Source organism: Triticum urartu, chromosome 1, assembly GCF_003073215.2.
Source record: "Triticum urartu cultivar G1812 chromosome 1, Tu2.1, whole genome shotgun sequence".
Lineage (NCBI taxonomy): Eukaryota > Viridiplantae > Streptophyta > Magnoliopsida > Poales > Poaceae > Triticum > Triticum urartu.
Window position 1 is genome coordinate 44,854,346 of NC_053022.1, and position 72,089 is coordinate 44,926,434.

The window sequence follows — 72,089 nt, forward strand, 5'->3', positions numbered from 1 at the left end:
ATGCATTTATGTGCATAATTCAAATTTAAACTACATGTACATGGTCTCATGCATATAAATTGGTTGAAAAATCAAATTTGTGTCCTCAGGTGCATGCTTAGGTCCCATGCAAGAAATGGGAATGAATGTCAAACACCCGGCCACGGTCACTCGGCCGCAAACATTGAGATACCTGGATTTTAAATTCTTGTACATCCAATGCTCGTCCGAAATTCATGAAACTTGGCATGCTATCATGGAGCGGCATCAAAATGCCGTGGTAAATTTTTTGTCCCATTTGGGGTAGGTTTGGGTATATGCTTCTCACAAACCAGAGCTTCTCACAACAAGCCGGATGGTTTCGGCAGGGAACGTCCCACCTTTGGGGACGAAACGATATCTATTGACTCTTATGGCTTTCAATTTTTTTCTCGTGTCAACACATAACAACAGGAGTGTTGTGTCAATTTTTGGGATTTTTCGGGGTTCATTTGGACATTTTTATGCATTAATTGAGTTTTTAATGCATTTATGTGCATAATTCAAATTTGAACTACATGCACATGCTCTAATGCATACAAATTGGTTGAAAACTCAAATCTGTGTCCATGGGTGCATGCTTAGGTCCCATGCAAGAAATGGGAATGAATGTCAAACACCCTGCCACGGTCACTCAGCCGCAAACATTGAGATACCTGGATTTTAAATTCTAGTAAATTCAAAGCTCGTCAGAAATTCATGAAACTTGGCATGCTATCATGGAGCGGCCTCAAAATGTCATGGTAAATTTTTTTTGTCCCATTTGGGGTAGGTTTGGGGATATGCTTCTCACAAAACCAGAGCTTCTCATAATAAGCCGGATGTTTTGGCACGGAACGTCCCACCTTTGGGGACGAACCGATATCTATTGACTCTTATTGCTTTCAATTTTTTTCTCGTGTCAACATAGAACAACAGGAGTGTTGTGTCAATTTTTGGGATTTTTTGGGGTTCATTTGGACATTTTTATGCATTAATTGAGTTTTCAATGCATTTATGTGCATAATTCAAATTTGAACTACATGCACATGCTCTAATGCATATAAATTGGTTGAAAAATCAAACCTGTGTCCATGGGTACATGCTTAGGTCCCGTGCAAAAAATGGGAATGAATGTCAAACACCCTGCCATGGTCACTCGGCCGCAAACATTGAGATACCTGGTTTTTAAATTTTAGTAAATCCAAAGCTCATCCGAAATTCATGAAACTTGGCATGCTATCATGGAGCGGCATCAATGTGCCGTGGTAAATTTTTTGTCCCATTTGGGGCAGGTTTGGGGATATGCTTCTCACAAACCAGAGTTTTTTACAACAAGCATGATCGTTTCAGTAGGGAACGTCCCACCTTTGGGGACGAAACGATATCCATTGCCTCTTATTTCTTTCAAAAAAATTCTCGTGTCAACATAGAACAACAGGAGCGTTGTGTTAATTTTTGGGATTTTTTGGTGTTCATTTGGACATTTTTATGCATTAATTGAGTTTTCAATGCATTTATGTGCATAATTCAAATTTGAACTACATGCACATGCTCTAATGCATATAATTGGTTGAAAATTCAAATCCGTGTCCTTGGGTGAATGCTTAGGTCCCATGCAAGAAATTGGAATGAATTTCTAACACCAGGGCACCGTTGATTGCTGGCAAAACGTTGAGATACTTTGTTTTTAAATTCTAGTAAATATAAAACTCGTTTAAAATTCACGAAACTTGGCATGCTTTCATGGAATGGCACCCAATATGTTGTGGTATTTTCGTGTCCATTTTGAGAGAAGGCGCACTCGAATAACAGCCGCCACTTTAATATCTCAAACGGTTGTCTAATTCAAATCGTGTGCATTCTGTTAACCATTCACGTGACGCCAATTGTCTACGTTTTAATGGCTATAGGAGGTGATGTGCAGACAACTGCTTGACCTTGATAGAACAGGAGGCGTGCGAGCGAAGTCTGGTGCGTAGGCTGACCCAGAGGCGTGCAAGCTGTCCTCCAATGCACAGGCTCACCGGGAAGCGTGCGAGCTGTATGCTATGCAGGCTCACTGGGAAGCGAGCCCTTTGACTTCAATGGCCGCCCACTTTCCTCTCCATTAATGGCACCCGAGCCGCTGTTTAATACGGGCGGCCTTACTGTTCGCCTCCCATTCCCCTCCCTCCCGCAGACCTCCACCAACGCCATGGCGCAGAATGATCATCTGCCACTAGTCTTCAAGTTTGGAGAAGTCGACTCCGAGATGGAGGAGATAGAAAATAAGGAGGAATGGGGCCTCATGGACATGGCCTAGAACGAGATGGTCGCAGTGGTTGCTGCCCCCGCTCCCGTCCCAGCTCCCATCCCCGCGTCTGTGCCAGCGACCATCCCCGTAGCATTGACGGGCTAGTCGCCGAGCACTATCGCATAGCTGGAAGCCGCGGGCGTCAGCGAGGTATCCATGGACCCGCGCGAGCTCGTGTACATGCTAGCGCCAGTGGCCATGCGCGGCCCACCCACCGTGGCGCCGGCCCCGTGCGTTTGGCTGCACCCTCCACACCTGTGCCCCTGGCCGTGCACGCCCCTCCACCCACCATGGTGCCGGTTCCCCGTGCGTTTGGCTACACCCACCGCGCCCGTGCCCATGCCCGTGCCCCCCTTAGCGGCATGGGACACTGTCGTCGACCGCTACCTCTCAGCGGCGCCAGTTGCCATCCTCCCACGCCCCGCCCATCGATCGCGCGACGACATGATGTTCGATTTGAAAGTGAAGAACATTTTGCGTTGCCTTGAGGACTTCAACAATGGCGTCCCGGAGGACGACAACGACAACGACGGTGCGGCACGCCGCCACCACCGCCGGCGGAAATAGTTCTTTTGGGGGTTTCATACTGTATATCGAATTCTTGATCATATGAATATAAATTCACAGTTTGACTGAATGAAAGATATGGTTTGAACGAACTTTCCTTTTTCTCTCTTAATATACAGACTTATCAAATGATTTTCTTTTGAAAAAACGTCAATGGTTTTTAAATACAAAACACTCATCGCAAACGTTTTAGTTAGAACACCCGTACATAAACCGACAACTTCCCAGGCAGCCAAGGGAAAATGTGCCGAGCAGGATTTCTTCATCCCTTCAACGCAAATGGTAGTTTTGCATGACCCGTGTGCAACCACGTAGAAACAATTGGGTAAGATTTGCATCTGTCATTTTGGGTATGTTCCCATTTGTCAAACTGGAAAGACTAACATTTGTTTACCTAGTAACATTGCCATTTTTCAACCTTGTAACACTGTGATTCGTCAAAATATGTAGCTAAAAATCACTAGCACTATCTAATTTTTTCATCTAAAATCACTAGCACTGTTCATATGGACACCACTAGCAGGCGTGAGTTGATGGACCCATATGAAAATGTACCATAGATTACATACAACAAGTCATTAACCCACAACGACAACGAGGATACATGTTGGATTATATATCATTTCCAACAAAACATTCTAGTAAAGTAAAGTTTTTCTCACACAACAAATAACAAAGCGATGAAATGAACTTTAGCTCAACCACTCATCGGAGTTGGAAACGCTTGCTTTGAACCAGAAGTGATTCTTTGGGAAGGGCCAACTACTGTCAATCTCGAGACCAACGCAGGAATGATCATCCAGGCTGAAGCGGGCTATGTCAGGACCCATAGTGCGATGGTAGGGAAGCATGGCAATGACCGAGGTATAGATCTAGTTGCTTCTCATAAATGGTAGTAACGTTGTGTCAACAGCAGCTGGGTCACCTTTCACCATCATTGGATTTTTTTTGTCCAAGGAAGAGCGAGTTTCCTCCAAGACTTTCAATACTGAACCAGGGAGAACGTGTTGGTGCTAGTACACTAGTATCCATCCCGAATACCCTACAACGGATATTGGAATAAGTCCGGAGAGTGCAACCATGCGAGACAACACCTGCTTCCTTAGTAACATCAGCAATGCCCTCTATACAGACAAGAAGAGGTGATCCATCGGAATAAATTGCCAGGTGATCATTAGCATCGTCATCTCACCCTTGGTTATAAAAATTTTCAAGTATAGGTGGTGGAATGTACACAGGACCTTTTAAACACAAGAAGGTTAATTAATTAGTAATGGAAAACTAGCTAACCCGCATGCACGTGGATGAAACAATTATAATTACGGTGGAAGACAAACGTACCAAAAGCATGATGATTCTATGCAAAAACAGTGCCACAAGTGGTGGAAGCAAACACAAGACCCTCGTATTGAATTGCATCACAGTACTCATCCGTGTACAGAAAATGATTTTTCAGCAATATCCATCGAGGCGTGGAAGTAAGGAAGGCAACAAGCTTGTCGAAGATAGCAACAACTTCATAGTTCGTGTAATCCCAAGAGCGGTTGGGAACTCGACAAATTGCTACCTTCCGTAGACGACAATAACCATGATTGTATTTGAACTCACGTAGATCATCTGTGTGCTTAACCTCTGGGCAGTCTGAGATTTTAGGAAGTGGAACCCGGTGACGAGTGTACACATTCACAAGTTCCCACTCGTAGCTGTACCCAATATACACAACCCAATCTTCATTTGCGCCTGCCCAAGCCTTTCCCTCAAGCGATGGCATCTTAACATCACACATATCATTATCAAGCGGCATCAACTTGCACAAGGCGAGGCTTCCGTTGTCCCCACGCTAGTCAGCAAGGTCACAGCGAACAAGATAGGGGAGATCAAACCACTCCTGGACCCTTAGGTTGCTTGTAATGATGTTATTAGTTTAGTCGAGAATGCTCTTGAACGAACCTGCCATGCTAGCCGAGGTGATGACGTCGCACCGATCAGTGAGTTCCTCCACCATGTCATCTTTCAGATTGGGGCAAGAATAACAGGGTCGTTTCCCTCCTGTTCCCTCCATGGGGAAGATGATCGAACAATGGAAGAAGGAAGGGTGAAGCCAAATGGAGGGAGGTAGAGCGTGCGACAACTGTTCCAAATCAAGAGGGAAAGGCGAAGAGGCGGTGGATGGTTGCCACGGTACTAGAAGAGGCTAGTGGGGAGCGAACGGTTGCCACAGAGGTCACACACTGATGACAAGGCCGAGTGAACCGAGTGCCGTATATCGCACACACCTTGATTTGGCTGACCGTTTCTTTTGTGTTGCCTAATCACAAACAGTTCATTAGAGTGAACCGTATGCTGTACATCGCACACACCTTAATCTGGCTGACCATTTCTGTTCTCTTGTCTCAATGCAAACAGTTCATCCGAGTGAACCGCATGCCGTATATCGCACACACCTTGATCTGGCTAACCGCTTCTTTTGTGTTGCCTAATCACAAATAGTTCATCCGAGTGAACCGTATGTTGTATATCGCACACACCTCCATCTGGCTACCCATTTCTTTTGTGTTGCCTCATCGCAAACAGTTAACTGAACTAAACGGTATGCCCTTCATCGCACACGCAACTAAAATCTGAACCGTTGTTGATGCATCCGTCATCGCAAACGTTTTGCACCTTTTTTGACGGTTTTTTACACTGCCGTTTGCGATTATTGCATCGCACACAGTTTCGTCGAAGGGTCTCTGATCGTAGTGTCGCATTAGCAGCATCCTGCAGTAGTGAAAGGGCTCCCTACAGCCCATCTCCCAAATGCAACGGGCTATGCATGCCCAAGATTTGATGTATGACTGACTTTTTTGTGTCGACTGAGTTCTTTTGTGTTGTTATTACAATCATCAAGGGAGATTTAAAAAAACATAGTGGATTGGTAAGTCTAAGTTTGAATTATCATATTTAGTGGGTCATAATTTTTTATTCCAAAAGATGTTACACAAAAATACATGATTGATTTGATAAATTTAGATGTTACCAAAGGTCATGCATGTCGCTCCAGCATGAATTCAACCGGTATTTCTTTGTTTGAACTGATGTATAATGAATGTAACCGATTTGCCCCCCTCGGATCTACCCTTGTTTCAATTTATTTTTTCTAAAAATTGGTGCTACTTCCGATTGCTCAGTACTTTCAGTTTGGATGATATGATAAAAGCCCCTATTTCAGTTTATTTTTTTATGCAAAATTATTGTTACTAGCCAAGGATTGAACCAAGAAATTTCATGTTGTTGACTACATATACATGAACATGGTGGCTTCAACTTGGTTACATTAATTCTTGGGCATGATGCCGGAGTAATTCTTGAAGTTTCATATATTCTGCTATTTCTTCAGTTATCAATTAGCTTAATTGCATACACTTGAATAGATATGCTTGCTGCACCTAGCGAAATAGGATTAGGAGGTGTGTTCAGTTGAGTGGATTTAATTGGTTTTGACATCTCTGTAATATACCATATCCATCGACTTTGTAGTCGTCGTCTCCGTCGACTTCGTCACAAGGCCATCTGCGATCACCTTCGCCAACTTGGGAGGAAGACCATCAACTATTGCCTAGACCTAATTTGCCATAGGTACTTTTGGAGCATCTGATGGGTCTTTTCTATTTGTCAATTTGTCAGTTTACCACTACTAGGAAAAGGCCTACTAATGGCGCACCAGTTTTGCCTACTAATGGCGCATCACTGGTGCGCCATTACTAGCACGCCATTAGTAATTTTTACTAATGGCGCACCACTGATGCGCCATTAGTATCTGGTATACTAATGGCGCACCACTGGTGCGCCATTAGTATAGGCCAAAGTGCGCCATTAGTATAGGCCACTGGTGCGCCATTAGTATAGGCCACGGTGCGCCATTAGTATTTTTGAATTTTGAAGGCGGGAAAATAGTAGTGGCACACCGTCTAACCCCCACCGTGCGCCATTGCTATTTTTGAATTTTGAATTTGGATCTGGATCGTGATTTTTTTGCCCATTTTTTGCTAGTTTTTTTTGCTCCTTTTTTGGCACGATATTATTTAAAATTTTGTTCCTGTTTTTGGATCTTGTACGTTCTTTTGCCGTGTTCTTTTGCCGGAGAGGAGTTCGCCGGAGAGGAGGAGGAGGAGGTCACCGGAGAGGCGTCGGAGAGGAGGAAGGAGAAATCATGACGGAATGGGAGGAGAGGAGGGAGGAGGAGCTCACCGGAGAGGAGGGAGGAGAAACCGTGAGAGGAGGGGAGGGGAGGAGAGGAGGGAGGAGGAGGTTCCTGGAGAGGAGGAGGTCGCCGGAGAGGAGGAGGAGGTCGCCGGAGAGGAGGAGGAGGTCGCCGGAGAGGAGAAGGAGGTCGCCGGAGAGGAGGAGAAGGAGTGGAGGAGAGAAGAGGACGAGATGGAGTGGAGGAGAGGTGGAGTGGAGGAGAGGAGAGGAGGAGATGGAGTGGAGGAGAGGTGGAGTGGAGGAGGTGCGCCCAGCCATATATACGACATAGTAATGGCGCACCGTGGGCAGGTGCGCCATTAGTAACTTTTTTTTATTTTTTTGACTTATTTTGAATTTTTAAGGCGGGAAGATACTAATGGCGCAGGTGCGCCATTAGTAACTTTTTTTATATTTTTTTGACTTATTCTAAATTTTGAAGGCGGGAAGATACTAATGGCGCATCATGGGCAGGTTAGTGAGTTTGAATTTTTTTGAATTTTTTTGCCTCTCCAGATCTTAAAAGCCCCGTATCTTTTTTTCTGTTAGGTTTTTGAGGATTTTGAAAATGTTTAACGGGGTTGTTAAATTCGGATGTAACTTTTGGAGTAGATGATTTTTCATATAAATTTTTTTTTCATCCGAGTTAGTATGCAAAAGTTATGCCCATTTTTACAAATTCTCGAGCGATTTTGCAAATGAAGTCGAAATTCATATTTGCAAATTTTCCCAACAACTAGACCACATATCACATGGGAAACTTATTTTCTTTTATTTTTTTGACATTTTCATCATTTTTTTTTAAACTGAAAAGGCGATCCAAGGGGGGGGGGGGTGCATTCGGTGGAAGTGGTGGCCAAGTTACTAATGGCGCACCGTGGCATGGTGCGCCATTACTAGTTCAACTAGTAATGGCGCACCCCTCCCACGGTGCGCCATTAGTAAAATTTTACTAATGGCGCACCGTGGATGTGGTGCGCCATTAATAGTTCAACTAGTAATGGCGCACCAACTAGTAATGGCGCACCACTCCCACGGTGCGCCATTAGTAGTTTTGCAAAAAAAGGAATAAAAAATATAATAAAAAAAACAACATTACTGGCGCACTTTCCGACAGGTGCGCCATTACTAGTTACAACTAGTAATGGCGCACTGTGTCTGGATGCGCCATTAGTATGTTTGGACAGGCGCACTAGTTCAAAAAAAAATTATACTAATGGCGCACCCTGGGCCTGGTGCGCCATTAGTAGTTTCAACTCTAATGGCGTATCAGAAGGTGGTGCGCCATTAGTATATACTAATGGCGCACCGCTTGTCTGGTGTGCCATTAGTGTCAATCCCATCTATAGCCCTTTTTCTAGTAGTGTACTGTAGCCAATATAGTTGTTGCCGACAGTAGACTACATTTGACTGACAAGCAAAACATGCCCTCCTACATATATGGATTCTGTTTGTACTTAACAGCAGAAGACAAGCAACACATGCCCTCCTACCCCATTGTATGAATATGTTTGTTCAAAAACAAGCTAGCATGTGCGTTCATTCCTATATTTTATGTTATGTATATTAGTTGATTTTATTTCCAGCAATTTATAAAAAGAGTTTACTGATGCTGCTGCTGGAGGTAATTAGCCAGTCACTGAATGCTTCCACTGTTGATGTTGCTTCTTTAGGTAAATACCTAGCCAAATGGGGATATGCAATTTGGATGTGGGAGTCCTCAATTTCTTTTTTGTAGTAACCTGAAATTGTTTAGCAAATATTTATTGGCAGCCAACAAACTTCCTCTGATAAATAATCTACAATCAGAAAATTAAGAGTATGTTATTCCTCTAATACATGTCCTGTTATCCACGTAGTAGATCCGTCATGTTTCTGCAATGTCACATCCATGCTCAAGCTAGAATGCAGATAGAGGATTGGACTTTCAGTATACCACATAAGTAGAGATGTGTCATGCTATTCAATCATGGTTTGGAGAGGTTAAACTTCATAGTTAGGCTTTTCAGTATGCTCAGAGATAATAAAACTTGATGAGGCCTCTTACAACACACTGCTGATATGATAGATAGAGGGAAAGAATTAAAGAAGATATTGCTAAAATGAAAACCATTTTAATTGATATTTCCTTTACAAAAATCCACTCTTGAGCTTTGCACCAATCAATTTCTTCCTTTGTGTATGACTTAACCATCATTTCCCACTGATGCAGATGTAATTTTGCTTCAGGGTTGGGCATAGCAGTTCTTTGGAGCCACTAGGCATCGATTGATAGGGAAGAAAGTGTTTCTATTCATCCCTTTGATTTTCTTATGCTTGGGAAGTTCCTACATGTATTAGTAGCTAATGCTTTTGTCCCAGGCTTTAGGACTCACCTTGCTGGAGATAGGTGTTCACATGCTTCATGCTTTTAAGTATCTATTTTCATGGGATAATTCAGTCCCTATGTTTCTTGAGAGGATAGGACTAACTGAAAAATATTATATGGCTCACAACATCAAGTAGCATGCAGTAATTATAAGTTTTGCTGTTTGCTAAACTCCGGTTCTGATTCGAAACATATGTACATTATTTTTTGAGTTCGCCTTACTTGGTCAAATTATAAACGGGTGCATTTCTAAGATACATTTTCAAGCTGAATAGTTTAATGTATTAAGTTTAAGAAATGAGCAAATTGTATTATATTTCACCTCGGCTTGAACTCAGGGGGTTGTTAAAACGTAGGCTTTATGGTTTTTACTCTACGTATGCAACTACAGCCATCTTCACTTGCTTTTGCTGTGCTATATAAGCAGAGTTTTCGCTGAAGACCGCTATTTTCTTTCCATCGATAAAGAGGCTAAATGAGCAGGGTGCTCGAAAGTTTGTTGTGTCCGACGTCGGGCAATTCGGTTGTATACCGTACGTTCGTGCTCTAGAGATATGTACGATATCTTGACGGAGATCATTCTGCACTACCGTCAATATGGTACGCATTTCTTCCTCACTGCTTCCCACAAATGATGTGCTTCGGACTTCTGAACACGAAATGGCAATACTTAGAATCCAATTCTTGCTTTGTTTTAACACCTCCGGACGTTACCTGAGCTGATTGTGCATATGAAGAACCCCAGTGGTAAATGAAACTTTTGTTCATTGACTACATTGCCTGGTATTGATAATGCGCAGGACCCGTGCAGCGGCGGCTGCTTCCCTCCGTTCCTCTGCTTTGGCGCAGCCAAACTCCTTACTCTTCCTCGTCAATTTCATTGCCTCAAAGGCAGCAATCTGATTCCTTTCTTCGATAAATGGAGCCGTGTGACAGCGCAGGTAGTCGCATAGTTTCATTCCCTGGATGGCTAATGCTTAACACTGGCCCGATACTATAAGTTACGGTAGTGCTCGCTCGGCAAATTCTATCGGTTTAGCAACGTCCTTAGTAGGAGCGGAATGGATGTAGCGAGGAGCGGAAACCTACCGTTATGGAACCGTGGAAAAAGCCAAAACCTAGGGTATTCCCTTATCTAATCTGAACTTCAATAACAACCATTGCCTTATGTACCATTGGCTGGGAAAGGAAGGTGTCGTTTGTCACAAGTAGATCTAGCTGATTGACTTGTTCTCCTTTTACCGGATACCCTTGCCAAAGAAGGGTTATAAATATCTCGTATGTATGTTTCCTAGGATCTACTACATGAAAATGAAAAGGTATTGTCTTGAGTTCTTTCACGATAGGCCCTTGCAAGAAAATGCTTTGAAGATGAGGATTCGGTGGGGATGACATTATCGCCACACGCATTGGATTTCTCTCGGGCTTTGCCTTTGCCAAAACTGTTCCGTTGACATCCTTTGTTGTAGAACTTATAATCTTGGAAAACGGAGGATATTACCTTTGATTTTGTTAGAGGAGGTAGGAAATCGAGCATTGGGAGCTAGCCGTTATAGGGTTTCGTAAAAAAGGGTTGATAACTTCCTTTGCTTTGTCAATTAAGAAAAATAGAATGTGCTTACCTTCGTGATATTCCCTTTTCTTTGATCCTTTCGGTTTTGAACTGCGCTTTGCCCGTACTAGGTCTTGAAACTTAGCTTCAACCTCTCTGTAGGAATGAAGGTTCTTGTGATGCAATTTATCATATGATAATGAATTGAGCTTCGAAACACGGTTGTTGTAGGGAGTTATTTCTTTCTTAAAGGAAGGCTCTCTGCTCCATTGGGTGACGATTCAATGGTTCAATTCATCCTATTCCTAGGTCGATCCGTTAACTTGGGTTTTGTTTACCAGTTGGTTAGGTCAAATGGTGGCATAGCTGTATTGGGCGCGATACGGTGAACGAGTCCCTTTTTGCTTTTCGATACTTTCTTGAAGGAATAGCATCTGAGTACAATAGTGTAGAGTTCCCCGCTCTAAACATTGCAAAGAATCTAAAAGAGGTGAAAGAGCTATAAAGAACTAAGGAAGAAGCCATTTGTAGCACTAAGAGGAAGATGTCTCACAACCAGCCTACGGATAATACATGCCTATAGAGGAATGAAGCATGCATAAACTCGTAAGTCAATAGTGAATTTGGTTGCATCAAAGGCGGATAAATTCAATAATGAGGGCCGCCCGCAGATGATAGCAATTCGTCTTCACTAAGAGCTAACGACTAGAAATCTAACAAATAGGGCGCTTTATCAATTTAATTAGTAAGTTATCCTGGTCTAGAGGGTGTTCTTCCTCCCCACCCTAGAGGCTAAACCAGTTAGAAAAGCGTCCCCCAGGAGTTTCACAGTAGTAGATGACGTTCCTGGTACTAGTAGTCCATAGAACTAAGATTTGCATGCATGGTGGGTAACAACATTGTATATATATTTTTCAGTCTGTAAATACATATCCCAAAGTTGTAGATTCTGCTTCTTAAGGGATGGGTGTCCAAGTCCTCAGTAGGTGGTTCGGTCCTTAAAATGCCTATCTGTTGTAGTAGTCCCCAAAGGCGGAGCTTTATTAGTTGTAGGTGGACAGACCTCAAGTCCTTTCCTTTCTCTAATGCTAATACTGCGGCTTGTCATGATTGCTGTCAAAGATGAAGGCCATATTGTAGTCATAAGATTTCGTGTCGTGTCGTTATTCTGGATCGTGTACAGATTCTCATATGTGTTGTCATTCCAGTACGGCTAATCTGTGAACAGCTAACCATCGTACTGTCAAAATGGGATAGGTTCGATCTATGGTCATGGACGGCCTCCTAAAAAGATCTACTAAATTCATCGAGTTGTTCCAAAGAATCAAAGCGCCCAGTTATTAAGAAAATCCCTTGTCGGCTTTCCGTGAAATATTTGTTTAGCCGAGGACTTCTATAGTTGTTCCTATTTCAACTAGGTAGGCCTTCAGTATTCATGCTTCGTTCTATCAAGAGCATTGTGGCAGTACGAAATCCTTCCTCAGCCTTCCCCTCCTAAATCTTAGAATCCTAATGCCGCAGGTGCTATGTCAGAAATCCATTTTTTTATCCTCTGCCCCAAGGAAAATCAAAAGAAGAAGAAAGCCCTGGTATTCTCTAGTTAAATTCGGGAAGATTCAGATACCGAAATCAGGAACCATGGAAAGCAGATACCTGATTCCATATATATATAAAAGGGATATAAGTGCTGGATCTGAACTATTGAAATTAGTGAATTGGCGGAAAAGCAGGAATGAAATTTGGGACAGAAAGGGGAGAGGAGAGCCCGGACGAGGAAACCAAGAACCACTTTTAGGATTCTAGGAAACAAGCAATACTTTCCCATCTTGAACTGAACAGAGCATAGAGACTAGAATCAGAACTGGAATTCCCTTCTCTAAATTCAAAAGCCCACCCGGACTTGGTTTGAGAAGTAGCTTGTTCAATTTGTCCTCACCAGAAGCGAAACCTGTTGCCAGGAGATCAAAATTCCAATCAGAAAATAAGTACTTTCAATCAAGAAATGACATTGTGTAGAAGTGAAGTGAACTCGAGGATTCCAGTCGGAAAAGCTGTCGGATACTGAAATCTCTTCTCTGAAAGCTAAAGCTTTACAGATTATAGGAAAGCAAGCACCACGAAGGGCAGTACCCAAACTATAGGTTATCTTGTGTCTGGGCAAGCAAGGTTAAGTAGTGGCATCCTATTACCTTAAATGGAAAGCAAAGTAGGTTATTCAGCCATCCCTTGCGAATAATCAGAAGTCCCAGTTTCCCTAACTAATCTCGCCAATTTATAACTTGAACGACCCAGAGACTAATCCATCGTTGGCCCATGCAAAGAGTGAGAAAAAGCAGCAAAAGGAGTGGCTTGCAGTGAGGAATGAAAGCTGGTGTTTTACCACCATTCAGCAAGAGAAACCCAATGGAACCTTTTCATAGGACCATAGAAAACATGTTGCTTCCTGTATAGAGATGACTGCTTCTTTAATGAACTTGATCGTCTATCTCAAGTGGTGGTGATAGATTCCACGAATAGCCTGAACCTAAGAAATGTAGATCTGCAAACGGGAACTTCCTGTTGTATCGAATCAGGTCTGCTATTTCTATTCATAACTCTCTGGCTGGAATCGACCAAAATAGCCCTTGACGGCAATAAGAGGATCCTAACCACTACACGGTTTGAAATATCAATAGAATGATACCTCAATTGAACCTGCTAAGTCAGTTATTGGAAAGATATCACTATCAGCCTCATAGCAATCTTTAGGAAAATGCAGACACAATAGTTTTTTCGAAACTTGTTCAAACACCGCAAGCAACTACCAGTATCGATCTTCTAAAGAAATGACCTTCATTGCCGAAGTGATAGACAAAAAATTCTATAGCGGACTTGGACTAGCGACACATTTCTCCATATATGAAATTCAATTCACCCGACATCAAAGAGAAGCTCAAGCTCGGGATCAAAGATCAGCTACAGATCGGGCTGGCATTCATCATAGTCGGCGGCTTACTTTTGACTGAAACATTTACTTTGCACTACATCCGTAAGAATCTAATGGAAAATGACTGCAACGCAATCAATTTCTCCCTTCCTCGTGCGCGCGTATCGTATATAGTTCAATGAGAAACAATGCTTTTTGATATTCACGAATTGGATTCGAACTAATGTCCCCCGACTCCTCTACCGAATAAGGATCGTGATTCACATTTCCTCGTTCTCTTTCTAGATGCCCATATGGGTGGCTGCTATCATCCCCTTTTGATAGCTTCTTATCCGCATCCGCGAGCATAAGAGGAATAGCTTGAACACTCATAGAGATTACCTCAACCCTTGTCTTTCCTTTGGCTCTGCTCGGTGGGGGGAACACAATGTACCAATTCTTTCACTCGACCTTGCTCCTTCTTCTTTCTCATTTACCTCTTTCCCTCTCTCCTGCCCCCCCCCCCCCCGACTATCACTCTATGGCAAAGCTAAAGATTTTCTGGCGCTTGGTGAGATAATATTTCTATAGGGACAAATAAAAGCCCAGTTTTGACCTTGCTGCATATAACATCTAGCATTTCATGTGTCTGAATGTAACAGCCAATAATCTGGTTTGCAAACCTATCTTTTCCCTCCTCGACTGCGGGAGCCCTCCATCATTGCAGTACAATAGACGTTAGTTTCAAGCGTAGCTTACTGGACATACGGTCAAGAACTTCTTTCAGCCTTCAAAAGAAGACTTTAGACATGACGCCAACACCTACGATAGGAATGCCGAATAGTATATCGTCTGCGTAGCGAGCAAAATAGACGTACTTGGTAGAATCCCCATTCTCCTCTTGGGCCATAGCATCGAATTGCAAGTCGAGTTGATGCAGGAATGATTGAATCAAAATAGGCGAGATCGGTGATCCTTGTGGAAGGCCGACTTCACTGTTTAAGTAGTCATTCCCTTTCTTAGAAAGTATCGGTGTCTTGAGAAAGCAATTGATGAGGTCAATGAGTGGAGTGTTATCTGTACCTAAGAGCTTAGGCAAATGTTCAAGTAGTAACCGATGGTCTATGCTATCGAAACACTTGACCACGTCCACCTGAATCATATAATCCATAGACGGCCGTTGAGTTAATGCATGGAAGAATGGCCAAGAACCTTGCGGAAGTCCTGCGTAGATGGGGAAATTCGTGGATCTAATGAGTCACTGAGTAGCTCTGCCAACGCGGTTAGTATAATTCGATCGGCTGCCGCTGGTTGAGTGATAGGCCTACCAAAATGCTCCCGGCCTTTTCTTTGGTCTAAAGGACCTAAACTACTCACTTGCCAAACTGCCTATTCATATGCCCTTTCCTAAACCACTTTGCTAGTTCTATACACCTGCCAGGATGCTTTTATTGCTTGTTACGTATTTGATACTGCTCACTATAATGCAATAGCTTTGTACTCAATACATGATTGCTTTATAGCACCTATAGCTTATGCTAACAAATTCCCTCAGAGTGGAAACTTTTCAATGTCTAGCTAATCCACTGCATCTTATAAATTGTATAGTTATTCAACCTCTTCCTTCGAGCTCCTATGGAAGACCTTGGCCGCAAGCGCCTTAGGCGATTTCTATTTTCTTTAGTTTATAATTAGTCTTTAATTTAGGCCGCTGGTTTCTACAAATTAGGTTAGGCCAAGATATTTGAACTTGTGCAAACCAACCAGTTCTCCCATTTTTTCCCTGTGGATCCACACCCGAAGTACTACACGATAGGTCATGCTTTGCCCTTTGCAGATGCTAGTACATTCCTATTTCAATCAAAAAGTAGAGTCCTATTTTCAAGTATAGACCACCTCTTTCTTTTTCTTTGGACTGAAGACCCGCCTGAGTTGATAGTGCTGACTTCCCACCCGAGACTGACTTGCTTACCTTTGCACCAACAACTTAAATAGTAGAATTTATAACACTCCATTCTTCCATAGATAGCCTAGAATCAGAACTAGAATATGTGCCCGACTTACCTATTTCCAAGACAGTTACACAACTTCCATCGCCGCTTGACACTCTCTTAGTAGATCATAAGAGAAGTATTCCTTAAAGAAATTCATATAGAAAGATGGACTAGCTCGAGACTTTGGCTTCAAACAATCGATTGAATCTGGATTCCTTTGCTTATCCTTCCTAGCTATAGTCTCTCTTGTGCCTTCGGCAGTAAAAGTGAAAGATTTCTTTATCAGCAGTTTGTTTCCCCATTTGCTCAAAGAACGCATAAAACCTGTTTCGTCACCGTATCAAAAGATCAAGCAGAAGAGTCCTCTTCTTCAAGAAGAGTTTTCCATTTCACTCTTCCGCAGCAATGCCCGGGCAATAAAACAATATGAGCAAAACAATATCATAGCAAACGATATGTGCTGGTTGGATAGAGCAATTAGTAGTTGACATTCGAGCCAATCTTCTCTCTAGTAGACTTTAGATTCAGTCATCTGTTTGTTTTGTTTTGATTTGACATAGAGAAATCTTTCTCGCGTTCCCTTAATTCAGGAATAGGTGGCGAAGGCTACTTTTTCCTTGTATATATATATAAAGGAAGGGGTTATTTTTCCTTTACGACAATAAGAGTTGATTCCCTTGCTTGTAGTTTTGGATCAATTCCGTGTATTTCACATATTTAAGAGTGGTTAGGAGAGAGAATCAATGTTTATGGGAAGAGGGAAAGAAAGATCAGGGGAAGAAGCGGGGTAGAGGAATTGGTCAACTCATCAGGCTCATGACCTGAAGACTGCAGGTTCGAATCCTGTCCCGCCTAATCATAGTCAAAATCTGAGTTTGATCCTGGCTCAGAAGGAACTCTAGCTATATGCTTAACACATGCAAGTCGAACATTGTTTTCAGGGAGCTGTGTAGAAAGAAAAGAGGCTCCTAGCTAAAGTTGTCTTGCCCTGCTTCAAAACTACAGGGCGCACACTACGGCTTTGACCTAACGGCCTCCGTTTGCTGGAATCGGAATAGTTGAGAACAAAGTGGCAAACGGGTGCGTAACGCGTGGGAATCTGCCGAACAATTCGGGCCAAATCCTGAAGAAAGCTCAAAAGCGTTGTTTGATGAGCCTGTGTAGTATTAGGTAGTTGGTCAGGTAAAGGCTGACCAAGCCAATGATGCTTAGCTGGTCTTTCGGATGATCAGCCACACTGGAACTGAGACACGGCCCGGACTCCCACAGGAGGCAGCAGTGTGGAATCTTGGACAATGGGCGAAATCCCGATCCAGCAATATCGCGTGAGTGAAGAAGGGCAATCATGACAGGACTCGAGGAAGAAGCCCCGGCTAACTCCATGCCAGCAGCCGCGGTAAGACGGGGGGGCAAGTGTTCTTCGGAATGACTAGGTGTAAAGGGCACGTAGGCGGTGAATCGGGTTGAAAGTGATAGTTGCCAAAAAGTGGTGGAATGCTCTCGAAACCAATTCACTTGAGTGAGACAGAGGAGAGTGGAATTTCGTGTGTAGGGGTGAAATCCATAGATCTACGAAGGAACGCCAAAAGGGAAAGCAGCTCTCTGGGTCCCTACCGATGCTGGGGTGCGAAATCATGGGGAGCGAACAGGATTAGATACCCTACTAGTCCATGCCGTAAATGATGTGTGTTCGCCCTTGGTCTATTAGGATCAGGGGCCCAGCTAACGCGTGAAACACTCTGCCTGGGGAGTATGGTCGCAAGACCGAAACTCAAAGGAATTGACGGGGGCCTGCACAAGCGGTGGAGCATGTGGTTTAATTTGATACAACGCGCAAAACCTTACCAGCCCTTGACATATGAACAACAAAACCTGTCCTTAACAGGATGGTACTGACTTTCATACAGGTGCTGCATGGCTGTCGTCAACTCGTGTCATGAGATGTTTGGTCAAGTCCTATAACGAGCGAAACCCTCGTTTTGTGTTGCTGAGACATGCGCTTAAGGAGAATTGCCACCGAGTGACGTGTCAGCGCTACTACTTGATTGAGTGCCATCATGTAGATGCGCTTTCAGCAAGAATTTCACCATCGGGAGCCGGTGCCTTTCGAAGCACTTTCACGTGTGAACCAAAGTCATCTTGCCCAAGACCCACGGAGACCTAGCTATAGTGACATCAAAGTACCAGTGAGCATGGAGGTTTGGTTGAAATTTGTTATGACAACATCGAGTTGGCGGCGGAGGAAGACTCGGCATGAAGGCCAGAAAATGGTGTGGAACGTAGTGGTAATAGTACGCGCCCCACTCCGAAACACAGAAGAAGGTGCATGCCGTACTCACGAGGGACTGCCAGTGAGATACTGGAGGAAGGTGGGGATGTCGTCAAGTCTGCATGGCCCTTATGGGCTGGGCCACACACGTGCTACAATGGAAATGACAATGGGAAGCAAGGCTGTAAGGCGGAGCGAATCCGGAAAGATTGCCTCAGTTCGGATTGTGCTCTGCAACTCGGGAACATGAAGTTGAAATCGCTAGTAATCGCGGATCAGCATGCCGTGGTGAATATGTACTCGGGCCCTGTACACACCGCCCGTCACACCCTAGGAATTGGTTTCGCCCAAAGCATCAGACCAATGATCACCCATGACTTTTGTGTACCACTAGTGCCACAAAGGCCTTTGGTGGTATTATTGGCGCATACCACGGTGGGGTCTTCGACTGGGGTGAAGTCCTTACAAGGTAGCTGTAGGGGAACCTATGGCTGGATTGAATCCTTCGCGATGGAAATGCCCTCGCCTACTTGAATAAACTAAGGACCTCAATGGTATAAACATGTAGATTTTATACTTTTCCATTTTGCATCTTGTTTATCAATCACCAATCAAGACAAACCGAGCACTACGGTGGGACATGAAAACACCCGATCCCATTCCGACCTCGATATATATGTCAAATCGTCTTGCGCCATATGTACTGAAATTGTTTGGGAGACATGGTCAAAGCCCGGAGAAACAACAAGAAAACGGATGAGCTAACGCGCAACGGCCATCACGCTAGTTGCTCAGAAAATCGTATAAAAATCAAGCAAGAAAACTAAAGAAAGCATTAGCGCATTGGACTCGATATCCAAATTGTGCTAGCTGACAAAGAAAAAACAGAATATAACAGATAAATATTGGTTCTGACTGGTTGGTAAAAGGACTCTAAATACTTTGAGTGGTTCGATTCCACAACAGAACAAAGAATGAAATGAATGAATGAAAGCCATGACCATGCCTCCAGTAGGAAGATCGAGGAACCGGTGTTGGCGCTCCTGGTACATGGGATCCTTACCGCGATGGGGAGATTAGATATTATTCTTTCGTAAGTCCATCCAATGGAGATAGGTTGAGGAGAAAGAAAGGAGAAAACTAAAGAGAAAGATGGACAGTAGATTGACAGTATCCGAATGAAATAAAAAACGTAGCTATTTCATCAAATCCCAATTGTGTGGGTGTGAAGTGGAAAAATCCCGTTCTATCTGGCAGTGGGCATCAGACTAAAAATCCTCTTTCGCCGGGCCTTTTGGACTCTAAATCCAAACAGAGAGAGTGGTTCGAATCCACCTCAGAACAATCAATGAAAAAGGCGTCGAGCGGGTGCAAGTTCGAGGAGCTAGGAAGGATGGAAGAAAGCTTGACCTTTTTTCACTGAACTACTCGAACTTTTTGTTTGAAAAAGTGGAAATAGCTCAGTTCGAGAGAGGGTTGAGCTTCATCAGTTAGTGTGCACCAAAGGATGAGGTGTCTTTCCCGTCCTACAAATTGAAACTGTTCTAGCTTGATACTGCGATATCGTCAAATCATCCAACGAAGCATGGAAACCATTTCAGTGGCAGTAATGGCCTCCAGTAATTTTCTATGGAACCATACCACTATGGTCATCTATCTGATTAGACCGTGCCGCTTCACTAGACTTTGCTGAACCATCCATTTGATCCCCATGGTCGTGACACCACTTTCTAAACAAAAGTTTCCAAAATCCAATGCGGAACCAAGCAGTAAGAGAAATTCATCATGGTAATTATTAGTTGAAAACCAAAGTGGAACGGAGAGTCAGTTACAATGAAAAAATTGTTGAGGAATCGTGTTGAAAGAACAACATTCTGTGTCATAAATATCATATATAGAGATTTTTCATGTATCGACGCTTTTGATTCAATTATGAAAGTACGCTGTACTGGACTTGCACCCCTAGTTACGCAGAAGTGCAAGCACAGAAGTGGATAACCGGACCTTACCAACATACTCAGAAAAGTATTCTATACTGGGGTCTGTGCTCTTGACAAGTAGTGTTTCCAGTCTAGCTGTGTCAAATTGGGTGTGAAGTGTCCTTCTAATTTCTGGCTGGTAGAGTAGAGGACTGAAAATCATCTTTAGTTTCACGCATGGGATTCTAAATCCCAATTGCGCAAGCTTTGTGGTTCGATTCCACAACAGAGTGAACAATGAATGAGTGTGGGAGGTCAACCAGGTAAGCATGTGCCCAGGAAAAAAAGGACTAGGGAGGGATTGAGAGAGAAGCTTTCACAATGAAAAATGAAAAAAAAAAGCATCTCGTTCTTAGAAATTGTGGAATTTGACTCAGTTAGAGCTATGGTTTAGCATCAAGAGGGAAGTTTTTTAAAAGCAACAGGAAGAATTGCTTAGATACCCATGAGCATATATAACTTGGGCTGTGTTATAAATGCTCTGGCTAAACCTATTGATGGGAGGGGCAAAATTGTAGCTTCCAAATCTCGCTTAATTGTATCTCCTGCTCCAAGTAGAATTTCTAGGTGTTCCGTATATGAGCCTCTTCAAACATGGCTTATTTCTATCGATTCAATGATCCCTATAGGGCACGGTCAGCGAGAGTTCATTATTGGGGATAGACACACTGGCAAAACAGTAGTAGCCACAGATACAATTCTAAAGAAAAAAGGGCAAGATGTAAGAAGAACGAGAGCGAGCCTTCACGAAAGAAAATGCAAGTGAAAGAGAATTGTCAAAATTTCCTAGAAGCGGTGGTTCTTTTCTTTATGGATCGGGTAGATCCATATGTTCTGAGGGGGAGACGAGGTGTAGCGCAGTCTGGTCAGCGCATCTGTTTTGGGTACAGAGGGCCAAGGGTTCGAATCCTGTCACCTTGATGTGGTATTCACACAATGGGGCTGAAGTGCAAAGCCCCGTAGCCTATCCGCGGTCGGGAAGGCAGGCGAAAAGTGCGCACAAAAGAAAAAGAAAACTAAAAAGATTATTTTTCAATACATTATCTTTGATATTCTTCTATATTTAGATCATATTATATAGCTATTTCATAGGTTTTATTTACATACCTCAGTCATGTTATGTGTCTAGCCTTCAATCAGAATAGCCTCTCCACCGGTTCCGAAGATTCTTTCGGCATCAATGTGCTTTTGGACTCTTTCTATGAAACAAATAACATTCTGGAACAGTTTAGGACAGAACAGGCCTCAGTAGAAAGCGAGCTTTTTCGCGTATAGCCACCTCGAAGCCCAATTAGCGCATGGGCTTCCCCCTCAACTCAACCCTGATGAGTACGCAAACTTGGTCAGGGAGCATTTAGACTGTGCAGTTAGTATTGACCACTACCGGCAAGTCCATAATTCACAAATTGATGATGTCCACAAAATGGAGCTCAAAAGCTGATTACCAAATCTACCTTTTTAGCATCTTGAAACCGCACATAAGAAATATTATGAATGAATCACCTTACAATAACATACAAGAGACATCTTTCTATTTTGTCGAACAACAAGTCGAACCCAATGAACAATTCCATTCAAAGGAATGTTCTCGAGTTTTTTCCACTATATTCGCGATATTTAACAAAATGGATTAAATTTTTCACGATTTCTAGAGTTCCGAAATTACTTCACTGATATTGATTTTCGCCTAAGCACGACCTCTAGGTTAGTTCAAAGTGTAATACAACAAACTATCGATACACCAAAAACGAGTCAAGATGGATACATAAAATGTAGACATTGTGGATTGCCCAAATTGGGATGACGATAGGACATTTCACTTTCTTTCGCAATATTTCTGATCATGACTCAACCACTAGGAAAGGGGATTGCTTACTCTCAGCCACGTATTTGCTTATGCTTAGTCAAGTGAGGATTCCATTCGAAGTAATGTAACAGGAGCACTATCTTCAAAACTTCTCAGGATTTGGAGTTTTTCGATAAAAGGTCCCATCCTTCAGTATCATGATTGGGTCAACCAGGCCAGATCATAAGTGAAATAGTTTGATCGGGTCGACCAGGTCAGGCCCGATCATGAGTGAATAGAAAATTGAAAACGAACATAGTTGTTCCATCGAAAATACTTTGTTTAATTCTACCACTTCTACTAGGAGTAGCCTTTTTAGTGCTAGCTGAACGTAAAGTAATGGCTTTTGTGCAACGTCGAAAGGATCCTAATGAAGTGGGATCGTCGGATTGTTACAACCTCTAGCAGATGGTTTGAAATTGATTCTAAAAGAACCTATTTCACCAAGTAGTGCTAATTTATCCCTTTTTAGAATGGCTCCAGTGGCTACATTTATGTTAAGTCTGGTCGCTTGGGCCGTTGTACCTTCTGATTATGGTATGGTATTGTCAGATCCGAACATAGGGCTACTTTATTTGTTTGCCATATCTTCGCTAGGTGTTTATGGAATAATTATAGCAGGTTGGTCTAGTAAGACGGGGGGTGGCCGTTCGGTCGCCTATGATATACGGACCAATTGGTCAAAAATGGGTTTGTGCCGCAGGTGTTGAACGATCTACTCTACACAGGTGTGGCCTTACAGGGCTAGGGCTCATAAACCCTTTCTTTCATTCATCAAGGGGTCGGGCACTTTTCCGGGCCGGGATCGAGAAGTGGAAGTCATAAAAAAGAGTTGTTTCTCTTCGCACCTCATATCAAGAGGAAACGTAGCTTGTTAAGCTGGTCTCACTATTGGAAATTCTAGCTTTTTTTCACCTGCTCTTCTTCTTTGTCAACGCTACTAAGGACCTGACGGTTCTCCTACTTGATGGATGAAAGAACATGAGAAAGGGTTCTAAAATAAAAGGCTAGAAATTCTACTACAGTATAGTCAAAGTCAGCGGCTGAGTTTGCCTAGCCTTGCCTACTCATTTTTGTAGGCGAGCGAGTTAGCAAAGAGGCTTAGGGATAAGAGAGTGTCGGTGCGTACGTAACCTTCATTCTACTACGCTACACAAAGTCACTTAGCTCGACGTTAATTAAGAGAGTAAAGGAGGAATACCCTACATAGAAGAACCACATTTCGCTTACAAAGGTATAACCTTTAGCTCCGCGGGGCTAAGCTGCTTCGCACCACTGATAGTTAATTAAGATTCCATTTCAAAGGCGCTACTTTGTTTCACAAGCCTTTGTCATTGTCAGTCAACTAAGGTTGGCCCTCGGCCCCCTGCGAATCCGTAAATCAGAGAGCATGCCGCAAAAAAAGGATGGTCCCCTATCCATTTCATTCTTTTTGGAATGCAAAGAATTAAACTACCTGATCCCCCATCATGGTGAACCTCTCCTTGTGATCGAGATGAGGTAGATTCCTCCCAGCCGGGGGGCGGATTGAATCGGAGTTTCCTTAGGTAGCCACCAACCTACAGTTCTCCTTAAACTTCTGTGCTTGGTGGAAAAGAAGCGAACAAAGGTACGCTCGCTTGCTGTCTTGTTCTTTACCGCGGAATGGGATCGCTCGCCAGCTAGGCCCTCTAGAAAAAAGTTGGAGAAACATTGTATGCGAACATATTACCCATCTTCGGGGACAAGGGGCGGAATGACCTCTCGATCTACTTACTGCAGCCCAGGACGGGCATCGTCGTCTAGGCGTGAATTCTTGTTTTGATCTCCCCTACGCCTAGGACGTTGTCTGGGCCAAGAGCCATAGTTAGTTGATGTTTCCATTTGGTTCTTCATTCTCGTTGTTGATACCGGCAAGAACCAACTAGATGATGATGTCTGTTGGTTGGTAGTGAGAGGACTCTTAGTACCCGCAAAAAAAGGGCCCTGGTGAAAAACAATCATTTGATTTAGTTTATTGCTCTCCCTTAGCAGTGGGAAAGGACTCTATGTATCTTCCTAGCTTTGCTAGACTTCCCCCAATGCAATTCAAAAACGGAAATTCCACGAATCCCTAAGGTGGATAAGTCCGATGACTCAGCAGTAGTGCGGAATTGAGTTTCTGGTCCAGTGGATATGATCTATAGTTAGGGGGCAATACATACCAAAAGGTCCGAAGAAGGAAGGCGCATTATATAACCAACCCACCCATAGCCGGTCTAACTGCTGAGAGAGAAAGGTGCTTTTCTTTCCCTAAGAGTCCTCGAGTACACACAACTATTGCAGATCCTTTGCGAGATCAGGATTTTTGATTCATAATTTAGAATCAATCCATGTTAGGTCAACATCGAGACAGAGCATCTCAGTTGGCTCTATCCAGGAAGTGAAACAGACATTCCTAGGTTGAGGTTACCATTGGATTGGCCCTCAGTCAGGCCTTCGATTCCAAGGAGTTGATTCAGCAAGTTCCCCGCGCCACCCCGCGGGAATTCTAATCGGATCAATCGGTGGTTCCGTAATGAGTACTCGAATACACATTGAGGGAGCCTTGCCTCCTCCTTCCCGCCCACACCTTCATTCTTTTCCTCCTCTGATCTTAGAAAGCATACTAAACTTCACTCCAATCTTTCTCCATTAGCAACAAGAGCAGCTCTATCTATTGGCCCTTGATGACTAAGCTTAGCTATACCTCTTAGGTTGCAAAGCAGCAAGCTTCCTTCTAATGCCTTATTGCTTGGAGCCTTCTCGCTTAGTAAGCTGCCTTCGACCCTTCCTCCTTACTCTGTTTGGTATTCGCTCGCGGGTTTGTTTCCAGGTTCTTTCATTCTTGGGTGGCTCTTTCTATTGTCATTTGTCGATCGTGCGTCCTGCGCATTGATCCGGCAGCGAGACCCGCCCTGGTTGTAAAGAGAAGCGATCCGTCCTTCCTTTCATTCATTGCTTTGTCTTCTGTTTGTTTTTAAACTTGACCTTCTATCGGGACTGTGGTGACAAACCTTACTCCCCTCGGTCAAGTGGTTGACCCGTCTGTCCAATAAGTTTACTAAGTGAATGGGAATCCAATAGTTTGACCAGCCTAGGAAGAGTAGTCAGAGGGAATTCGCTAGTATGCAGCTATTTATATCGGCTTTCTTTCCTAACTAACAGGAAAAGAGAGACATGCGACTTCAACTTTCGTTCTATCCATGTTCAGCAGTCCCTTTCCATCTTTGTACTGTTGATGGCAGTACCGCTCAACTACGAGATGCTTGAAAGTCTATGTATCAATAATGTTTCCAAGAGTAGCATCGAGCCTCGAAACGGCAAGCCATGCTTCAAGCTAAGTCAGTATGGATCTAATTGATTGCTAAACTGAAGAAACGATCTCTTTCGAAGATTCTCATTCTGAAGCAGGTGCCTAGCTCTGGAAGGATGGACAGGATCATACCTATTTGAATTAAAGAACATTCTGTAACACTTGTTTTTGAGTGGGGAAGGAAAATAAGCACACAAACGAACAACCATCTAACTGGCAGTCTGAACTCCCAGGATCAGTCCATTAGTAAGAAAAAGCTTCCGTTTCCGTCATTCAGCAGTGGGACGGAATAGTTCGATTGTATTGATCGTCCAACCATTGATTGGAATGTCTATCGTGATAAACCGTGTAATTCTATAAGCTAAGCAGATGAGGCAACAAAGAACCTAACCGTCCTCTCTGATTGACTTCATCAGAAGATTCCTATGGTCTGGTTTACCTTTCTTCTTTCCTTGCAACCTTGGATCGATATGGTTCATTCCTGGGCTATGCTCTTTCAACGGTTGACATAAGAGGGGGACGGGCAAGGATGATCGGACTGCTTGGTTCAGATCGTCAGAGGTATTAAAAAAACCTTCTTTTTGGTCTTTTCTTTTTTGCCGCCACTTTAACAGGTGCCACTGCAATGAGAGCGTAAGTTGCAGAGTTCTTTCTGGAATTTTTGGTGCGCTCTTCCCTTTTTTGGACAGAAAGAAGGGTTCGGTGGGAGGGCAAGGGGTAGTTAAGTTTTAGGATGGCTCTTGTTTTTTACAGACTTTCTTTTTGGTGTAATTTAATAAAGAAGTAGCAATTGTTCATTTCATTTCATTTTTTTGCATTGGTAATTCTTTTTCATTTGAAAGGGCAAAGGGGGGAAGGGATATGATTGACCCTCAGGGATCATATTACTCAAGAAGACTTGGGGAAAATAGCAGGATTGGAAAATTTCGAAGAGATTGAGGAAGACAAATCCATTGTCGAATCTTGTAGAGTGATAACATCAAGTAGTGGGGGCTGGCTTCCACCCCTGAGAGAGCTTGATTTACCAGAAATCCCGTGGATTCCTAGTGGGCCTAGATTCCGCAATAAGTTCCGAGAAATGGAGGAAATGATGCATTCAAAGTTCACAGAATTGCAAGAAAGAAAAAGTCCTTGAAAGAAAAACCAAACAAGACCAGATATTCCCTATTGTTATCAAGAACGAGACTAAATGTTCGGCCTTAATGAGATGGACCTTGATTCCTCTTCGTCCAGGAAAAGATGCGGCTCCTCTTTGTTCTACTACCTTCATCCTCGGGAGAAGCCGGTTGGCTCACCAAACAAGATATATATTGTGAAATCATTGGTAACCATGCCTAACGGTCGGTCATCTAAGCTATCGGCCAAGGAAAGTGAGAGTTGTTCAAGAGTTGGGGGCATATATTTAGCTCGAGAAGCATCCGCTCCCGAAATGTGAGTTAAGCTTTAAAAAAAGAAGAAGAGCTACGAGTGGAACAACTTCTTCTATTCCTTGTTGCCCTCCAGCTCCTTCTGTCCATCAATCCTCTTCTCTGCCCTTTTTTACTATTATGCGTGCCATGCCCCATGTTCGTATCTTAACAGGGCAACCTTCTCTTGCAAATAATCCCTTCGTCGCTAACACCGGTAATGCCCCATCCCTTTAGTCTTACCTTCGAGGAATTTCTCTTGCGTCCTTGTAGTGATAAGAGCGCATTCTCTAACAGCTTTGAAGCCAAGGCAGACATCCTCTTGCCAATCCTAAACAAAAGAAAGAAAAGCCCTACCCGCCTTCATTGGTTGAGTAAGGGGCATTTACCTATCAGTCGTAGTCCTAAGGCACAATCGGAGCACTAAGCCCAATTACAGCTTGACTCCGTAAATTAGAACTGTAACATCCCAAATTTTCTATTTGGAATGTTATACATTAGATCATCATTGCATATCATGATTTATTGCATTTTGGTTGATCCTAGAAATTCTACGCAACTCAAGGACCTACGGAGAGAGTTGGGGATTTCCTCATTTTCATATTGGAGTTCTCGAATTTTGAAAAGAGGATCGTTTGATTTTAATTATTTTTCTCTGAAATATTTATTTTATAAAAAAATAAAAGAGAGAGGATAAAATGACTTCCTCATAATAAAAAAATATCAGAGATTTAATATTAAAATCAAATAAGATTTTTTATTCGTAGTTTTATCGCTATTTTATTTGAATTAGGAAAAATATGCGTTTTTCAAAATTTCATTTTAGGCCCAAATAAATGTTCACCTTGTCCGTCTTATTTTTAGAGGACGGGGAAAATTTATTACGGGATTTTTGGAGTCCGTTTAGTATTTGTTTTCTTTATTTTTCTGCACGTCAAAATTATTTAAAAAAAAGAAAGTCAAACCGACTTAGGGACATTTTCGGCCATGACTCTTCAGTCCGACCCCTTAAAAGCCGCACCCCCCACACAGCCGTAGCCCACCAGCCCCGCCCTAAACCCAAACCCTAAGCCACTGCGGCCACCACCGCCGCGCTGCACGCCGCCTCCCCACGCCGCCTCGCCGGAGCCGCCGCCGCCGACCCACCGCCTCTCGCCGGACTTGCCGGAGGTAGCGCCGGCGCCGCCGGTTTTCTTCGGAAAACAGTACAGTTTTATTAGATCCGTGTTATTTTATTTTATTTAGATCGGTTTTATTTTTTCCGTTTAGTTATTTAGCGGACGTTCGTCCGTACGTTCGTTTTTACGAACGGTGTTCACCGTTTAGCCGCAAGCAGCGAACGTTCGTTCGTTAGCCTCTTCGTCAGTTTTTCTTTTTCTCGGATTTTCCGCGATTATTTTCGATCACGATTTCTGATCCGATTTTCGTTCTAGTATAACTTTTCACTCGTTTATCAGAAACAGGCGATTCAAGCGCCTAGAGTTTCGTCTCGAAGCCCTCTTTCCATTTAACTAACTTAAAAAAGTTTTTGGTATTGTAAAATTTGACCTTAGTACAGATTAGTAAATGAAGCTTGTTTCTCTCGCCGTTTCAGTTTTGTTGCTTTGTTGATTTGATTTTTTTTGAAAATTATAGTTCTTAAGTTGAACTTTCTGGTTAGATCTCTTATTTTGAGTTTTACCCATGCTTTTGCTTGATTTCTTATTGTATGCTTGTTTGATTGCGATGGAGTACCCGGAGTGCGAAGCGTGCTACATCGAGTCTCTAGGTTTCACGGATCATCAGCAAGGCAAGTAACACTTTGATCATACCTCTTACTATCTAGTTTTCATTGCATTAGATCAACCCTCAAACATTGCATGGTTAGGATCTGAATTAAATTGTTGGGTTTGGGAAGTAGATGAGGTAGTACCTATTTACCTGATTATTATCAAACCCTGGGAGTTACTTCTACATTGCTTATATTGCCATGTTATGCTCATAGACGTTTGAGTGTATTCATGACAGATGTGAGATTGCTAATTAATGGTTACTTAAGGCGGCGACTTTAATACACATCTGGGTGGATTGAGGCACCTGGGGAACCCAGTGATTGCCTGTATTTTGGAAATCCCGGGGTACCATGTGATTCTCCTATGGACCGCCACCCAGGCTCATAGGGATCATAAGATTATTCATACTGGAAACTTCTGTGTGCAGCCACATGCCATTATGGGCTCTGGCACAGTTGAGTAAGTTGTGGGAAACCTTGCCATGATGGGCTAGCAGATGTAGGGGATTGTAGGTGTACCGGCCTATCTATCGGTTAAGGGGGCCTCTTCGGAAAGATTGTGTCTCGGTCATCCGTTTCTCAAACACCATGTAGTGCGAGAACTCCAACAGAGGAGGTCGAGTCTTGTGGGGAAAAGTGCACAAACCTCTGCAGAGTGTACAAACTAATCACGGTTAGCCGTGTCCCTGGTTATGGACATCTTGAGTATCTAGTTCTTGGATTATCATGTGGATCTCATCACTCTTAATATAATTTGATTGGGTTTAATGATGATTATTTTTAATTGGGATTGAGTTGGGTGAATCTTCTCAATATTTAACAATCACCATGATAGTTAAATGAAATTGATTCCTTTGAAGTAGGGAAAAATTGGCTTTTCGCAAAACCTTTAACCTTACAGCCTCCACCAAACCATATATGCCTGTAGTGATAGCATTATTCCGTTCATTACTCTCTTGTGTTACATTGCCAGCATATTCTATGTGCTGACCCGTTTTTTGGGCTGCAACGTATCATGTTGCAGACTTTTCAGACGATGATTAAGGAGCCTTAGGTGGTGGTCTTTCACTCAGTGATGTCGTTGGAGTTGATGGACTCACTTTATCATCCAAGCCTTCCGCTGTTATCGTATTAGATGACCTTAAGCCATATTTATTGTAATAAGTTCTCTTTTGAGACATTCGATGTAATAAGTGTGTGATTGCCACTCTGTTATAAATCCTTCAAGTACTGTGTGTGTCAGCATTACTGATCCAGGGATGACACTTATACATAGAGATCAGACTGTTTGAAGTCTCGTCGCTACAACGATGGTATCAGAGCACATGCTGGCTGTAGGACACGACCACTAAGCTAAATCCCTAGATCACTATTCTCTTCTCATTTCTGACTCCTCTCCTTTTTCTACTCTTTAGGATGGCGGACGCAAGGAACAAGTTTGCGCAACCGGATGAAGACGCCCCCTTTGGAAGACACTTGAAGGAAGTCACTAGGTACTTGAACATTGGAATACCAAGCTTCATCGGGACTTACAATGCCACTTTACCAGAAGAGGAGCGTTGGATGATTCAAGTTCAAGTTCCAGCAAGGACATTCACACCAGTCACTGATCCCATAGAGTTTTCTTTCGATGCACCAACCTGGAGTCTAGGAAAGAGTATGGCAGCTCACATCACAATGTGACGCATTGGAGAAGTTTACCACAAGGATCTCAAGGATACTACCTACCAGATTTGTGGGTGCCGAGATGAGCAATGGGAGATGATCAACACCAGGAAGGATAGATCCATTGCCGCTTTCATCCAGGAGTTAAACCAACATATTCGCCGCCAGGAGAACTAGATGTGCGCAGGCATGATAGATCTGAAGAAGGCAATGACAAGGATCACGGAGCTGGAGGAAGAACTCAAGGCTACTCCTGAAGATTAGGAGGAGGAAATCGTCATACTAGTGGAGAGGAATGATGATCTGGAAAGGAAGCTAGGAGTATTCATGGGAGACCCCGCGCTAGGAGGAGAAGACGAAGAACCCAAGGAGATTCGTCCAGAGGACTACATCATCATCGACGACACCGACTCGGACCCCGATGGTAGCGATGATGACTATGTTGATGAAGATGGAGCAGATGTCATGGAGTCTTCGACCGATCAATATTTCTAGTTGACCACCAAAACAGTAGTAGTAGTCTACCATGTAAATAGTATAGTCCAAGCACTATGTAACAATAGTTCTAGACCGATTGTATGCCCTTGCTTGATTGATTGAGTGATATGACTGTGTTTGTCTCATGTGCATATGGGTAGTGTTTTCTCACTAGACCTCATTCTATTCTATTCTCTTTTCTCCAAACCTTCAGATGCCTCCGAGACGTGACCCCGGATTTACCTTTCCACGGAGCTCACTCAGTTGATCCAGCAGCAGAATACCCTGATGTAGTTGTTAGTTCAGAACCAAGGCAACAACAATAACAACAACAGCAACAACAACAACAACAAAAACCCACCACCACCACCCCCAGTTGACAGTTTAGTCCGTTTTCTGAGGTTGCAGCCGCCGGTGTTTACTAGTAGCACCGAGCCGATAGTTGCAGATGATTGGCTCTGCAGGATTGGAAGGGAGTTAACCACTGTACGATGCACAGATGCTGAGAAGGTGTGTTTTGCCGCACACCAATTGGATGGAACAACAACCTCATGGTGGGAGAATTACACTGGCACCTATCCTATAGCCACTGTCACATGGGATCAGTTCCAGCAAGCTTTCCGTACTGCCCATGTATCAGCAGGAGCTATGGCCATGAAGAAGCGTGAGTTTCGCAACTTACGCCAAGGAGGACACACTGTTGGCCAGTATGTGGATGAGTTTAGTAAGTTAGCACGTTATGCTCCAGATGATGTTGCTACAGATGCAGCTAAGAAGGAGAAGTTTCTGAAAGGACTGAATGATGAGCTGAGCATGCAGTTAATGGTAGCAAATTTCAATAACTACCAGGAGTTGGTGGATAGAGATCTCATGCTTGAAGGGAAGAAGCAGCAGATTGACAGCCGCAAGAGGAAGTATGCACAAGGGAAGTATAATTCTGGAGCTCAGCAGAGACCCTGTTTCACCCCGAACTCGGCAGGGCTTGTGCATAACCATGGAGGCCACACTCATAATGGAGGAAGTTTGCATAACCATAGTGACCCCAAGAATGGCAATGGTAATGGAGGAAGTAGCGGATAGAACCGTTCCAACCCGGCAACACCTGCCAAGAAGGCTCTAAGCCACGTTACTTGCTACAAGTGTCAAAAGACTGGACATTACACCAATGAATGTCCTGAAGCTAAGAATGTAAATGACAATGGAAGCTCTGGGAAGAAGCCCAACCCTTTCAACAAGGGACAAGTGAACCACGTTAACATAGAGGAGATTGAAGCCCAGCCAGATGCAGTAATTGGTAAGTTTTTGGTTAAGTCATTTACTGCAGTCGTTCTTTTTGATACTGGTGCATCTCATTCATATATATCAAGGGGATTTGTGGATAAGTATAACCTGCCCACTAGAATACTTAAGACACCCATGTTAGTAACCTCACCTGGAGCAGAGTATATGGCAAGCCAGGGATGTTTTCAGATGCCATTGGCCATAGGTAGGCATGTTTTCCCCTCTGATCTGATAATTTTGGAATCGCAAGGTTTGGATGTGATTCTGGGTATGGATTGGCTATCGATATATGGAGGAATCATCGATTGCGCTAGTAAGACGATTTTACTCACCACCCCAGAGGGAAAAAGGATCAAGTATGTATCCCGGCATGTGCCGAATAGGACTCAAGTAAATTCCTTATCAGGAGTTGTACAGGAGGAAGTACCAGTAGTAAAGGATTTTCCGGATGTATTTCCAGAAGAGTTGCCAGGCATGCCAGCGGATAGAGACATAAGTTGAAATTAAAGAAAGAACACACTTTATCACATCAGGAATTTGAAGAATGCCACAACCTCTAGAGAGCTTTCGTGAACATCATACCAAAGATCCTTACATATGTATAGTGATTTTTATTACATGCACTTGAACCACATATTTGCGTATATGTAGAATTTAAATTTGGGACTTGGATAGTATACATGTACAACATCGATGATGGACTTACGCGAAAAATGTACTTCAAAGTTTAATTACAGGCCACATCGTGCTATTGTGCGATTTTATTGAACAAATAGGCCCGGATGGTCGCTCCAGATTTTCCTCTTGTATAAGTCGCCAAATTTTGCTTAGATATTTTTTTACGGAGGATTTTGCTTAGGTATAAGAGGAACTTTAAATGGTTTGGTCATTGTCATCATGATTTTTGTAGCAGTCCATATTACAAATACAAATTAAAATAATTTGAATAACGGGCGAGCATTGGACTTGTATGTCTACTGATAGTCATAGGCATGCATTTTTCAAAGACCATCTCAAATAAGAGAAATTATTCAGTCTAGTTTTCATCTGGTACTTTGTGAAGGAAGAATTACTAAAACATAGAATATTTATTTCCTCAATTGAAATTAAAAATGAACTCATACCTCATCGACCATGGATCCTCACCGTGTGTATTCATCCTTAGTCATGAGGCAGTGCAAGCAACAACTTTGTGTCCGCCATCACCATGCATGCTGAAAGTGGATTAGAAAAATTACTGAGATATTGGAAACGGGCGGATTTGTAGCACATATGGCCGCATCTCAATTTGGTTAGCATGGTCCAATGCAAAACTGCCAATTACGCGTTGGTTGTCACTAAGTACGTACAGTTGCACACATGCGCTTTGAGTCTTGACTCGTCTAGGCATGATAGCCACCACAGGTGACTGGCAATTGTCGGAACTTATATCACTGGTTGACTTCTTGTACACAACCCACATGAATATAAACTAAAAAGAGAGAATGTGAACAAATTTAATAATTTATATCTAAAGGGTGTGAAATTTACTAATGGAGAAGACAAAGACACCAGAAAAATAAACAACTGATTCAAAGTGCTGGATAACAATTGATCCGACAAAGTGCATGATAACATGATATATGCTTCACATGATATAGGATTCATGTGTTGTCGAAGAGACGAAGACAACCAGATTGATTTGCTAATCCAGCAACATCGTTAGCTATACTAATTGAAATGATCTAGCACAATGAAACATCAGATTGGTTCCAGTAACTGGCTGAATGACGAACCCTCACAAAAATGCAAGAGAAATTACACCTGCAAGGGAAATCGTGCACACCACTTAGTTTTAAGTTCAAACACAGTCCAGAACGTAAGTACTAAATTCTAAGGGATGAAGCCATCATCTCAACATGCCACACCTTCTCATCCTTCGGTGCAAGCTCCAGTGCTACAAATGCCACAAAAACAAAATAAATGGTTTGAACTCGAATGCGCAAGAGACAACACGTACCAGTTCTATCTGAATGACCTGTGGTCATTGATCCAAGAAAAAAGCAACATTTACTTTCAATTTAAGGTACATGATCTATCTGTGCTTGGTCACTCACGACATTGTATGGCTGCGATCGAGAGATTGGACTTCTCTACGGGGATACATAGGATGAGTTGGGCAGATCTGATCAAGGGAGTTCTCTAAAGTTGGTATATGTTTTGTTAACCAAGATCTCATTTTCTCATGTGTAGTATTTTTTGTGTGTTGCCATGTACATAACACTAACCTAGAGAAATCTCTAAACCTGTTACGTTTAGTTGGCCAAGGATTCATTTTTTTCACGTTATTAATTTTTTTTATGGATATGTAGATCAATACTAATTGACGGAAATTTCTAATGTTACTATGTTTCATTGGCCAACACTGTCTCCTTCAATACTAACCGAGGGAAATCTGGGGCGATAATATATTTTGTTGGCCAAGGACTGTTTTCTTTCACATGTAGCATTATTTTTTTCGGTTGAGTATATAATACTCCTTCATTGATCCAAGCCATTATAATTCGGTGCCACATGATGGATGGGCTATGACGCTACAAATGTGACTAAAATCACTATACCCACGTGTATATAATATATGGGTATGTATAAACACATGTATTATTTATCATACCACATATGAATAGTACTCAACTGAAAGGAGGAACTACCTAAAATAATTCTTAAAGAAAATCAAACAACATGGTTCACATTGTATATCTATTATCATCCTTGAGATCACAAATCTGAGTTAGTGGCATGATACGAACACGTAAATTTTATTACATTTGCTGAGAACCATAATCTCTCGTCAAAACACATTACTAACTAAATCGGTATCTGCAAATGATAATATATGAAGCAACATGACATGATTATTTAGACAGCCTAAAAAGTAACGATTCTAAAACACAAATAAGCCATTAAAGCTTTTTTTGTTGGGACTTTAGAGATGAGTAAAAGCAGAATCGAGATACTTACATGTCTGAATGTGAAATGCAAGACAACATTCTTGCTTTGAACGCCACAATCTAGATCTTTTAATTACCACCAGGGTTGCTTGCATCAATATGGAAAAAGCAAAAAAAAAAGAACTGAAGGTTCCATGAGAAGCATCGTATTATACGGAGATCTACCAAAAAACAAATGGATCAAATCTGTTAAGTCGTAGTGCCATACACCACTGATTCGTTTTTCCTCATGACAGACACATTGCCTATGTCCGAGAGACCAATTCATATGTTATGGGGGATGGGTCAGCAGATAGATAGAAAAAGATCGATTTAGCAGCCTAGTCATTATCTTGCCCTCAGCCTTCCATTGCCATCATTGTTTGTATTACCTTATTCTCATTGGTCCCCATGCAGCCATTGTTGCCGCCATAGCAAGTATGAATTGCTTCCTCCTCATCGACCAAACTTTTCTCTCCTGGTGGCTCCCTTTCTAGCTGCAGTTTTCTCCTCGAGCTGGTGCTGTAATCGTGGCTATACTCCATTGTTTTCTCATCTCAAATCTGTGGTGATGCTTCCCAACAGTATATCTCCCTGTCTGTTTCTGCATTTTAAGTTCATGGGAAAATTGGATAAAGTGATATAAAACATTGACAGAACCTTTGCAAAAAGGAAACATTGACAACACAGATAACGTAACAACAGAAAGGTAAGACAATATAAGTTTCTGCCAAAAAATTTTGCGTGTTTGAGTTCTGTCACTTTTCCAATCATGAACAACACTGTCTCACATTGCATATGCAAAGCCACATAATTGACTTCTTGCTTTCTTATAGGCTTTGGTTACTTCTTTCCTTCTCCTACCATGTCTGTAAGGTAACCCCTTGAATTAATTCATAATAGGGGACATATTTGTATTGGGATGGCTGGGCAAGATATAAGGGCTGTGGTTACAACTCAAACTGATTTTAGATGTATTACAAACTCGTTTTATTTATAACAGTTATTGCGTGCATCTACACTTACATAATCTGGGACTGCAAAGATAAACACTTTTTGTGCGACGAATCCGTGAAGTATCTATTCGAAACCGTAGATTTCAAGACTCCAAAGAGAATGACATGGACTGAAAGTTGTTGTGAACATAGTAGGCAATATATCAAACATCAGGTTTGAGGACGTATCACAATCACCTAGTTCAAACCTGCATGATTAATAGCATTGAGTGTATCTGTTTTTTTAAGAAGAAAAAAGTTCTTGCTTCATCTGGAGATACATACATATGAGCGTATGTCACGGATGTTGAGACCAAACCAAGTAGGAGCAGAATATGAATCTACCTCTGGCCAATAGTTGCCCTCATGATGCTGCACCTTCTGTAAGCCAACTTCCAAAGGGAAATAAGGTATGTGAAAGAACATGAAGAATGTGAAAGAGAAACATGCTCCCAGCCAACCACAACCACGATCTGGAAACCTTGACAATAAATCCTTCTTCTCAAGCGACAATCAACTATGGTACTTCTTTGCTTCAGACCCTGCAGACAGTAAAATAATATCATCGAGATATTATAAAACTTGTATTCTATTCGAGCTAGAAAGTTTACTTTGTGTGACTCGGAGCAATTTTGCTACATACCAGAACAAATTCAAACTCTATTAATTCCCAGCAAGCCAATCAAGGCGTTAATTCCATGCTACCATTAAGCCATTGATCTTGCTCCAAGCTACAGGTGCACCAAGTCCCCATCGTACTTCTTCAAAACTTCTCTCATGGCTCATGGGGATTAACAGAAAAGATTCAAACCCAATAAATTCCCAAGCAAGCAAATCAATGCGTTAATTCCTTGCTAGCGTTAAGCCATCTTCCTCCTAGCTGCAGCTGCAGTGAGTCCCCATCGTACCACTTCAAAACTTCTTCTCTCATGGGGTTCAACCAAACCGCTCCTTGTAGGAAACTGGGCAAGAAGAATGTGATTAGTAGGGGAAACCTCAAAACAAAGGGGCAACACTTGGCAGTTGGAGAGCGGCCAAGCTAGGCGATATCTGATAACTCATCCGTGGAGAGATGCAGACGACGGCTTCGATCATCAAATTGATGGCCATTAGAAAGAGGCAGATGTATACCTTTTTTCCCCTTCTCTTTTCCTACATAACCAAGGAGATCTGGTCGCTTCTAATAGAGGGAGAGGCTTTGGAAACGTACGTTCGGTGCAGAGCGACGTAAGCAATGCAAACTATTTTTTGACAGAACGTATGCAATGAAAACTTTATTAATCGGATGGGGGGAAATTAGATCGGATGGACAAATGTTCTCTTATCTTTAGCATTAAATGTGGAGCTTAAGTTGGGCCCATTATCTGATTATGAATAAAGTGGAATTTGTATGGAGTCTTTTTTCGCGTGAATTTGTATGGAGTCTCTAATCAGATCTACACTGTAATAACTTGGTCCCACCAGATGAACGGCTCCTAATTTCTGATTAACGTGGTAATTACTTGGGAGTCTGTAATTAGTATAGGTGTAGATAGATAGATAGATCAAGAAGCAGATTAAGGAGTTACTAGATAAGGGATATATTTGCCCAAGCTCGTCACCTTGGGGATCACCAGTACTTCTAGTGGAAAAGAAGGATGGATCGTTAAGTATGGTTGTTGATTATCGTGGATTGAATGAAGTAACAATCAAGAATAAGTACCCACTGTGGATGATCAATGATTTGTTTGACCAGTTGCAAGGAGCTAAAGTGTTTTCCAAGATCGATTTGCGATCAGGGTACCACCAGTTGAAGATTCGAGAGCAGGACATACCTAAGATAGCTTTTACCACAAGGTATGGGCTATATGAGTATACCGTTATGTCATTTGGCCTGACTAACGCACATGCCTACTTTATGAACATGATGAACAAAGTGTTTATGGAGTTTTTGGATAAGTTCGTCTTAGTGTTCATTGATGATATTCTGGTTTACTCGAAGAACAAAGAAGAACATAAAGAACATTTGCGTTTGGTACTTGGCAAGCTCAGGGAACATCAGTTATACGCCAAGTTCAGCAAGTGTGAGTTTTGGTTGAAGGAAGTTGGATTTCTTGGATATGTTATATCCGAAGAAGGAATAGCAGTAGACCACACCAAAGTTGTCACCGTGACAAATTGGGAATCAACCACGACAGTTGGAGAGATCCGGAGTTTTCTTGGACTCGTAGGATACTACCGGAGGTTCATTGAGAATTTCTCAAAGATTGCGAAGCCCATGACGGAGTTGTTAAAGAAGGACACCAAGTTCAATTTGACTGAGGAATGTGAGGCCAGCTTTCAGGAGTTGAAGACACGCTTGGTCACATCACCGTTGTTGATCCTACCAGATCAACGCAAAGATTATGAATGTTGGAAATATGCCCTAGAGGCAATAATAAAAGCATTATTATTATATTTCCTTATTCATGATAATTGTCTTTATTCATGCTATAATTGTGTTATCCGGAAATCGTAATACATGTGTGAATAACAGACACCAACATGTCCCTAGTAAGCCTCTAGTTGACTAGCTCGTTGATCAACAGATAGTCATGGTTTCCTGACTATGGACATTGGATGTCATTGATAACGAGATCACATCATTACGAGAATGATGTGATGGACGAGACCCAATCCTAAACATAGCACAAGATCGTATAGTTTGTTTGCTAGAGTTTTTCCAATGTCAAAGTATCTTTTCCTTAGACCATGAGATCGTGTAACTCCCGGATACCGTAGGAGTGCTTTGGGTATACCAAACGTCACAACGTAACTGGGTGACTATAAAGGTAGACTACGGGTATCTCCGAAAGTGTCTGTTGGGTTGACACGGATCAAGACTGGGATTTGTCACTCCGTATGACGGAGAGGTATCACCGGGCCCACTCGGTAATGCATCATCATAATGAGCTCAAAGTGACCAAGTGTCTGGTCACGGGATCATGCATTACCGTACGAGTAAAGTGACTTGCCGGTAACGAGATTGAACGAGGTATTGGGATACCGACGATCGAATCTGGGGCAAGTAACATATCGATTGACAAAGGGAATTGCATACGGGGTTGATTGAATCCTCGACATCGTTGTTCATCCGATGAGATCATCGTGGAGCATGTGGGAGCCAACATGGGTATCCAGATCCCGCTGTTGGTTATTGACCGGAGAGTCGTCTCGGTCATGTCTGCTTGTCTCCCGAACCCGTAGGGTCTACACACTTAAGGTTCGGTGACGCTAGGGTTGTGAAGATATGTATATGCAGTAACCCGAATGTTGTTCGGAGTCCCGGATGAGATCCGGACGTCACGAGGAGTTCCGGAATGGTCCGGAGGTAAAGAATTATATATAGGAAGTGCTGTTTCGGCCATCGGGACAAGTTTCGGCGTTATCGGTATTGTACCGGGACCACCGGAGGGGTCCCGGGGGCCCACCGGGTGGGGCCACCTGTCCCGGGGGGGGCACATGGGCTGTAGGGGGTGCGCCTTGGCATAGATGGGCCAAGGGCACCAGCCCCAAAAGCCCATGCGCCTAGGGTTCCACTTGAGGGAAGAGTCCCAATGGTGGAAGGCACCTCTAGGTGCCTTGGGGGGGGAGGGAAACCTCCCCTTGGCTGCTGCACCTAGGAGATTGGATCTCCTAGGCTGGCGCACCACCCCCCCTTGGCCCTCCTATATATAGTGGGGGGAGAGGAGGGACTTCTTGACACCAGCCCCTGGCGCCTCCCTCTCTCCCCGTTACGTCTCTCTCTCGTAGTATAGGCGAAGCCCTGCTACTGTGACGCCCTGCATCCACCACCACGCCGTCGTGCTGCTGGATCTTCATCAACCTCTCCTTCCCCCTTGCTGGATCAAGAAGGAGGAGACGTCTCCCGTCCCGTACGTGTGTTGAACGCGGAGGTGCCGTCCGTTCGGCGCTTGGTCATCGGTGATTTGGATCACGTCGTGTTCGACTACATCATCACCGTTCTTTGAACGCTTCCGCACGCGATCTACAAAGGTATGTAGATGCATCCGATGACTCGTTGCTAGATGAACTCCTAGATGGATCTTGGTGAAACGAGTAGGATTTTGTTTTCTGCAACGTTCCCCAACAGTGGCATCATGAGCTAGGTCTATGCGTAGTTCTTCTTGCGCGAGTAGAACACAATTTGTTGTGGGCGTAGATTTTGTCAACTTTCTTGCCGCTACGTTTATCTTGCTTCAGCGGTATTGTGGGATGAAGCGGCCCGGACCAACCTTACACGTACGCTTACGTGAGACCGGTTCCACCGACTAACATGCACTAGTTGCATAAGGTGGCTGGCGGGTGTCTGTCTCTCCCACTTTAGTTGGAGCGGATTCGATGAACAGGGTCCTTATGAAGGGTAAATAGAAGTTGACAAATCACGTTGTGGCTTTAACGTAGGTAAGAAGACGTTCTTGCTAGAACCCTAATCAGCCACGTAAAACTTGCAACAACAATTAGAGGACGTCTAACTTGTTTTTGCAGCAAGTGTTTGTGATATGATATGGCCAAAGTTGTGATGAATGATGAATGATCTATATGTGATGTATGAGATGTTCATGCTATTGTAATAGGAATCACGACTTGCATGTCGATGAGTATGACAACCGGCAGGAGCCATAGGAGTTGTCTTTATTTTTGTATGACCTGCGTGTCATTGAGAAACGCCATGTAAATTACTTTACTTTATTGCTAAACGCGTTAGCCATAGTAGTAGAAGTAATAGTTGGCGAGCAACTTCATGGAGACACGATGATGGAGATCATGATGATGGAGATCATGGTGTCAAGCCGGTGACAAGATGATCATGGAGCCCCAAGATGGAGATCAAAGGAGCTATGTGATATTGGCCATATCATGTCACGTTTATTATTTGATTGCATGTGATGTTTATCATGTTTTGCATCTTGTTTACTTAGAACGACGGTAGTAAATAAGATGATCCCTCATAAATTTCAAGAAGTGTTCCCCCTAACTGTGCACCGTTGCGACAGTTCGCTGTTTCAAAACATCACGTGATGATCGGGTGTTTTATTCAGACGTTCACATACAACGGGTGTAAGACAGATTTACACATGCAAACACTTAGGTTGACTTGACGAGCCTAGCATGTACAGACATGGCCTCGGAACACAGAAGACCGAAAGGTCGAGCATGAGTCGTATAGAAGATACGATCAACATGAAGATGTTCACTGACATTGACTAGTCCGTCTCACGTGATGATCGGACACGGCCTAGTTGACTCGGATCATGTTATACTTAGATGACTAGAAGAGGGATGTCTATCTAAGTGGGAGTTCATTGAATAATTTGATTAGATGAACTTAATTATCATGAACTTAGTCTAAAATCTTTACAATATGTCTTGTAGATCAAATGGCCAACGTAGTCCTCAACTTCAACGCGTTCCTAGAGAAAACCAAGCTGAAAGATGATGGCAGCAACTATACGGACTGGGTCCGGAACCTGAGGATCATCCTCATAGCTGCCAAGAAGATTATGTCCTACTAGCACCGCTAGGTGACCCACCCGTCCCATAGAACCAAGACGTTATGAATGCTTGGCAGTCACGTGCTAATGATTACTCCCTCGTTCAGTGCGGCATGCTTTACAGCTTAGAACCGGGGCTCCAAAAGCGTTTTGAGAGACACGGAGCATATGAGATGTTCGAAGAGCTGAAAATGGTTTTCCAAGCTCATGCCCGGGTCGAGAGATATCAAGTCTCCGACAGTTCTTCAGCTGTAAGATGGAGGAAAACAGTTCTGTCAGTGAGCACATACTCAAACTATGTCTGGGTTGCATAACCGCTTGACTCAGCTGGGAGTTAATCTCCCGGATGACGCGGTCATTGACAGAATCCTTCAGTCGCTTCCACCGAGCTACAAGAGCTTTGTGATGAACTTCAATATGCAGGGGATGGAAAAGACCATTCCTGAGGTATATTCAATGCTGAAATCAGCGAAGTGGAAATCAAAAAGGAACATCAAGTGTTGATGGTGAATAAAACCACTAAGTTCAAGAAAGGCAAGGGTAAAAAGAGCTTCAAGGACGCCAAGGGAGTTGCCGCGCCCGGCAAGCAAGCTGCCGGGAAGAAGCCAAAGAATGGACCCAAGCCCGAGACTGAGTGCTTTTATTGCAAGGGAAGCGGTCACTGGAAGCGGAACTGCCCTAAATACTTAGCAGACAAGAAGGCCGGCAAAACAAAAGGTATATGTGATATACATGTAATTGATGTGTACCTTACTAGTGTCCGTAGTAGCTCCTGGGTATTTGATACCGGTGCAGTTGCTCACATTTGTAACTCAAAGCAGGGGCTGCGGAATAAGCGGAAACTGGCAAAGGACGAGGTGACGATGCGCGTCGGGAATGGTTCCAAGGTCAATGTGATCGCCGTCGGCACGCTACCTCTATATCTACCTTCGGGATTAGTTTTAAACCTTAATAATTGTTATTTAGTGCCAGCTTTGAGCATGAACATTGTATCGGATCTCGTTTAATTCGAGATGGCTACTCATTTAAATCCGAGAATAATGGTTGTTCTATTTATATGAGAGATATGTTTTATGGTCATGCTCCTATGGTGAATGGTTTATTCTTTATGAATCTCGAACGTAATACTACACATGTTCATAATGTGAGTACCAAAAGATGTAAGGTTGATAATGATAGTCCCACATACTTGTGGCACTGCCGCCTTGGTCACATAGGTGTCAAACGCATGAAGAAGCTCCATGCAGATGGACTTTTAGAGTCTCTTGATTATGAATCATTTGACACGTGCGAACCATGCCTCATGGGTAAATGACCAAGACTCCGTTCTCAGGAACAATGGAGCGAGCAACCAACTTATTGGAAATCATACATACTGATGTGTGCGGTCCAATGAGTGTTGAGGCTCGCAGTGGCTATCGTTATGTTCTCACCCTCACTGATGACTTGAGTAGATATGGGTATGTCTACTTAATGAAACACAAGTCTGAGACCTTTGAAAAGTTCAAGGAATTTCAGAGTGAGGTTGAGAATCAACGTGACAGGAAAATCAAGTTTCTACGATCAGATCGTGGAGGAGAATACTTGAGTCACGAATTTGGCACACACTTAAGAAAATGTGGAATAGTTTCACAACTCACGCCGCCTGGAACACCTCAGCGTAACGGTGTGTCCGAACGTCGTAATCGCACTCTATTAGATATGGTGCGATCTATGATGTCTCTTACCGATTTACCGCTATCTTTTTGGGGCTATGCTTTAGAGACTGCCGCATTCACTTTAAATAGGGCTCCGTCGAAATCCGTTGAGACGACACCGTATGAATTATGGTTTGGGAAGAAACCTAAGCTGTCGTTTCTAAAAGTTTGGGGATGCGATGCTTATGTCAAGAAACTTCAACCTGAAAAGCTCGAACCCAAGTCGGAAAAATGCGTCTTCATAGGATACCCAAAAGAAACTATTGGGTACCTTCTACCTCAGATCCGAAGGCAAGATCTTTGTTGCCAAGAATGGGTCCTTTCTAGAGAAAGAGTTTCTCTCGAAAGAAGTAAGTGGGAGGAAAGTAGAGCTTGATGAAGTATTACCTCTTGAACCGGAAAGTGGCGCAACTCAGGAAAATGTTCCTGAGGTGCCTGCACCGACTAGAGAGGAAGTTAATGATAATGATCAAGATACTTCTGATCAAGCTCCTACTGAATTCGAAGGTCCACAAGGACACGTTCCGCACCAGAGTGGTACGGCAACCCTGTCTTGGAAATCATGTTGTTAGACAACGGTGAACCTTCGAACTATGAAGAAGCGATGGTGGGCCCGGATTCCGACAAATGGCTGGAAGCCATGAATCCGAGATAGGATCCATGTACGAAAACGATGTATGGACTTTGACTGACTTGCCCGTTGAGCGGCGAGCAATAGAAAATAAATGGATCTTTAAGAAGAAGACAGACGCGGATGGTAATGTGACCATCTATAAAGCTCGGCTTGTCGCTAAGGGTTATCGACAAGTTCAAGGGGTTGACTACGATGAGACTTTCTCACCCGTAGCGAAGCTGAAGTCCGTCCGAATCATGTTAGCAATTGCCGCATTCTATGATTATGAGATATGGCAAATGGACGTCAAACGGCATTCCTTAATGGTTTCCTTAAGGAAGAATTGTATATGATGCAGCCGGAAGGTTTTGTCGATCCTAAGAATGCTGACAAGGTGTGCAAGCTCCAACGCTCGATTTATGGGCTGGTGCAAGCATCTCGGAGTTGGAACATTCGCTTTGATGAGATGATCAAAGCGTTTGGGTTTACGCAGACTTATGGAGAAGCCTGCGTTTACAAGAAAGTGAGTGGGAGCTCTGTAGCATTTCTCATATTATATGTAGATGACATACATTGATGGGAAATGATATAGAACCTTGACAGCATAAAGGCCTACTTGATAAGAGTTTTTCAATGAAGGACCTTGGAGAAGCTGCTTATATATTAGGCATCAAGATCTATAGAGATAGATCGAGACGCCTCATAGGTCTTTCACAAAGCACATACCTTGATAAGATATTGAAAAAGTTCAATATGGATCATCTAAGAAGGGGTTCTTGCCTGTGTTACAAGGTATGAAATTGAGCTCAGCTCAATGTCCGACCACGGCAGAAGATATAGAAGAGATGAGTGTCATCCCCTATGCTCAGCCATAGGTTCTATTATGTATGCCATGCTGTGTACCAGACCTGATGTAAACCTTGCCGTAAGTTTGGTAGGAAGGTACCAAAGTAATCCCGGCAAGGAACACTGGATAGCGGTCAAGAATATCCTGAAGTACCTGAAAAGGACTAAGGAAATGTTTCTCGTTTATGGAGGTGACGAAGAGCTCGTCGTAAAGGGTTACGTCGACGCTAGCTTCGACACAGATCTGGATGACTCTAAGTTACAAACCGGATACGTGTATATTTTGAATGGTGGGGCAGTAAGCTGGTGCAGTTGCAAGCAAAGCGTCGTGGCGGGATCTACATGTGAAGCGGAGTACATGGCAGCCTCGGAGGCAGCACATGAAGCAATATGGGTGAAGGAGTTCATCACCGACCTAGGAGTCATACCCAATGCGTCGGGGCCAATCAAACTTTTCTGTGACAACACTGGAGCTATTGCACTTGCCAAGGAGCCCAGGTTTCACAAGAAGACAAGGCACATCAAGCGTCGCTTCAACTCCATTCGTGAAAATGTTCAAGATGGAGACATAGAGATTTGTAAAGTACATACGGACCTGAATGTAGCAGAATCCGTTGACTAAACCTCTCCCTAGAGAAAACATGATCAACACCAGAATTCCATGGGTGTTCGATTCATCACAATGTAACTAGATTATTGACTCTAGTGCAAGTGGGAGACTGTTGGAAATATGCCCTAGAGGCAATAATAAAAGCATTATTATTATATTTCCTTGTTCATGATAATTGTCTTTATTCATGCTATAATGTGTTATCCGGAAATCGTAATACATGTGTGAATAACAGACAACATGTCCCTAGTAAGCCTCTAGTTGACTAGCTCGTTGATCAACAGATAGTCATGGTTTCCTGACTATGGACATTGGATGTCATTGATAACGAGATCACATCATTAGGAGAATGATGTGATGGACAAGACCCAATCCTAAACATAGCACAAGATCGTATAGTTCGTTTGCTAGAGTTTTCCAATGTCAAAGTATCTTTTCCTTAGACCATGAGATCGTGTAACTCCCGGATACCGTAGGAGTGCTTTGGGTATACCAAACGTCACAACGTAACTGGGTGACTATAAAGGTAGACTACGGGTATCTCCGAAAGTGTCTGTTGGGTTGACATGGATCAAGACTGGGATTTGTCACTCCGTATGACGGAGAGGTATCACTGGGGCCCACTCGGTAATGCATCATCATATTGAGCTCAAAGTGACCAAGTGTCTGGTCACGGGATCATGCATTACGGTATGAGTAAAGTGACTTGCCGGTAACGAGATTGAACGAGGTATTGGGATACCGACGATCGAATCTCGGGCAAGTAACATATCGATTGACAAAGGGAATTGCATACGGGGTTGATTGAATCCTCGACATCATGGTTCATCCGTCGAGATCATCATGGATCATGTGAGAGCCAACATGGGTATCCAGATCCCGCTGTTGGTTACTGACCGGAGAGTCGTCTCGGTCATGTCTGCTTGTCTCCTGAACCCGTAGGGTCTACACACTTAGGGTTTGGTGACGCTAGGGTTGAGAAGATATGTATATGCAGTAACCCGAATGTTGTTCGGAGTCCCGGATGAGATCCCGGACGTCACGAGGAGTTCCGGAATGGTCCGGAGGTAAAGAATTATATATAGGAAGTGCTGTTTCGGCCATCGGGCCAAGTTTCGGGGTTATCGGTATTGTACCGGGACCACCGGAGGGGTCCCAGGGGCCCACCGGGTGGGGCCACCTGTCCCGGGGGGGGCACATGGGCTGTAGGGGGTGCGCCTTGGCATAGATGGGCCAAGGGCACCAGCCCCAAAAGCCCATGCGCCTAGGGTTCCACTTGAGGGAAGAGTCCCAATGGTGGAAGGCACCTCTAGGTGCCTTGGGGGGGAGGGAAACCTCCCCTTGGCTGCCGCACCTAGGAGATTGGATCTCCTAGGCTGGCGCACCACCCCCCTTGGCCCTCCTATATATAGTGGGGGAGAGGAGGGACTTCATACACCAGCCCCTGGCGCCTCCCTCTCTCCCCGTTACGTCTCTCTCTCGTAGTATAGGCGAAGCCCTCCTACTGTGACGCCCTGCATCCACCACCACGCCGCCGTGCTACTGGATCTTCATCAACCTCTCCTCCCCCCTTGCTGGATCAAGAAGGAGGAGACGTCTCCCGTCCCGTACGTGTGTTGAACGCGGAGGTGCCGTCCGTTCGGCGCTTGGTCATCGGTGATTTGGATCACGTCGTGTTCGACTACATCATCACCGTTCTTTGAACGCTTCCGCACGCGATCTACAAAGGTATGTAGATGCATCCGATGACTCGTTGCTAGATGAACTCCTAGATGGATCTTGGTGAAACGAGTAGGAAAATTTTTGTTTTCTGCAACGTTCCCCAACAATGAAGTGTATTGCGACGCTTCTCGGCGGGGACTTGGAGCCGTACTTATGCTGGAGGGAAGAGTTGTTTGATATGCCTCACGATAGCTTAAACCCCATGAGTTAAACTATGTTACGCATTATTTGGAGTTAGCAGCCGTAGTGCATGTGTTGAAGACATGGAGACATTTTCTCATCGGAAACCATTGTAAGGTATACACGGATCACAAGAGTTTGAAGTATATCTTCACGCAGAAGGAGTTAAATCTCAGGCAGAGGAGATGGTTAGAACTCATTAAGGATTATGATATGAGATTACATTATCACCCAGGAAAGGCTAACGTAGTAGCTGATGCGTTGAGCCGCAAGAGTCATGTAAATACCCTCATGACCGGAGAATTACCCAAGGAGTTAATAGAAGACCTTCGCGAACTATGTTTGGAGATAGTTCCGAAAGGTTATGTAGCAGCATTGGAGATTCAGTCTACCTTCATGGATAAGATCAGAGAAGCTTAGAGGATGGACAAGGAGATTGCCAAAATAAAGGAAACAATGAGCAAAGGAAAAGCCAAGGGATTTCGTGGAGATGAGCACGATACTTTATGGTTTGAGGACCATGTATATGTACCAAATGATCGGGAGATCAGGAAGTTGATTCTACAAGAGGCCCATGATTCGCCATATTCGATTCACCCAGGAAATACCAAGATGTATCTGGATTTGAAGGACATTTTCTGGTGGACCGGTATGAAGAAGGATATTGCGGAGTATGTAGCAGTTTGTGATGTATGTCAGAGAGTGAAGGCAGAACATCAGAAGCCAGCAAGATTGCTACAGCCATTACCTATACCGGAATGGAAGTGGGATAAACTAGGCATGGATTTTATCACGGGATTGCCCAGGACTCGTTCAGTCTATGACTCGATATGGGTTGTAGTCGATCGATTGACGAAAGTAGCTCATTTCATCCCAGTAAAGACCACTTACACCAGTGCTAAGTTGGAAAAGATCTATATGACCAGGATCGTATGTCTGCATGGAGTTCCGAGGACCATTGTATCAGATAGAGGAACCCAGTTTACTTCAAAGTTTTGGAATCAGTTGCATGAAACTTTGGGAACCATACTAGAGTTCAGTACAACTTTTCACCCGCAAACAGATGGACATACTGAAAGAGTAAATCAGATTCTAGAGGACATGTTGAGAGCTTGTGTGCTAGACTATGGATCTAGTTGGGACGATAATTTGCCTTATGCAGAGTTCTCTTATAACAACAGTTATCAAGCCAATTTGAAGATGGCCCCTTTCGAAGCACTGTACGGAAGGAGGTGCAGAACACCATTGTTGTGGGACGAAGTTGGAGACTGACAGTTGTTTGGACCAGATTTGATTAAAGAGTCTGAAGAGAAGATTAAGAAGATTCGCGATGGACTCAAGGTAGCCCAATCCAGGCAGAAAAGTTATGCGGATTCGAAACGCAAGGAGACAATCTACGATGTTAGAGACAGAGTGATCTTCGAGTATCACCACTCCGAGGAGTGAAGCGTTTTGGAGTTAAGGGAAAGTTAGCACCACGTTTTGTGGGACCATACAGAGTTTTGGAACGTATGGGAGAAGTTCCTTACAAGTTGGAATTACCCGAAGGATTGTCCGGAGTTCACGATGTGTTCCACATTTCTTAGTTGAAGAAGTGCCACACGGATATGGCTGAAATTCCTCTGAGAGATACAATGCCGCTAGAAGCGATACGGTTGGATAGTGATTTGACATATGAGGAGAAACCAGTCAAGATACTCGAGTTTGCCAGCTGAGTTACGCGCAACAAGGTTATCAAGTTTTGCAAGGTTCAGTGGAGTCACCATACCGAGGATGAAGCCACTTGGGAACGAGAGGAAGACTTACGGAAGGATCACTCTCACCCATTTTCTAGCCAACCTGAATCTCGAGGGCGAGATTCATCTTAAGGGGGTAGGTTTGTAACATCCCAAATTTTCAATTTGGAGTGTTATTCATTAGATCATGATTGCATATCATGTTTTATTGCATTTTGGTTGATCCTAGAAATTCTACGCAACTCAGGGACCTACGAAGAGAGTTGGGGATTTCGTCATTTTCATATTTGAGTTCTTCTCGAATATTGAAAAGAGGATCGTTTGATTTTAATTATTTTTCTCTGAAATATTTCTTTTATAAAAAAAATAAAAGAGAGAGGATAAAATGACTTCCTCAAAATAAACAAATATCAGAGATTTAATATTAAAATCAAATAAGATTTTTTATTCGGAGTTTTATCGCTATTTTATTTGAATTAGGAAAAATATGTGTTTTTCAAAATTGCATTTCAGGCACAAATAAATGTTCACCTTGTCTGGCTTATTTTTACAGGACGGGGAAAAGTTATTTTGGAATTTTTGGAGTCTGTTTAGTATTTCTTTTATTTCTTTTTCTGCACGTCGAAATTATTTAAAAAAAAGTCAAACCGACTTAGGGCCGTTTTCGACCAGGACTCTTCGGGCCGGCCCATTAAAAGCCGCCCCCCCCCCCCCCCGCAGCCGCAGTGCACCAGCCCCGCCCCAAACCCTAACCCTAAGCCGCCGCCGCCGCACCGCCACGTCGCCGCCCCACACTGCCACACCGCCTCACCGGAGCCGCCGCCGCCGACCCACCGCTCCTTGCCGTACTTGCAGGAGGTAGCGCCGCCGCCATCGGTTTTCTTCAGAAAACCGTACCATTTTTTTAGATCCGCGTTTTTTATTTTATTTAGATCTGTTTTATTTTTTTGGTTTAGTTATTTAGCGGACGTTCGTCCATACGTTCGTTTTTAAGAACGGTTTTCACCGTTTAGCCGCAGACAGCGAACGTTCGTTCGTTAGCCTGTTTGTTAGTTTTTCTTTTTCTCGGATTTTCCGCGATTATTTTCGATCGAGATTTCTGATCCAATTTTTGTTCTAGTATAACTTTTCGCTCGTTTATCGGAATCAGGCGATTCAAGCGCCTAGAGTTTCTTCTCGAAACCCTATTTCCGTTTAACCAACTTAAAGTAGTTTTTGCTACTGTAAAAGTGGACCTTAGTACAGATTAGTAAACAAAGCTTGTTTCTCTCGCCGTTTTAGTTCTGTTGCTTCGTTTGATTTGATTCTTTTTGCAAATCGGAGTTCTTAAGTTGAACTTTCTGGTTAGATCTCTTATTTGAGTTTTACCCGTGCTTTTGCTTGATTGCTTATTGTATGCTTGTTTGATTGCGATAGACTACCCGGAGTGCGAAGCGTGCTACATCAAGTCTCTAAGTTTCGCGGATCATCAGCAAGGCAAGTAACACTTTGATCATACCTCTTACTACCTAGTTTTCATTGCATTAGATCAACCCTCAAACATTGCACGGTTAGGATCTGAATTAAGTTGTGGGGTTTGGGAAGTAGATGAGGTAGTACCTATTTACCTATTTATTATCAAACCCTGGGAGTTACTTCTATGTTGCTTATATTGCCATGCTATGCTCGTAGACGTGGATTGGGTTTGAGTGTATTCATGACAGATGTGAGATTTCTAATTAATGGTTACTTAAGGTGGCAACTTTAATACACATCTGGGTGGATGGAGGCACCTGTGGAACCTAGTGATTTCCTGTATTTTGGAAATCCCGGGGTACCGTGTGATTCTCCTATGGACCGCCACCCAGGCTCAAAGGGATCATAAGATTATTCATACTGGAAACTTCCGTGTGCAGCCACATGCCATTATGGGCTCTGGCATAGTTGAGTAAGTTGTGGGAAACCTTTCCATGATGGGCTAGCAGATGTAGGGGATTGTAGGTGTACCGACCTATCTATCGGTTAAGGGGACCTCTTCGGAAAGACTGTGTCTCGGTCATCCGTTTCGCAAACACCATGTAGTGCGAGAACTCCGACAGAGGAGATCGAGTCTTGTGGGGAAAAGTGCACAAACCTCTGTAGAGTGTACAAACTAATCATGGTTAGCCGTGTCCCCAGTTATGGACATCTTGAGTATCTAGTTCTTGGATTATCATGTGGATCTCATCGCTCTTAATATAATTTGATTGGGTTTAATGATGATTATTTTTAATTGGGATTGAGTTGGGTGAACCTTCTCAATGCTTAACAATCACCATGATAGTTAAATGAAATTTATTCCTTTGAAGTAGGGAACAATTGGTTGTTCGCAAAACCCTTAACCTTACACCCTCCACCAAACCATATATGCATGTAGTGATAGCATTATTCCGTTCAGTACTCTCTTGTGTTACATTGCCAGCATATTCTATGTGCTAACCCGTTTTTCGGGCTACAACGTATCATGTTGCAGACTTTTCAGACGACGAGTAAGGAGCCTTAGGTCGTGGTCTTTCACTCAATGATGCCGTTGGAGTTGATGGACTCACTTTATCTTCCAAGCCTTCCGCTGTTATCGTATTAGATGACCTTAAGCCATATTTATTGTAATAAGTTGTCTTTTGAGACATTTGATGTAATAAGTGTGTGATTGTCACTCTGTTATAAATCCTTCAAGTACTGTGTGTGTCAGCATTATCGATCCAGGGATGACACTTATACGCAAAGATCAGACTGTTTGAGGTCTGGTCGCTACAAGACCTCATTCTCCTAGTCCTATTCCTCATTGTTATTTCGGATTCTGTGGCTGGGTGGTATCTTCTTACTATTGATTCAACCTCTTGGGGCAAACATTGTCACTTCCTTTATTTGAAAAAAGGGGTCTAGAACTACAGTGATCTGATACCTTCTTCCCTTGGTCTGGGTAGGTAGGTTATGTAGGCTACAACTGTTCATAGATTGTTCGATCGCAAAAGGCCAAATAATTGATTACTAGTATGCCGGATATTTCCAGTAGGCCCTTCCCCCTATGTTTGACTCATCATAGATGGGTTCACACCTGTTGATTCCGGTTAAAGAAAAAAGCTTTTTCATGGCATCCATCCCATCACACCAATCTACGCCAAGATAAAGAATGTTGGGTTGCCAGGAACAAACCCTATGATTCAAGCTCTTGCCTAGAATTGCCCTAAGAAAAATGCACCCCATTAATTGATCCCTATTAAGAGTAGTATAAGTACATCCTCGACTATAGAACGAGTAGAGTCGAGTTCTCGTACTAACCTAAGAGCATATATGCCGAAATATTTCCACGTTCAAGCAGCTAATCAGTAAATGACTTCTCCGTAAAAGTTTGAAGATTGGCTCGCAACGCAAGTAGCGGCAAGAAAGGAGAGCAAGACTTCCTTTTCTAAAAGAAGAAAGAACTAGACTTCTATAAGAAGATTTTTATAATCGTAGATCGTGGAATATTCATCTATCTTATTAGGTAACTACTTTAGCTGCTCTCGAAACTGAACCATCATGAATAGAACTAGCGCTTAAGGAAGAGTAGGATCTGTTAGCAAGTCATATTCAATCACCCGGTCTTCTCCTTCCTAGCTTTTATATTTTATGATTCTCTCCTGGATTTTCATACACTTAGCCGTGTACGTATCTTGGCTAGACTCGAACCTATAGTTGATCCATCCATACTCGGTAAAGAATCAAAAAGGTACTTGAAGACGACTTTGAATGGGAGGAGGTTTTATTTTTATCCTCCCTAACCTTATTTTTATGTCTTCTTCGTTCTCAGTCCCTACGGTCCATTGTAGGATGATTTTCCTAAGGCCTTGAATTCATTGGCAAGGTGATCAGGGTCCTCTCCCTGGTCCTATCGAACCAGTGACTTCTCTCCTGGGATTGAATATGTTTCACCTTTCCCTGATGGTTCCGCATTCCTATGTGTGTAGGATTCGCCAGGGATGAGCGGCTTATTTAGCCTATGCGAAGCGCGAAGCATAAGAGTAGAGTGTAGCGAAGCGAGTGTAATACTTGTAGTGAATATAAGTAGTGTCAAAGACTACACTAGCTTAGCTCTGCCGATGTTTTCGGGACGAAGACGGTGATACGATACCACTCGCCAGTGATGATAAGATTCACTCATAGCATAGGTGGAAGATCCCTTTGCCGATGTTTTCGGGATGAAGACGGTGATACGATACCACTCGCCAGTGATGATAAGATTCACTCATAGTATAGGTGGAAGATCCATCCTATTTTCTTTATAGATTTATTTGTTCAAAGAAAATACGCCTAAAAATCATTCAGGGAACCTACTCTTGGTATCCTTTACCACATTCACTTTCTTTAGTTTAGACACTATCGTACCTCAGGGAAAATCCAAATTTCTATCAACGATTCCCACCTAACTCTAGAATGACTCTCCCCTCTCTCCCTTAACATATCGAATGCCTCTTATCCGTCGACCGCACCTTAATAGCTCAGACTTCCCAGCCTTGCTGGATGATGCAGAAGGGCCAACATCAGAGGATCAATTGAATAACCAACTCTCCTGCCCCGCTGCCGCTACAGATCGAAAGCCTTTGGATCCCCTACAGGACTGTCATGAGCCCCTACAAGGAGTCAAAATAAAGCCGAAACCGGATACATGAAGTGTTGACCAGGATCAATTGAGTGCGAGCCTTTTTATCTTGAGCTGATTCTCTTTATTTTAGAGCTGTGGCGAAGGTAAATTGAGCTATGGCCTGTGGGGAAGGAAAAGGCTCTAACGAAGATCCAGGGATTACAGGAAGGTTTAGGCCTTGTGAGCAGCTCCAAACGGTCAGAAAAGACAATGGTACCGCGCTTACTTCGGCTTGAGGAGTCATTTTCTCGCTATCGTATTCATTTGGATTAGCCTTTTAGTAGCCTAGTAGGTTGTTTGAGTTTCAGGAAAGGAAGAGGTGCTTTCTAAAATAGCCGTTACCGCTATGTTTTTTTTCAATAAGTTCCTTTAGAGCATTGTGCCCCACTGTCCGAATAAAGTGTGTGCCTAAGGTGTCATGTGTTTAAGAATATACGTATAACAGAAATACTTTCCCAATCCGTATAGGAGGAAAGAAGGGTCCGGCATAAGCAGTAGAAGAATAACCCGTAGAAGAAGTTTAATCGCTTCCAGAGATCGGAGCCAGACAAAGATAAGACTCCACGGCGGCATGATCGGGATGATCCAAACGGGTCAAAAATGAGTCAAAACTTGTAAAACCCCGGTTTTGGCCTTGTCACTAAGGAGAAATTGACATACTTAGCAAACAAAGATAGAATTATTTCAAAAAGAGATCAGGAAAGAGCCATTTCCCAACCAAATAAAACAGGAAAGTTCAAACAATCCGGCTCTGCTTCTATTTTAATAGAGGTCTCAATCAAATTTGACTTTCACAGGAATGTTTTGGGTGATTTTTTATGATTTGGACGACTTTTATTTCCATAATGGCATTGGTTGATAATTTAGAGAGGATGGCATTGATAGGTAACTTCTTCGGCCTTAGAGTTCATCTAACGGTTCTGATATTTATATGTACAAAAGTAAAGGTTAGGTATGTCTATTTTTCGTGAGAATTTCTAACTTATTTCTCTTTTTGAGATATAATGGCAATGATGGGTAATTATTTCCCAGATAATATAATCTAATGGCTACAAAAGTTATACCTATTAAATCAATGGTCGGATATTTCTAATTATTGTGGTAATTTCTATCATAATTATCTGTTTTCTGGTTAGCCCGTCATTTACTTTTTATATATAAATAAATTTAAATAATTAAAGTTTTGACGGTGGTTTTGCGGTATGTATATTATCAATCTGTGTGAAGTATGTATAATTAGATCAGTCCATCACCATCTGTATGAAAGTTCCGAAGTTAGTGTCGTCTAGTAGTCATGGATGGTCAGTGTTTGTGTGCGACCCGAGGTGCAGATGAAGATCTCATTTGACCCTCTACTCCCCATCACCGACTCACATAAGGAGGACTAAGTGTTTCCTCCTCAGTGAACTCGTTGCAACAGACGGGCACATTTACTAGTAAACGAAAAAAACGTAAATCACGCATGCACTTTGGTGTGGCACTATCTATGAGAACTAGAGCCTTCTTGTCCAAGTCTATGCTATAGATGTCTCAGTAGGAAAGTCCTACCCGAGGATCCTACCTTGTCTCACATGGCATCTACGACGTGGCGGCGGTTATTGGCAGCAAGGTCGTGTGCATTGGTCTCCAGCACAGTGGGCTGCGTGGTGCGGTCACCCATGGCGGTGATGGTTCTGGTGCGCCCAGATCAGGGCGCCATTAGCTACGGGTTATCGAGGCGCCGCCGACGGGGCTTCCTCGCTTATTCTAGGATCTTTGCCACTTCAGATGATGGTGCTTCGTCTAGGTGACATGTGTTTGCCTCGCCTTGACCTAGTGTCTCGCCGCCTTCGAGTCTGCTACAAGGTGGTTCTTTGGCCCGGTGCCTGCGTAGATCTAGGTGGTGGCCGCCGAGGCGGATGGTTGGTTGTGGCTAGGATTCCAAGGCCCCCGTTCACTCAAAGGTGGTGTTTTCCTCATCGGGTGGTCCTCCCTTGTTTTGGCCTCTTGGCTGAAGGACGGGGGGGGGGGGGGGGGGGGGGGGGGGGGGGGGGGGGGGGGGGGGGGGGGGGCGCAGATAGGCGTTGTAGTGTGTCCTCTCTGTCGGATGTATCCATGTCGGGTGGCGGTGTGAGTGCCATGTGCTAGGTGGTGGGTTCTTTTTTATGTCAAGGCGACGACCTCTGTTGGTGGTCCGCCAATTCGGCTTTCAGTAGGCGTCTCGCTTTTCTGGTCATGTGGGCGGCACAAGATGTGGCATTGGGTCACCCTAGTTTCAGTGGTGCCTTGGCAGCAACGGTTCCAGATCGTGCTCTGGAGGTTCCGTTTGGTGGTGGCATGTCTTCCTTCGTGTTGGGTAGGCGATAGAGAGTCCTCAGTTTGGCAAGGTTGAGAGGCTCCAGGCTAAAGATTTAATTTATGCTTTGGCACCAGCGATGGCTATGCCTGCGGGTGTCGCGTACCTCTAGGGGGTGTCGTTGAGGTCCGTCTCGCTGAGTTAGGTCTCTGGGTAAAAACCCTTGACCGGTTCCTCGGTCTCGACGACATTGATAGTTGTGTCGTCTCCCTATTAAGGGCGTCATTGTGGATCCCATGTTACCTCTGGTGCACCGCACTGTCATTGGCGGGCATTTTTAGATCCTGACTTAGAGCTCCCTTGGCTCTGGCGTGGGCTGATTCACTTTCCTCATATTCTTTTACGCGGGTCCTCGTTGTGCCACTTGCGGTCCTTGTTTTCTGCAGGAAGTCTCGGTCTTCACGATCCGAAGTGGGGGGACATGAGGTCCTCTCCGACGGGAACTTGGTGTGAGCGGTGAAACATAGTCCTACGGTTTCCCTTGGCGGCGAGTCTTCGCCCTTGTTGGTAGTCTAGTTTGCTTTGTGGTATGGTGTGGACTCTCATGTATTCTCCTTTGCTCTACTTTATAAGTGGATCTCCTCATCACACTGTATCAGTTCGGCTGTCTTGCTTTATATATAAAGCAGTATGGAAGCCTTTTTCAGTAATCGTCAATCCCAATCCAATGGAAGTCCAAGATTAAGCTAAAGAAGAACGAGCTGAAAAGAACCTTAAGGGGGCTAGCTGCTAGTCGAAACATTTCACTTGTAGGGAAAAATGATATTTTCGGGGCTAGGCCTAGTTGCTAGTCAAGCCACTTCTACCGTAGTGATCCCAAAACAGGGTTAAGTTACACTTCAACGAGGTGATTAAACCTATTAATAATACAAACTTTTGTGATGGTCGTATCATTTTTGAAAAAAATATTAAAATTTCACTGATTCATTTAAAAGATAAGTGTCGGCGGGAAATGACACCTATAGGGTCACAGGGATCCCTTCTACGGTTAGCGGGCGTGGGGTTGTGCAAATAGCGGGTTTGGCGGTCAGCACGCAAATCGTTTACCCAGGTTCGGGCCGCGGAGACGCGTAAAACCCTAGTCCTGCTTTGATTTATATTTGAGTGTTCTTGTGTTCTTGAACTAGCTGCGGTGGCTCTCTAGTCCAAAAGATCCGAATCCCCCTCCACTACGCCTCGGGCCTCCAAGCCGACGAGGCGTTGTAGCGCCATGTTGGTTGGCTGCTGGGCTAACGTGGTGGTGAAGCCTTCACGAAGATCTGCATGCCATAACGCAGGTGCTTGCTGAGTTGGTGTAGAGGCCGTGCGCTGCCACGCAGATGCCTGCCCAGCTGATCGAGCTGGCAGCTGTATGGGAGCGGTGGTGGAGTCTTGGCAGACGCGGGCCTGGCTGCGTCCTCGTAGGCGTCCTCGGCAAGGGTCTTGCCGAGGGCCCGACAAGGGTCTCGCTGCGGCACCGCGGTCGTCCCCGGCAAGGATCTTGCTGGGGGTCTCGTGGATTTCCTTGGCAAGGATCTCGCCAAGGATCGTCGTCTTCTGGTTCCCATCTGATCTTGTGTATCTATGATCTCTACAAAGATCTGCACGCCACCACGGAGATGCCTCCCGAGCCTTGGTTCCAATATGATTGATGGTGTTGGAACCCCTTGGGCCCAAGGGTGGCGCGCTTTGCTGGCGTCAGGCAAGTTACCCCGGCAATGATCTTGGTAAGGCTGCGGAAGTCACCCTGGCAAGGGTCTTGCCGTGGGAGTCCACCTCGCCCTCTTGCTCTCTTTGCGTCCCTGGTCTTGCCATTGCATTGGTCGTCTTGTGCTCTGGCTTCCCTCCTTTGCCATGCTTAGTGTGGCCGTGGGCGCGGCTCTGACTGCCCATGCACAAATAAAGCAGTGCAAAAGGAGAGCCCCTACTTTTGTACACCGACAATAAGTGATATGATAAAAAACTGGTAATGTATAATGGAAAGAGCAGACATTGCACGCATCATACAAATCCAAGTAGTCTGGTTCAATCTAACTACACTGGATTTGTGGTTGAAATAGTAAAACTAACTAAATATGTCACTTGTCTTTCTCTTCCCCTTCCCCATCCGTCTCCTCACTTTGAGCAAACTAGGTTGTACTTGGAGCTTTGCAACAGCTAGGAATGGAAGTTACTAAGGCGAAAAACTGGTTGAGCTCGGGCGTAAATGAACTCATTAACTTTGGATATAAGAGAACACATCAAAGTGGCTGGTTTAACAACACCAATTTCTTCTAATATCCTTGACCCCTTCACCTACCACAAGTCGTAAATCTTTACCTAATAATAAAGTGGCTATTGCCTCTGGCGGTACGTCATGAAAATGTTGGAAATATGAGCAATTTACCAAATGATTTTATTAACAGAAATACTAGATAAAGCATGACTAATATAGAAGAGATAAAACAAGTCATGCGTTCTGACAGAGAGAAGGTAAATAGCTTCTACATATATGAACCGTAGCCTATCATATCTAAAGTAGACAGTATAGCAAGTAGCATATATGACGTTGAACCTAACATGTGTAGGACAAGGACTAGAACAAGGAACTGCGGCAGAACCTTAAACAGGAAAGACAAGAACACGTACGGGACAGCAGCAGCAGAAGCGCTGGACTTGGGGTCGGTGTCCTCGCCTACATGTCGTCGAGGAGGTCGTGGACGTCGGGGAAGAAGTCGTCGTCGGGGAAGTAGTCGTCGGCGACCAGATCATCCGTGATGAAGCAGCCAGTAGTCGCGCTGAGCGCTCCCTAAAAACCTTATCACCCTTCTCCCGTACAGGACTCAAAAGGTGCTGTTTCGGAGGCCTACTGTCCCGACCTGCGGTGCACGCCGCAAGCCGGGATGGGGAAGATCGTAGCAGCAGCGCAGTGCTCAGGAACTTTGTGGCGAGAGGAAGGGGATCTTCTGGTGTGTCACTCTGGAGAGGAGCGACATCTCTTATATAGGCACAGGAGAAGGACGCGAAGAGGCTGCGGCGGGAGGTGAAGCAACAAAGGGAGACGAAGCGAACAGGCAGCGGCCGAAGAGGCGCGCCGTTCGAATTCAGTGTCCACTACAGAAAAACATTTCAACTCCGACGTGACCTTTCGTATATCCGTCGTGCGTGGCAAAAATTATACATCGGCTCGGCTGATTCCCGCAACCCGCGGCGCGTCGTGACGAGGCGGGCAGCGGAGGAGGAGCGCGCGTGGATGTCCCTCTTATTCTCATGCTCATACATGTGGGGAAAGAACCTCCCTTATAAAGAGGTCCAACTCCCTCTAAACTAGCAATGTGGGACTAAACTTTTGTTCCACCTCTTGCCTTGCACAAATGGGCTGCGTGGGCCTCTAGGATTTATTAGGAATTTCTGAAACTGCTATTGAGCTAGGCCCAAAATAGACAAAATTCCAGCAATCCCCCACCAGATCCCACAGGCACACAAAAATTTTCCTTTGGTTCCAAAACACTGTTTTATATACCGGTACTGCAGTGGAGACTGTTAAGCTGAGCTTCCACCTAGAACTCTATGCTACACTAGTAAGCAACTTGAACAGTGGACTCGGCCTTGAACTGCAAGTTTTCTGCGAATCTAGCGTCACATAAAGCCTTGACCGATACATGGCTATCGTGGGTCTTCCCCGCGGGTGGAGCTTATGCGTCATACTCCGTGACCTTTCATGAGTTTACTAGAGAGAACCCTACTCTCATAGATTGCGATGTTTGACAATCAAACTCATATAGGTGTGTTCTTCAAAAGATGTTCTGCAGGATAACATCTCTGCTTAAATAAGCCACTTAGAACACATTAAGATATACATCAACCTGCCATGCAGATAAGGAGAGTATTGCATCTTCATGGAGTGGTATTGGGAATAGTAAGGATACTCTCCTCTCAGTTGACCAATAGCTTGTCTTCCACATCTAATTCACGGGATCTCCGATCACAAAGAATAGGTTACCACTGTGAACAACTCATATTGTGGGTCTCATACCCATCTCCCTCGATGCATTATCTATCACATTACGTGATAGACCCTTAGTAAAAGTATCTGCCAGATTTTTAGACGTTTGGATATAATCCAACGCAATAACTCCGGAGTTTTTCATTTTCCTGACAGACTTTAACCTTCTCTGAACGTGTCTTGATGACTTCATGTTATCCTTTGAACTGCTCACTTTCGTGATCACAGTTTGATTGTCGCAGTTCATAAGGACACCCGGTACAGGTTTCTCAACAACTGGCAAGTCATTCAAGAGCCGGTGAAGCCAATCTGCTTCAACCGTAGCTGTATCTAGTGTTGTGAGTTCTGCTTCCATTGTTGACCTCGTTAAGATGGTTTGCTTGCAAGACTTCCAAGAAACAGCGCCTCCTCCATGAGTGAATACATAACCGCTCGTGGCCTTTATCTCATCAGCATCTGAGATCCAGTTTGAGTCACTATACCCTTCAAGCACCTTTGGATGCCCGGTGTAGTGAATTCCATAATTTGCAGTGCCTTTCAAATAACGCAAAACTCTTTCTAGAGCTTTCCAATGCACATCTCCTGGTTTTGAAACAATCCGACTCAGTTTGCTAACAGCAAAAGAGATGTCAGGTCTTGTAGCATTGGCTAAGTACATAAGCGAGCCAATAATCTGAGAATACTTCAATTGGTCTCTAGCAATTCTTTGATTCTTTCGAAGCAACACACTAGCATCATATGGTGTTGGAGAGGGCTTGCAGTCACTATAGCCAAAGCGACTCAAGATCTTTTCCACATAGTGAGATTGAAGTAATGTAATCCCACCATCATCGTCTCTCAACAACTTGATGTTCAGAATGACATCAGCCACTCCTAAATCCTTCATCTCAAAACAACGAGATAGGAAATCCTTGACCTCCTTAATAACATTCAGATTGGTTCTGAAAATCAGTATGTGATCAACATACAAGCACAGTATAACTTCCTCGCCCCCACCATGGCGATAGTACACACATTTATCAGCTTCATTCACAACAAAGCCTGCAGCTGTTAAAGTTCTTTCAAACTTCTCATGCCACTGTTTGGGTGCTTACTTAAATCCGTACAAAGACTTCAGCAACTTGCACACTATCCCTTCCTGACCATCTAGTACAAACCCATCTGGTTGTTCCATATAAATTTCCTCGTCCAACTCTCCATTTAGGAAAGCAGTCTTAACATCCATTTGATGAACGAGAAGACCATGCGAGGCAGCTAGTGAAAGTAGAACTCGAATAGTGGTCAGTCGAGCCATATGTGAGTAAGTATGAAATAAGTCTTCACCTTCCTTTTGGGTATAACCCTTAGCCATGAGCCGAGCCTTGTACTTTTCAATAGTACCATCAGGCCTAAGCTTCTTCTTGAATACCCATTTGCATCCTATAGGTTTGCACCCATAAGGACGATCAGTTATCTCCCAAGTTTCATTTTCCAAGATGGAATCCATCTCGCTACGAACCGCTTCCTTCCAGTAGTCAGCATCTTCAGATGCATAGGCCTCTGAAATAGAACTTGGAGTGTCATCTATGAGGTAGACAAGAAAATCATCACCAAAGGACTTTGCAGTTCTTTGTCTCTTGCTCCTAATAGGAACTTCATTGTTCTCCTCCACAGGACTTTCAAAGTGTTCCATCGAAATTGTGGGTTCGGTAATTGTAACTGGTTCCTGATTCGATGAACTAGGCATCTCTTGATTAGATGAGGTAGCCATATCCTTCATGGGAAAGATATCTTCAAAGAAAGTCGCATCATTCGACTCCATGATCGTACCGACATGCATGTCAGGTACCTCAGATTTTAGAACCAAGAATCTATAGCCAATGCTATGAAAAGCATATCCCAGGAAAACACAATCCACAGTCTTTGGTCCAAGCTTCCGCTTCTTTGAAATTGGAGCATTGACTTTCGCCAAACAACCCCATGTTCGCAGGTAAGTGAATTTTAACCTTTTCTTCTACCATTCCTCGAATGGAGTTATCTCTTTGTTCTTTGTGGGGACTCGGTTCAGGACATGACATGCTGTCAATATCGCCTCCCCCACCATGCCTTGGAGAGACCCGATGTATCTAACATGGTGTTAACTAAATCAGTTAGAGTACGGTTCTTTCTTTCGGCCACCCCATTTGACTGAGGTGAGTAGGGAGGAGTCCTCTCATGGATTATACCATGTTCCGCACAAAAAGCATAAAACTCATTGGAAAAATACTCTCCACCACGGTCGGACCTAAGCCTCTTGATTTCTCGATCAAGTTGGTTTACCACTTCAGCTTTGTAGATCTTGAAAAAGTTCAAAGCCTCATCCTTAGATTTCAAAAGATACACACGGCAGTATCTAGTGGAGTCATCAATTAACGTCATGAAATATTTCCTTCCACCTTTTGTCAACACACCATTCATTTCACATAGATCTGAATGTATGAGCTCTAGTGGTGGAAGATTTCTTATTTCCGCAGTTGTGTGAGACTTACGAGGTTGCTTAGCTTGCACACACCCTTGACACTTAGATCCCTTGACGGTGGTGAAACTAGGGATTAAGTTCAACTTCTCTAGTCGCGACATGCAACCAAAGTTAACATGACAAAGACGTGAATGCCACACATTGGATTCACTATTGTTGCAAATATGATTAACAACTTTATTGCAAACGTCTGATAAGGATAAACGAAACAAGCCTCCTGACTCATAGCCTTTACCAACAAAGGTTCCATACTTGGATATTACAAATTTATTCGACTCAAAGACAAGCTTGTAGCCATCTGTACACAGAAGAGATCCGCTAACAAGATTTTTATTGACGGAGGGGACATAATGCACGTTCTTCAGACGCACGATCTTCCCCGAAGGAAACTTCAGATCAACCGTGCCAACACCACGAACAGAAGCACTTGAACTGTTGCCCATCAACACGGTTGAAGTCCCTGCAGTCTGATAAGACTAAAACATGGAAATATCACCGCATACATGCACATTAGCACCGTGTCAATCAACCAGTCAGGAGAATGACATACTAAAAGAATAGTGGGAAATATACCATACCCAGCATCCTTCATGTCAGTGTCTCCAATGACAACATTAGCGGTCTTGCCGCCTTTCCCAAGATGACGCTTGTCATAGCGATTAGGGCAACTAGGAGCCCAATGATCAGGATCCCCACACACATGACAAGCACCTTTCTTCTTGCCATTCTTCTTCTTGAAGTTCGTGTGTTGCACAGCCTTGTTCTTCCCATCAAACTTTTCTTCTCCGTCAAACTTGCCCTTGTTCTTGAACTTGTGGGGCTGGAAGTCCTGCTTCTGTACCACATTGGCACTAGATCCTCCCTCAATACCTCGAGCACGTGTGTCCTTTGCTCTCGCCTTTTCTTCCACATCAAGAGTGCCAATGAGATCCGGGATGGAAAACTCCTGCCTCTTATGCTTCAGCAAGGTAGCAAAGTTCCTCCATGAAGGAGGAAGCTTAGTGATGATACCTCCGGCAACAAACTTGTCCGGTAGCATACAACTGAAGTGCTCAAGTTCTCTAGCAAATGACTGTATCTCATGAGCTTGCTCAACCACGGAGCGCTCTTCAGTCATCCTGTAATCATAGAATTGCTCCATGATGTACAGCTCAGTGCCAGCATCCGAGACCCCAAACTTGGCCTCGAGTGCATCCCACATATCTTTTCCATTATCAATTGACGCATAAGCATCAACTATGTTCTCACCAAGAACACTCAAGAGAGCAGCCTTAAACAGAGTATCCATTTTCTGAAAGGCTTGTGCCTGTTGAGCATCAAGCTCTCCTTCAGGTTTGCCGAGAGTGGCGTCATAGCAACTCATGGTTTGAAACCATAAGACTGCTCTCACGCGCCACCTCTTATAGTGGATACCCTCAAACATAGGAGGTCTCATGGAAGCAGCAAAACCACTTGGGGTAAATTGCCTATAATAAGGTTTTTGGATTGTTGGAAATATGAGCAATTTACCAAATGATTTTATTAACAGAAATACTAGATAAAGCATGACTAATATAGTAGAGATAAAACAAGTCAGCGTTTTGACAGAGAGAAGGTAAATAGGTTCTGCACATATGAACCGTAGCCTATCATATCTAAAGCAGACAGTATAGCAAGTAGCATATATGAAGTAGAACCTAACATGTGTAGGACAAGGACTAGAACAAAGAACTGCGGCAGAACCTTTAACAGGAAAGACAAGAACACGTATGGGACAGCAGCAGCAGTAGCGCTGGACTTGGGGTCGGTGTCCTCGCCTGCCATGTCGTCGAGGAGGTCGGGGAAGTAGTCGTCAGCGACCGGATCGTCCGTGATGAAGCAGCCAGTAGTCGCGCTGAGTGCTCCCCAAAAACCTTATCACCCTTCTCCCGTACAGGACTCAAAAGGTGTGGTTTCGGAGGCCTACTGTCCCAACCTGCGGTGCACGCCGCAAGCCAAGATGGGGAAGATCGTAGCAGCAGCGCAGTGCTCAGGAACTTTGTGGCGAGAGGAAGGGGATCTTTTGGTGTGTCACTCTAGAGAGGAGCGACCTCTCTTATATAGGCACAGGAGAAGGACGCGAAGAGGCTGCGACGGGAGGTGAAGCAACGAAGGGAGACGAAGCGAACATGCAGCGGCCGAAGAGGCGCGCCATCGGCTCGGCTCATTCCCGCAACCCGTGGAGCGGCGCATCGTGGCGTGGCGTGGCGTGGCAAGGCGGGCGGCGGAGGAGGAGTGCGCGTGGATGTCCCTCTTGTTCTCATGCTCATACATGTGGGGAAAAAACCTCCCTTATAAAGAGGTCCAACTCCCTCTAAACTAGCAATGTGGGACTAAACTTTTGTTCCACCTCTTGCCTTGCACAAATGGGCTGCGTGGGCCTTTAGGATTTATTAGGAATTTCTGAAACTGCTATTGGGCTAGGCCCAAAATAGACAAAATTCCAGCAGAAAATTACCCTGAAATTGCCATAAATTACCCATAATGCCATCAATGAGTGAAGAAAACGATTCATTTTTTTTTCAAAGTTGTCGTCGTTGTATTCGTCTCTTATACAATGATACCCTCACATATATCAGAAGGACATGCATACCGCAATGGCTAGAGCCGCTGTCTTTCACCCCGGAGACCTGGGTTTGATCCCAGGTACCACCCTTTTTCCCTCTACTTTTCTCTCTTAACAGCGAGCGTGCCTCCTCCACCCCGCACGCATTCATGGGTCGGGCCATGTTGCCCTTTTCTCTTTTCCTGTTTCTGTTTTTCCTTCTTCAAATTAATTCAGGATTTCCAAAAGTTATCAGTTTTGAATTTTATTTGAGAAATTGTAAAGTTAGCATAAAGTTAGCATAAAGTTATCAGTTTTGAATTTTAAAATGTCCAGTCTTTTAAAAAACTATTCGCACAATTTTTGCGAGATCAAAAAGTTATCATGAATACAAAAAATGTTTGGAAAATCATAAAATGTCCAGTATTTTTTTAAAAAAATTGCATTTATTCAAAAATCATGATTTCGAAAAAAATATCGCAAAAAAATACTCATGACATGGCCCTTTTTTTCTTGTTTTTGTTTTTCCTTCTTCAAATTAATTCGGGATTTCCAAAAGTTGTCAATTTTGGATTTTATTGGAGAAATCATAAAATGTTCATGAATTCATAAAATGTTTAGGAAGTCATAACATGTCCAGTATTTAAAAAAACTATTCACATTGTTTTTTCAAAATCATAAAATTTTCATGAACTCAAAAAAAGTTTGGAAAATTATAAAATGTCCAGTATTTTGAAAAAATGTTTGCATTTATAAAAAAATCATGATTTCAAAAAAAATGTTCGCCAAAAATACTCATGATTTAAGAAAAAATGATCATGTATTCAAAACATATTTGGGAATTTGAAAAAAATGTAATTTTTAGAAAATGTTCGAAAAAAATTAAGCAGGTCTGTAAATAACGAACAGAACTAACCTGCTTATATAGAGGGTTTTTTAATATGTAGAGTTTGTTTTATGATTTTATTTAGTACAAGCAAGTCGCGTAAAAAAAGCTTTCCATATTCTGCACAACGTTGAACCCAAAAAAATTGACAAAACTTTCTATGGATTAGCTTTTGTAAGCTGTATGAAAATGATTAAATATCTAATTTGCCTCCATACAATTCTGGTACTATAGTTTTACTAGTCAAGGTAAACACCATGACCCTAGGTGAAGGCAGAGACACATCATTCATTAGTCTAGCTCAGGTGGAGTCCATCAATACAGTTTTCTCAGCCAGAAAATATTTTGCTGTGGTGCCTTAGGAAATCAAGTCGTGATGAGACCATCACATTTTTAGCCTTTGAAATGACTTTTTAGAAGTTCCTTATCTCATCATGACATGATTCAGACGCAGTTTATGAAATCGCAATTTAAAGGTCCCAATCTCATCCTATCATATGTTTCAGACTTTTTATCTCTACCACATATGCATAATCTGATTGTTTTTCTCCCATTGCAACGCATGAGCATATTTTCTAGTAGGACCAAAAAATGACATATGAACAAACATAATTTAGAAAATTTGAGGAGAAGGCTTTATTAGTTATACAAACGTTCTCATACAAAGTTCTTAACATAAAGTTTTCTGGGCACAGCCTCACGAATTACTGATCTGAAAGGAAAGTTATTGTGAGGCCAGGTACATGGAATGTAAAAGCCAACACTTCTCCTCCCACAGCTAAACTAGAGTGACTACGCCAGAGGAGGGAATGTGTAACCTGCAAGACCATTCAATTTGACCCAACATATAATTAGAATAGCACAAGAAGCATATAAAAATGCATAACTAAAATCTAAATCGTGTGAATCCGAAGAATAAAAAATATCAAAACTGCATGTATGCAATGCCGATCATCGTAATTCCCTTAATATATTTCACTTACTTCCGCACTTGTAGCCATGTGGGAACGGCTTCTTGCAGAAATTGGCAACGTAGCCAACCTTCTCCATACAATATATCTTCTCTTTCTCCTTGGTGACACCAGCGCAAAGGCATGGGATGTTTGCCTTTTGCCACATGGCGCAACATGCATCCGATGGATCTAGCTTCGGATTTGCTGGCCATTGTTGATACTTAGCACACTCCTTGATCATTGCCTGTCGGTCACCCTCGCATTCGTCAGCCGACACGGCTACCCCAATAGTGAGGATGATGAAACATAAGCAGATGAGTTTTGCCATGACTATGGCTTTTGTATCTGCTACACTAGAGCCTTCTCTATCCCTTTGATGTTATAATTGTTTGTGTGGCTTCTCTGTGAATGTGTGGGATACATGACTTCGTTAGCTATGGCTTGGTTTATATAGCCTTGTTTGAGATGATGATATGTGCACATGCATCAGTTCTATATCTTGAAGTTATGGCACCATGTCAAGCAATTAATATGTACATTAATTGCACTCTAGAGGCTACATCATACATTAGTTCTATATCTTGAAGATACGATATTGTATCAAATAATGAATGTTCACATTAACTCTATATCTACATGCTATACCTTGAAGATACGAAATAGCATCGAACAATGAATGTGTATATTAACTCCACATCGACATATTATACATACATTAGTTGTACTATATATGATATATCTTAAAGATATGGTACTGCATAAAAATGAATATATCCATTAGTTGCACATCTACATGCTATAATACTACAATAATTATATATATCATGAAGATAGAAAGATATGGTACTGCACCAAAAAATGAATGATTGCATTAATTACACATCTACATGCTACAACATTACATTAATTATATATATCTTGAAGGTATGGTACTGCATCAAAAAAATGAATTGTATATTAATTACACATCTACATGCTATAACATTACAATCATAATATCACATTTGCTATTTCACATCTAGATGTGAAATAACTACTTCACATCTAAGTCTAGAGCCGTTGGATCTCGTCTATCTTCAAGATTCGCGCAAACCTATTTTTGTCCCGTTGGTGCATTCGCTCGCGGCTGTTGTGTGTCGCGCGGCCCGTTTTCAGGTTGATGCTAGTAGCGGGCCAGGGTGTTTGTCACGATAGTTGGGCTGGTAGGCCGTTTGTCCCTCTTAGAGTAATTTTGTCCCTCGCATTCATTTTGCCCATTTCCCATTCCTCTTCGGCCTCCTCCAGGGGCTCTGGAGAACGAGAAGGGAGAGAGATGCCATTGGAGTAAGTTTTTTTACCCTATTCTTATTTTTTTTCTTCCTCTTTGTTTTTGTCCAGTTATTGTTTCTTGCTCATAGATTGAGCACCATCCCCTCTTCTTTGTTTGTGCATTCATCAATCTAGGGTTTGTCCCGCAATCAACCCAAATGTGGGTAGGGTTCCTTAGTACTGTGCCTATTTTTTTGTGTATCCATCTATCTAGGATTTGTTCATCAATATATCCAAATGTTGGGAAGGGGGGGGGGGTTCCAGTCGGTCAAGATTCAGCGGGTCGCTGGGTAGTGCGCAGAGATTCAGTCTATGCCCTTTTTTTAGTTCAGGTGATTTAGTGTCAAGGTTGATTTTAGACTTTAGTCTAGATCCATGTTGTTCCATTTTTTCATGTAAGTATAACATTTGTTAAGGTTTGTCCAGTATCATAACTTTATACATGTGTTCTTCTTTCTGATTTGCCTTAGTGAACATTCGGATCACTTGCGTCGGGATAAAATCAACTTTGCTAACAGTCTACAACAACTTTCCTTTTTTAAAAGATAAGAGACGAACATAAACAAAGAAGCACCTCACAAATGAATCAACTTATACATACCTCGTTTTATTTGTTTTTTTCATGTACCTAGGGTTTGTTCCCAATCCACTCGAATGTAGGGAGCAAGGGGATTTTAAGTAGTCAAGATTCAATGGGTGGCCGGATAGCTTGTGTGTAGGGAATTCAGTGGATTCATAGGATTTTTATTTTCAGCAGGAGTAGATTTTCATTTAGTGTTTTTGCGAGATTCAGTGGGGATTTGTTCATTTTTTAGTTTTTCTAGATCATGTTTTTTGTGTGTGGTAGGTAGGAAATGAGGTTTAACCCTCGAGTTTGGTTTGATTACGTGTAGGGATTGATAGATAAGTAATTTTTTTATCAGAGCTAGTTTCAATTTGTATCAATCAAGGTTCATTTTCTTTCATTCTAGATCTATGTTTTGTCACATTTTTTTCATGTGAGTATATCTCTGTTAACGTTTGCCTAGTAAATCATAGCTTATGCATTGTGCTTCTTGATTTATTTGTATATTTATTGATTTAACGACCATTCAGATGAGATATGTTAGGTTATGTGCGAGGACTAATGCCATGCTATGTTTTTTGTTTGTACCTTGCATTAGCCTCTAATTTTTTATTTTGCTCAATGATAGCAACTAGTATCATGTTTTGAATACTATATTTTTATGAGTGCGCGATCAATGTAGTTTGTGTATGCTTTTTTATGGGCTAAACCATAGGTACTATATGTGTCGTTGCCTGAACTATGTATGTTGCCATATGCAAAGTATGACTACAAAATGACATACTATGCAGTTTACTTGTTTGCATGTCTCATGTACCAGTTACTAGTTATATATCATTTTATTTGTCCAGATTCTTATTTTTGGTTTTTGGACAAAGATGGTGTGTACAGTACGATCCCGATAAGGTTTGTTTGAACATTTGTATCCACACATGTCAAGGTAGGAAGCAGTATTCTTAATGCTATGTGACCCCCATGTTTAATTGTATTTATTCATTATTGTTCAAAAAATGACGAACTACCTTGTTTGGGATTATGAATATTTGTTCTTTTTCTTCTTTGCAGCTTTATGAGCTGGTGAGAATGTGTTATTTTTTAGTATAAATGGCTCAGTTTCTAAACTTTTTTCTTTACCCATGCAGAATGGCGTGCCCTATTTGCCATTCGCATTGTGAGAGTGACAACGAGCAGAGATTTGGCATTGTCATTCGCGAGGGCTCCAAAGCAGCAACAATAATTCCTTGTTTTATTGATTTTTCTTTCCTCACAAATGTTTTTTCATCCTTTTTATATGTGTAAGATTTTTTGCTAATTGTTTGATGCTTTTTATTTTTGTTTTTTGTATTTGTTGTTAACAGAACATCCCACGCACTAAAGGAACCGGTTTCACAAGATGCCAGCCCGAACTGGCATATATGTGTTTCGTTGGAAGTAGGCTTGCAGCAGATCTTGGTTCGATAGGACAGGACATGGCTAGAGTTGGGGGTGAAGAAGATGAAGGAAGTATGCCCTAGATGCAAAAATAAAGTTGTTATTTATATTTCCTTATATCATGATAAATGTTTATTATTCATGCTAGAATTGTATTAACAGGAAACTTGATACATGTGTGAATACATAGACAAAATAAAGTATCCCTAGTATGCCTCTACTTGACTAGCTCGTTTATCAAAGATGGTTAAGCTTCCTGACCATAGACATGTGTTGCCATTTGATGAATGGGATCACATCATTAGGAGAATGATGTGATGTACAAGACCCATCCATTAGCTTAGCATTATGATCGTTAAGTTTTATTGCTATTGCTCTCTTCATGACATATACATATTCCTCTGACTATTAGATTATGCAACTCCCGAATACCGTAGGAACACCTTGTGTGCTATCAAACGTCAAAACGTAACTGGGTGATTATAAAGATGATCTACAGGTGTCTTCGAAGGTGTTTGTTGGGTTGGCATAGATCGAGATTAGGATTTGTCACTCCAAGTATCAAAGAGGTATCTCTGGGCCCTCTCGGTAATGCACATCACTATAAGCCTTGCAAGCAATGTGACTAATGAGTTAGTTACGAGATGATGCATTACGGAACGAGTAAAGACACTTGCCGGTAGCGAGATTGAACTAGGTATGAGGATACCGGCGATCAAATCTCGGGCCAGTAACATACCGATGACAAAAGGAATAACATATGTCGTTATTGTAGTTTGACCGATAAAGATCTTCATAGAATATGTACAAACCAATATGAGCATCCAGGTTCCGCTATTGGTTATTGACCATAGACGTGTCTCGGTCATGTCTACATAGTTCTCGAACCCGTAGGGTCCGCACGCTTAACGCTCGAAGACGATTTGTATTATGAGTTATGTGTTTTGGTGGATCTAGGCAGCTGGAAGGCTCGGGGGCTGGAGTTGTATTGACTTCCCCACGAGGTGATAAATTTTCTTATGTTCTTCGGTTGATGTTCCCTTGTGCTAACAATGAATCTGAGTACGAGGCCTTGCTCCATGATCTTCAGATGGCTAAGGAGATGAACTTGAGCCGGGTGAGGTGTTTCGGCGACTCAGATCTGGTAGCTCGGCAAGTTTCTGGCACTTGGGACTCTAAGGATCCGCTCATGGCGGCTTATCGTTAAGAGGTTGATGCTATCGCAGGTCACTTCAAGGGTTATCAAGTTGAACATGTTGATTGCAGGAAAAATGAGGCGACCGATGCTTTAAGACGGTTAGGGTCTCAGCGTAAGCCGGTGCCACCTAATACTTTCCTTGATATTCTGCATAACCTTTCTGTCAAATTGCCTATAGAAGAGGATCTTGCTATTCATGACCCAAAAGCACAATTGGTGGCGGCTCTTCATGCTATTCCCGACTGGACGGTTCCATATTTTTGGCTTATATGACCAGGGGCGAGTTACCTGAGGATGAAATTTGTCCAGGCAGATAACCCAGCGGTCTAAGTCAATGACTATTGTCAATGGAGAGTTGCATCATCGCAGTGTCACAGGGGCGTTTCAACGTTGTGTTTCTCCTGAAGATGGCTGTGAGATTTTACGAGAGATTCATGAAGGAGATTGTGGTCATCATGCCAGTTCTAAGTCTCTCGTAGCCACAACTTTCCTTCATGGGTTTTATTGGCTGACGGCTCATGCTGATGCTGAGGATCTAGTCAGTAAATGTGATGATTGTCAGAAGTTTTCACGACGAGCTCATGTGCCGGCTCAAAAATTGAGGATGATTCCGATTGCTTGGCCATTTGCAGTCTGGGGGCTTGATATGGTTAGGCCTTTCAAAAGGTCCAAAGATAAAAAGACTCACCTTTTGGTGGCAGTTGACAAGTTTGCAAAATGGGTTGAAGCAGAGCCAGTTGGCAAGTGTGACGCGGCGACGACGGTTCAATTTATCAACAAGGTGATTTTCCGTTTCGGCTTTCCCCATGGTATTATAACTGATAATGGAACTAATTTATCCAAGGGTGCTATGAAAGAATTTTGTCAACGTGAGCATATTCGGCTTGACATATCATCAGTGGCTCACCCCAAGTCTAGTGGTCAAGATGAGAGAACCAATCAAGAGATCCTGAGAG

General features: G+C 43.2%; 1 protein-coding gene, 1 non-coding gene and 2 pseudogenes across 2 annotated transcripts; 2 read left to right on the top strand and 2 right to left on the bottom strand.

The window, feature by feature from the left end:
- The first annotated feature begins 20,997 nt into the window (after nt 1-20,997).
- TRNAP-UGG lies at nt 20,998-21,072 on the top strand. Its single transcript has one exon. It is a non-coding gene; the product is annotated as a tRNA-Pro (tRNA).
- A 1,249-nt stretch (nt 21,073-22,321) lies between these two features.
- On the top strand, nt 22,322-22,725 carry LOC125552509 (annotated as a pseudogene).
- Nucleotides 22,726-23,464: 739 nt separating this feature from the next.
- LOC125532684 lies at nt 23,465-35,424 on the bottom strand (annotated as a pseudogene).
- A 30,866-nt stretch (nt 35,425-66,290) lies between these two features.
- On the bottom strand, nt 66,291-67,044 carry LOC125552586. Its single transcript, XM_048716223.1, has 2 exons — nt 66,662-67,044; nt 66,291-66,496 (listed from the first exon to the last, which is right to left on the bottom strand). The coding sequence occupies exons 1-2, from the start codon at nt 66,957-66,959 to the stop codon at nt 66,471-66,473; spliced, it is 324 nt and encodes a 107-aa protein (XP_048572180.1). The 5' UTR covers nt 66,960-67,044; the 3' UTR covers nt 66,291-66,470.
- Nucleotides 67,045-72,089: the final 5,045 nt, after the last annotated feature.

What these genes read in the sequence shown, in the direction of transcription:
- LOC125552586 (XM_048716223.1), bottom strand. Translation starts at nt 66,959, where the DNA reads ATGGCAAAACTCATCTGCTTATGTTTCATCATCCTCACTATTGGGGTA. An exon ending in ACATGGCTACAAGTGCGGAA is followed by an intron (nt 66,497 to 66,661) that starts GTAAGTGAAATA and finishes ATGGTCTTGCAG; the next exon opens with GTTACACATTCCCTCCTCTG.